Consider the following 69,443-nt stretch of genomic DNA (forward strand, 5'->3'; position numbering starts at 1 on the left):
TGTGATGAGTATTAAAATAAATGCATGAGGTAAAACTGCTGTTATTTCTGATTGTTATATGAAGCATGAATAACACTAATTTAAATGTTGGCAACCAAAAATGTGCTAAGGAATAAGATAACGGTGTTCACTTCTGTGAAATGAAAGACGAGAAGTTGTTTCTGTTTTCTTCTTAACCATGACATTCTTTTCTTCAGCATCATTTCCCACGGCTTATGTGAGTTTGGAACTGGTGAAATATACATCTCTTCTGTATGTGTCTGTCACCAGATCGAGAGGAAAATATAAACTTTTTATAATTTTGTATCCGCAGCAAAGTTTGTATTTTTTGAATTGGAAACAAACTGCTTTTTGTCTTTTGGTCTGACTAAAACTTTGTGTATTATTATTAGTACTCTTTTGGAAAAAAAAAAAAACTGATGTATGAGTTTATGCCATTTTACAGTTTCTAAATAAATTCTTAAAACATTGCCAACAAATCCAGCTTCAGTACCCTATTCATTATTACTGAATAAGCTGTCCAGGGCGAATGGCGTGCTCATGCAGGACACATGCCAGACTGTTTCAAGATGTAATAAAGAAGAAAGTGCAGTGACACACTAGGAGCAGTTAGGGAAAAAACAGAGGCCCATCCAAACCAGACAATTGGGAGATAAGAACATGAAGACATCATCCATCATGGTGATAGGGTGTTTTTAAGCAAGAGACAACAACTTGGCATCAGCTCCTTCACTGCACAGAGTTTTACTGGGAGGAAGAGTTGCAATAGCTTCAATATATAGGGAAACAGCAAGAAAGCTTATCTCAAGAAGGGGCATGAGAAAGGGCAGATAGGAAACACGCACAGATATCTCCTTTTCTCCCCCATTCTGAAGGTAGGAAGCAAAAATCAGGTGGTCCCCGCTCTTCCCTACCTATAATGAGTCAGATATTCGGTTAATACTGATTTCATGCACCAGCACGTGTCTCCAGAACAACCGTTTGCCAGTTGAACATACACTTAAATACTCTGCTAATTAATACCACATTCTAGTCCCAAGAAATGATAAGTGCATAAATGTTTCTCAACAGTTGTTAGCCAAATTGCAGTTAAGATTTTGGTTCGTGCATGCAGTTACAAAACTGGACTAAAGCTATCACATTTTACTGAGAACATGACCCTGCTGATCCTTCATTTGGACCAAGTTTCACACCTAAAAACATTTTGGGAGATGTAGAGGTGGGAAGAGAACTTAACCCCTTTAATTACCTAGACTGAGTGAGGACACAAACTCCCACAGCACGTAGTACCCAAAGCCAGATGAACAGAACTTCATGTAGAAGTGGGCACTAAAACAAACGAACACACAAACTGAAGGATCAACTAGAAATTAAAAGATCCAGATTATTCTGTAACATCCAAAGCCCATCTGCTGCCTCAGCAGGTTTTGATGCTCTCTACTCAATCAGGCTTAGTGGTTACACCTTCACATGCAATCATGATTTGACATTTCTTAAGTCTGCATATTCAGTAACTACATAGTATTGTTAATTCCAGCGTGAATTTGCAACCAATACTGATTAAGCAATTACAAAGTGTGATAACAGCATTTAGCAATACAGCTCTAGAACCATGTGGGAAGAGCACGCAGAAACACTCCCTTCCTCTTTTTGCCTGGCACTGTTTTCCTTCAGGGCTCCCTCCCTTTGAGTCCTCTGTATTGCCACAGTGCTTCTCCAAGACTTGAAAGTAAGGTGAAAGATATAGGGGAAAGATTGTGTGAGAAACTATCCCTTCCTGTGCTGTAGTTCCCCTTCCTCAGGGTAATTTCTTATCCTGGGAAGGGAGCATGAACTTTTTTTCCTCTGTCATTTAACAGTTAACCTAACTGATAGAAAAAAAACACAAGTTAACCACAAACGATGTGTAGCTGCTACTGGGTGTCTGTGCTTCCTCTGGCATTCAGCTCCGTTTCTGAATGTTGCCTGTTTTTGTACACCACTTTACATCACTATCACCCCCATAACAATCATCTGAAACTGTTTGTTAGCCAAACTGCAAATCTGGCAATTGAAATTTGCTGTTCTCTGTACATACACAGGTTCAATCTCTAACACTTACCTGGGACAAAATTTCAGAAGAATCTCATTTTTCATTCTTGAGAAGGTGATTCTGAAACCTTCAAAGGCTTTGCCGGGCATTGAAACTCTTTGTTTTGTAGTTCCACTCTCCACGAACAATTCAGATAAGCACAGAAACAGATGTATGCCCGATATGCATTTGAGAACACCTACTTCAAGTTCAGAGCAAATCAGGTATTGCTTTTGCCACATTTCTTCCAGATGAAAGCAAAGAGCTATACATTTTAATACCTGATGCACTAACAAATGGATTAGTTTTTCACTTAGCACCAAGAAGCTAATTCTAGAAAGAAAAATGCTTTCTTCAGCACATATAAAAACAGCCTGTGTAACCTTCTTCATTTTAAAACGTCTTACTTTTATTTATCAAATGGTGACTTGTTATATTCCCCCAAGAACAAACAGGAAATGGAAAACCCTGCAACAAAAAATAAGGTAAGGGAATTAGGACGCAGTGGCAAGGCAAGGGGTTATGTAAGTCTCTTCTGGCAGCAACAAGGGTTTTGCCTTAACGCTTTTTGTCCATTTCACTTGATATCAGTAGTTCATTTGATAACTTTAGTTGATTTTATTTTCTTTATGTCACCACTTTGTAGAATCAAGGTCCCATCTCTGAATTTTCCAACTTGCCCCGCAGGCCAAATGCTAGGCACTGATTTCTTCCTTTTGGCTTTTCTGAAATAGCAAGGAGGGAAAATGAATCAAGAGAAACAGCAGATACTCGTGAAAACGTTCAATGCATTGAAAAATATCACATACTTATGCAGTCAGAGTTCATATTATGGAAAACCATACCACAGCATCTATCGGTCGTCCCAGAACATTTATTACCTGAGTTACTAGTCAAAAACTGCAGCACATTACAGAACAAACGACATTAACGCAAACATTTAAAAACAAAGATTTTCAGATAATGAAGACGAAGAGTCTCACATTTCAGCAAGCCAGCCATACACTATAATTAAGAATGCCACTGTACTTTTCAAGCCTTTATCTGCTGTACCTTGTTGTTTTGCAAAGTTGTTTCTCAGGGCAAATGCTCACAGTAAATGGCATTTCCTGGGGCCCCACACAGGGACTTCTACCCATCCTGGCTGTTGTCTTAAACATCCCAGGGCGGAACTGACATGTTTTCAATTAAGCTGCATAAATAATGCCTCTGAAACTGTTAAACATTGAACAAGGTCATTTTGTAGGAAGGGTTCTACAGTTTAGAAATTCACATATGACTTGCAGTGTTAGACTGTGCATAGTTACACAGAGACCAGCAAGGCTATACAAAAGAAATGTAACCACATAAAAAATTTCTCACCTCGCCTTCAAGTCTTTCTTCTTCTTCTGAGATTCACTTTTATGTTCCTGTGTTTAAAGACACATATTTTAATGGCAAAGGAACAGAGTTTCTTGGCTAAGCAACCCCCTGCATACACAACATTCAGTTGTTTTTGCTTCACTGAACAAGATGCATGAAAACAGGTTGGGATACCTTCTGATGGGACAAATGATGCAATGTCTCACAGAGCACCATGCCCAGAGCTCTTCCTGTCACACAGTCCTCCCACAAGTAGAATGCTGCCCCTGCCACGTAAGGACGCGTGAATCCAGCCACCCGAGGGAAGAGACCTTCCTTTTGGGTATGTGATAGATCCTTGGGTCAACAGATCTATGTAGCAGCAGGCAAGCACACCTAACTGCCTGTCTGAGCACACTGTGAAATGACAGGGTTTGCCTTCGTTTGGTCATACACTGAGTGTGCTTTAAGCCACGTGACACAGGAGAAGTAGGTCCCCTGGTAAAGACGGTGGCAAGGGACAAGTTGGTGGAGCAGAAACCCGCCCGGCAGCCTGCTCCCACCTACAGCAGAGGCAGGGAACAGGCTGAGCGCCAGATGGACCACGCTGGAGGATGGATGCAACACAAACCTCGCCCTTGCCTTAAATAATTAGCAAGATCCTAGATGGAATTGTGCTGATATAAAACCAGCTGAACATCTGGCTGTCTGTGGTTAGACAACACGCAACAAATATTAATTGAAGACAATTTTTTCCCCCCTTGAGAAGCATGGAAAAAAAAAAACCTGCTCATTTTGTGTCATCAGTTTTCCAGCCTCCAAGGATGGGGTACTGAAACCCACCGCAGCACAGGTTGAGTTCTGTGCCTTCATACTGCACACAACAATCTCTGACTGATGAGATGAGTCGCTCTGGAGTCAGGAACTCACTCCATGGGGAGCAGCAGGTGTCAAACCCAGGCACTCCTCCTGTGCCTAAGGCATTATCTGTCCAGGCTAGCTCTTACATGCTGGCTTTTTATAGACAAAATGTCACACAAACCTGTCCCTTATCATCATCCTTTGTTGTTTTTTTCACCTTCATTTTCTCTTGGTATATCTTGTAGTTGATGTGTTCCTTTTTGGGAGGCTGCAATAAAGACTGGGAGTGATATACCTGCTGAAATTTTGAAACAGATTCAAAAATATCCACATGCTTGCAGGCAGTGGGTAAGCAGAAGAAACAGTTTATTTCACTCTGGATAAGAGGAAAATACTTAAGACTATAAAGTAGATACAAAACAAAAATGCATTTCTTGGCGGAGTGTAACAGATCTACAAGGTTTCCACTGAACCTTGAAAGTCCATACCCTCCCCTCCACCCCCAAAGAAGACCTAAAAAAGCTTCCCCCCCCCCCTCCCCCCCCCCCCCCCCCCCCGGGTTTTACAATGCTAGTTATGAATAAAACAACAAAACTTTGAGTTGTTACCTCACTGGGAAAGTAAATCTTTATAAAATCAAATCCGTTCTCTTAGGCTGTTTAATTTTGAAACATCTGATTAAAAATTAGTAAACACTGTTTTTCCACCCCAATCAGTCCTATTTCACCTATCTTCTGAAAACACAAAAATAGAAATTTTCCAGATATCTACAGAAGATTGACAAGACTGAACAGAAAATGTAAAAGTAACCGTGAGGTGGGAGAAGGAGTGGGGAATGGGATCTTGTGCTTTAGAGAAGTGGTGTCAAAACCCCACAGCGTTTCGTACACTTTTCCTGCACTGTAACAGTTGTGTCACCTGTAGCACGAAACAAGCAAGCTTTACCTTGGCTCCCAGCATGATTGCACGTTCCCGTTCCCATATACGCTGTTCTTGCTTCTCGTAGCCAGTGATTCCAAACCTGTGCACTTCCAAACGAGCCTAAAACACCACAGAAAATTGCAGGCATTTTGTGACTGCCCAATCTGTTGCAAAATAACACTCGTCAGATCACAACAAGTCATACTCCCAGAGAAATTTGACTAACATCTGAATTCTGTATGCTATAAAATAATAGAAATTGAGTTTTGAGCTATCCTGCAGAACAGGTGAGCACTGTCCATCTAATCTCTGGACAGTGAGGAATAAGAGAGGGTCAGTTATTGTTTCTCCTCATTTCTCATAAAACTGGATGCATGGGAAGGACATACTTTGCAGAAAACTGAACTGTGTTGTGCTGTACAAACTAGAGCAATGAGACGTGCTACCCACAGCACCCAGAATTAACAGAACATTACCATTCCTTGGCTGCAGAGTCCTTAACCCGTGAAAAACACAAGGTAGGCAGATGGTGAAGTGGTTCATCTACATACATATACATACTATATGTTGACACTATACAAGAACTCCTTGACAAAACCAGTGGTGAATTCAGAACCTTTTGAGAGGCAGTGGTTAAATCCCCACTCTTTCCAGCACTGTAGCATTTCATACTGTATCTCCACTGGAAGATCCCACTGGATCACTGCATGACTTTGAGAAGAGATCAGACACACAACACAACTCATACAGATCTGCAAGCAAATCTGCAGCTAAGAATGCCAGTGCTAATTATGCTCAGAGAACCAAAGGTTAGAACAAAAGGACAAATGGAAAAAGTCATTTGCTGTGTCAAAAGTGAATGTCAGATGTTTTTATTTTCCTTTTATGAAATCAAAAATTCATAAACTAACACCATATGCTATACATTATGGGTGCTCACATAGCTTTACACAGCTAACATACAGCAAACTTCCTCATTTATCAGTGAAAGGTCAGAAAGAATGGCCAAAGAGCTGTAACATGCTTCTCCAATATACTCCTCTCCTCCAGCAGAGCACATGGCTGAAATTACATATTAGGAAATTGTCGCCTGCAAAAGATAACCTTCTCTAACCTGCTTCTCAGAGCTTTCCCAAGCCTATCAATACACACACGCATGCACAACAAAGTATTGAGATTAGGTAGATGCTAGTGACTTACTTTTTCAAAGTTAAATTCTTGCTTGTTCACATTTTTCTTCTCAGCCACTGTTTTGGTCTGTGAACAAAACATTTCACTGAATATAATAAGCAAAACCAACTCAAAAGCTGACTGTAATAGTTCTTTAACAGCAGTGAAATGCTAAAATGAGTGGCAAGGAAGAGCATGAAACCTTCCAGCTGCACCTTTTTCTAGCTTTCTATTTTAATAAACAAAGAAAGTCTCAATGTCATTCATAATACTAGATATTATATGGTCATAATGGAACAGCCTTGCACTATTTACAGGGTGCCATTATATCACAGAGCACATACAGCTCTGTCCTGAACTTCACTGCCTACACTATCTGCTAATGCTTTCAAAGTGTTCCATAACTAAAAAAAAAAAAAAAAAGTCAAAATGAAATTATAAAAACTAACTGCAGTTTATACAACATTTAAAAAAGTACCACACGTGAGCTACATGTCATGCATACTTCCATTTCAAAATCTTGAAGTTATTTTGCTTTGGACTAGGCAAGACCAGAGGTAATCACGTGTCCTGTTAGCTGGTGGCAGCACTCTGAACAAAGTTTTGTTCTCACCTGTGTGTGAATATATTGGTGTGTCAATGCAGGTTAATTAACGCAAAAGAAACAGTTCCAAATAAAGAACTATGAACAAATGGCAGACTCCACTAGAAGTATTGAAATGTTGATTAAAGAAAACACTTTTTTGAAGTCAGACCAATGCTCAGTGGTCCATAGCTTACAGGACTTTCCAACTCCTTGGCACAGGAAAGCCCCTTCCAGTGCCTCAACTAAAGCACACATGGAAAGCTCAGAGGAACTAATAAGAAGCCAAAACTAATTTCCCTATTGTTTAAAGCCAAAAAGTCTCCCACAGTCTTCTTGCCTTTCCTGTACAAGACGCTTCAGAGCAGTAACAAATCTCCTGGGGTTGTTTTAACTTGTAATCTGGCCTTGGGGAGCATGTGCTGGACCCCATCCCTGAGTTGCTCCATCAGATATCCATCCTTCTTCTGAGCGTCTAGCAAGGAAACCGCAGCCACACTGGAGCTGCATCTGCTGTCCACCCCTGGTTGCTCTCAAAGCCATCTCTTGTCTTTTTCAACAGGAAACAAGGGTAACACACAAGGTAATACATATGTACCCATCTCCTTTTACTCTTTAGAGCGTTGAGACATGGACTCAGGCTGCATCAGAGCACAGCTTTCCACTGCAAACACCAAAGCCAAAAGTCTTCTAGCTCTACAAAACTGCACGTAGTCTGGTAGCTTAAGCCATAATGAAAACTGGTTTTCTTCAGAGCATTTTATTAACAGGCCTAACAGCAGTTTTTACAGGCAGAAAAACAAACAAAAAAGCGTAAGAAAAATAAAAATATAAAGCTGTTTTTGGAGGAAGTCATATTCGAAAAAAGAAATCAGTGGGTTCAACCAACTGCTCAAGTCATCCTCTGGAGATCCTGAGTCCCACGTCATGCTCCTGTAGCAGCGAGCCTTACTGAGTGCAAGACAGTTATGCACTGGCCTAGCAGAACTTATTTTAGAACTGGGCTTCTGATTCTATGGCCATAAGTACAGATTAAGGCAAACAGCCAGAGAAACGACAGAATGCTGAGAACACCCACAGCAGACATTTGCCCACTGTGGAAGGCATAGCAGCTTCCAGCCAGGCTCATCCCAGCCTCTTTCTTCATGCAACTCAGCCCTGGCTTTTGGCAGCACAAGGACATTGGATGCCCATAAACCAACCCAAGAGCCTGAGACCAATGCCCACAAGATGCTTCCTCCATTAGACACCCAATGCCAGCCCCCTGAGGTGCTCCTTGCTTGTCAGTGGCCTGCAGGCCCCTTAAACCCATGTCTGTCCTCTAGGTGAGAGCAACAAGCAAAACACTGAGGCAGAGGAACAGCTGAGAGGCTTTTCTGCCTGTTTTATTTGTGGGACACTGCTAGAGGTGAAGCCTAGCCTTCAGCTTAAGGCATTACATGTGTTTATGTAAAAGCATGGCTGTTGGCAAGCTGGTGAACCGGCACGCTGGGAGCTTATGTTTTGTACTGTATTGGCAGCCCCATGAGTGGGTTTGTTTATGTTGCTGGGATTTATTTTTCTGTTTCCAGTACTTAATCAGAGATCTTTTGAAATCAGAAGTCTTTGGGCCATAGAATCCTAAATGCTGGAAAAGATCACTAAGACCACCTAGCCCAACCACCAGCCCACCCACACCACGTCCACTAACCACATCCCTCAGTGCCACAACCGCACATTTCTGGAACACCTCCAGGGACGGGGACTCCACCACCACCACAGTCAGCCCCTTCCAGTGCCTCAGCACTCTTTCTGAGTAGGAATTTTTCCTAATATCCGATCTGAACTTCCTCTGGCACGAGCATTACCAGTCAGCCTGTGCTCATCACTGTTCCAACTTGACAGGGGGGATGGCTGCCGTTAGCCAGGCACCCAGGGAGGGATCTGGAATTTTCAGTCACCTGTACTGGCAGAGCGGAGATGCCTCGTTATGGTGGCAGATGGCAGAGACAACAAAAGCAGGCAAACACCTAGCGATCTCACTTCCTTTCTGCTGTACCCAGAAAGGGGCGTCTCAATGTAAAATCCCTGGTGTGGTTTAGGAAAGAATGAATAAATAAATGCTTACAGAACTCCCAACCCACGCTGCCGCCTAACCGAGGGCAGCGCATTTTTTTTTTTTGCCAGTGGCTGAGGTTTTCTCGTTTCGCAGCAGAACCCCAAACAGAGGAACGGGGTTTCGGGTCGGAGCCCCATCCCGGAGGCTGTCCCCGCCCCGGTCCTACCTGTGCCGCCTCCGGGATGGGACCGGGCCGCGCCGCCCTCTTCCTCGCTCGGAACACCACCACCTCCACGTGAGCGGGGGGCGGGGCGGCGGGGGGCGGCGGGGCGGTGCGGCCCATCTCCTCCCGCAGCCCCCCGAAGAAGCCGCGGGCGCCGTGCCGCCCTCCTTCCGCCCCGCCGGCATCGCTCGGGGCTGCCGGCTGCGCGTCCTCCGCCGCTGCTTGGACGCCGGGCTCCTCACCTGCGCGGCAGAACACGTGCGCGGGTCAACTCCGCTTCGCAGCGAGCGAGCGAGCAGCCCTCCCTCCTCCTTTCTTTCCTTCCCGCTGCCCTCCTTTCTGCCCCGCTCACCCACCCAGGTCGTAGAGGGCGCCGAGCACCGCCTCCAGCCGCCGGCAGTGCTCCCGCGACCCCATGGCGCGCAGGGCGGAAGGCCGCTTGGGCCCGGCCGGCTCCCGTCGCCCCTAAGATGGCGCCGCCCACGGCGCGGGGCCCCCGCCCTCCCTCGCGCCCGCCTCAGCGCTCCGGGCAGCCGGGCCGGGGAGGCGCGGGGACATGGGCGCCTCAGCGAAGGGGTAGGGCGGCCGAGCGGGGAGCGGCGCGGCGCGGCGGCGCTCGCAGGGCTATGGCGGTGGCGACGGCGGCCGGGCGGGCGCGGCGAGGGACGCCCATGTTCTCGGTAGGCGGCGCGGGGAGAGGGGGATAGGTCCTTTTCCTCTCCCTTTTCTTCTTCTAATTTTCCGGTTTTATTTGCGTTCAGGAAGGTCGCTACAAGGTGCGCTGGTGTAGTACCGATGGTACCCAAACCTGGCTGTAGCGTACGTGGAAAAATGTAACAACATCAGGCGTTTTAGTTGGGTTTTTGTTTTCTTCTGATAAAATGAAATTGGGCTCTTGATTCGTTTGAGGTTCTTAAGTGTAGATATTCCTGATTCGCGGCGCTTTGCTTTGTTTTTCCAAACTGTCTTATGGTGATGTGAATCATGAGAACAGCTTCTCTATAGTAAAGACAACTGCAAATCATCTAGATGGTTGTCGTGGCACCTCAGTGTTTATGGTTGTAAAGATAAGCAGAAATAGGGGCAAGTAGTCTTTTTTTGGGTACACCGCAGAGGGTGATAATACCTGTACATGGCAACAAAGGTGCTACTCCTTGCTCATTTATCTGTTGGGCCAGATGTGTTACACAGAGAACAAAACTTGGAATTGGGGGCGGGCATAAATCAAACTAATACAAGAACGTGGAGGCAGCTAAACTTGTCAATAAGAAAGCAGGACGGACATCCTGTTGTCCCTGATGTCTCTCTTAAGCAAAACACCCACAGGAACGGTGAGGAACTCTCCCCCTTCAAGATTTGAAAATTTACAGCAAAACTGACCCTTAGGTTTAATTCCCTCAATAACCAGAGTTTGGAATGTGTCATTTCTCTCTTTGGTGTGCATGTTTGGTGGAGAGATCCCCCATGCACCCAGCGCTGTAATAAAGGGAATACCTGCTTGACGTATTTCATTGGTGTGTCAGGTTACTTTGTCGGATTTCTCGGCGTCAGATGAATGGTCAGGAGCTAAATGGTGCGCTGTGCTCACTCCAAATGTCAGCTGCTTTTGATAGTGTTGCTGATGTAGCTACACTAAACACACAGCGAAAGCTGACTCCCTCTCCCAGGGCTGAAAACCTAGCTGCTGCTGCTCAGTGTATTGCTTATCTGTTTTTGGTGGGTGTTTGCCTTCGTCTTGGGCTCAGGAAAGGTCACTGTAACAGCTTGGGAAGCTGCCTTTCACCCTTCATTTTTTTTTTTCCCACTTTTTTGCTTTAGCATCTTTTTCTAATAAATATTCTTAATCATAATTGGTACCTTTGTACTTGTGTTGTGCTGAACCTTGCTTGTCTGGTAACTCTTGCTGCTATTTTGAAGTTTGGAAGGAAACAATTTGAGTTCTGGAAAGACTAAAGGGTCATTCATGTGGACTGTGCTCTTACAAGAGATAAGAGGAGACATCCCTGTCCAGCACAGACCATTCCTGCTGTCTTAAAACAGTTTTGTTGAAGAGGTTTCTGCTGTGGGATAGATCCACAAGTAGTTCTGTTAGTTTTCTTGCTTAACAGTGATGTTGGTGACTCAGAGACTGTGCGTTCCTTATAACTGTACTGTGCACTGTGTTGCACTCTGATCTTCGTATGGCTGGTAGTTTGCTTTTTATTTTGATCCTACATGGCCATGCTTTCTGTAGGCTTATATCCAAGCTTAGTGAAAGCCAGAACAGATCACCAAGATCTCAGATGCAACTTAAAGCAGCAGGGATACCTCTTTCTTTTCTTGATGATTGTGTTTTTATGATGTTGTTCCTGTTATTGTCCTCACACTGCTGTAAGAGTAGAGATCAAAGCTGCTAATACCCATTAATCATGAAGAGGCTGGAGGCAAGGCATTTTAGCTTTAAAGCTGAGCTGTTCCCTCAGCCTCTTCCTGTTGGACAGAATTAAGCAATGTGGCATAGGGTGATCTGGGGACCTTTGCAGTTGGAAACATTTGTTGCTTTTGTTTTGGTTCTATTTATTTATTTAAAGTTTCTAACTGTAGCATTGCACCAAACAGTGCATTGTTCATGCACTCAAGAGCATGGAATGCAGACACTATAGAAAGCTAAAAGACAAACAACAACAAAAACCCAACAACAACCAAACGCTGCAGAAGTTTTGCATGTAATACTCTACTGCTGCAGCCAGGCAGCTCACTGAATCGCTGGAGACGGTGTCTCATTCTTTCTTTGTATGTTCCCAGCAGAAAGAGCTCACATCAAAGAAAAGAGATGAGTTTGAAGACATCTTGGAGGAGAGACGATTGTCTAGTGACTTGAGATATGCAATGAAATGTTATACACCAGTGATCTATAAAGGGCTTTCACCCTGCAAGCCAAATGCTATTAAAAGTGTTGTTCTGCAATCGGAGCAGGTTCAATATGTTATCAAGCAGGTGAGTCTGAACGCTGAGCCGTAAAACAAACTAAATTGAATACAGACAAACTTTGTGTGGCAACAGGAAAAAAAGAAATACTGTTGGCCTTATCAAACACTGTAGGAGTAGTTTGGAAGGCGGTCCAATAAATCAGTAACTTGAGAGCCATTCTCTTCTGGCAGGAAAGACAAGTACTGTTTTGCCACTGGGTTGTCAGTAAAGCTGTTAGATATCTGATTTATGTCATAGTGTTTTGATTTTGCTTATATGACACTTCATCATCCAACGTAACCAATGTGCTTTAGCATTTTTTTCCCTTCCTTCACTGTCCTTGACACAGAGCAGCATTGTGAAAATCACACTGCTTAGTAGACACTGCTGTACTTGGAGAGTGTCTTGTAGCAATTTTATAGGCTAGGTGATGTGTTTGATTGAATCATAAATGCTACATTCCCTAAAATGGAAGTTCTATTTTACACAATTCTTCCAATTGAAAATACTAAGATGTGTCCACGTTTGTTTTAAGGTGAAGGACACACACACACATATATATTCAATATATATATTCAACATAATAATTTATATTGAATAAAGTATTTCATGTTCAAACTAACTTATATTTTGCATTGCACTGAAATGGCTGGAATAATGGAATTACTTAGCAGAAGTACCTATTTTCAGTATTAAAGAAAATAAATAAATTCCAGGCCAGCAGAAGTATGTGTAAGATATTTAGGTTAGTTCTGAGTGAGTGGCTGCCATTATATTTTTATTTTCAAATGGCTAGTGCCTGGTGTGATATATCAGAGCTTGCTATGACATTACAAACTGAAGCACCACCTGCATTTTCCAGCCCTGTTGCCATCAGGAATGGCTCAGTAACATTTAATATGAAAAAATTGAACCTTTCCGTGTGGAAACAGTAAAGCACTATCTGAAAGAAAATATTTTACGTAGGATTTGTCAGAAGGATGCTCCTGTGATGTTTTCTTCTGAAGTGCTGCTCTTCTGTTGGAAAATGATTGTGATAGAAATTTTTCAGGTGGGTGTGAAGCAGTTGAAGGAGGTTAGCAGTCTTGCCATTGCAGTCTGCTTCTCAGCTCCGGTCTGTAGATTACTGCAGTATTGCTGGTCTCTGAACTGAGCCATGCTGTTTAGGAAGCTTTTTACTCTGTCATTCTTCCTCTTTCTCCCTGTTCGATGTTCAGTAATAGGCATGTTCCTCATTTCATAACAGCAAAAGATCAACTTTTTGGTTAAATATTTCTCTGTTTAAAATAGAGACTATAAACCTCTTCTATATAAGTAGAAGAGATGGTTATTAAGTTTGCTTTAAAAAACTTCAAAATGGAAAGTGCTAAGAAGAGGAAAAAAACACATTGATATGCAAAGCTGGTAGGGACAGCACTTTGTTTGCATTTCAACTAGCCACTGCCACAGTAATAAATGAGAATGAAGTTCTTTAGTTAAGTCTTAAAATCGAACCCAAAAGAGCTTCTGAGATCTACTTGAATATTTCTGCAAGCTTAAGTTTCATTTTACTAATTAAAGAAAACTGCACGCAGCCTTCTTCAGACTATAGGAAGTATTCTTAGCACCTTCAGAGGAGGTTTAAGTTCTATATGTTAAAATATTTGGATAGTTTATTTTGGAGGAAAAAAATGTTACTACTCAGCCCTTGTTGACAGCTTAGCTCATTGTTGATTTTGAACAGCTTTATCGTGACTTTCTCTTCCTGTTTGACACTGAATGGATTCTGTAAGATGAGACGTATGCCTGCCAGATAAAACTCTTACATTACTGCTGCTGTAATTGTTGTGGCACATTGAATAAGCGTGCATGGGTGAGGAGAAAGGGGCAACATCTGATTGTTCTTCTCTTTATTTCTATTCAGTTAGCAAAAGAAATGGGAGAATCACCTGATATTATTCAAGAAGAAGCCATGGAAATCCTGGATGAGATGGGTCACAGTATGCAATTAGGAGCTGTCAGATTTTTTGCCTTTACTCTGAGCAAAATATTTAAGCAGCTATTCCAGAGAGTTTGCGTGAACGAAGAAGGAATGCAGAGAGTGAGTACTGTTCAAGAAAAATATAAAGCTGTAGTTATTTTCCTACTGATCCTTAGGCAAAGGCTCCAGTCTCTGCTTTTAGGAAAAAAAAAAAAAAAAAAAAAAAGACTGCCTTTAAGAAAAGCAGCAATAAACATAATGAAGAGAGGAAAAGTCAGATGATGTATATTTGAGACAAGCAGGCAGAAGAATTTTTCAATTTTTTTTTTCAATTTTTCATCTGGATGACTAAATTTGATAAGTGTTAAGTTTTAAGGCTGAAAAAGGACTGAAAAGTTCTAAGGTTTATGAGACAAGGTTTGGTTTTTGGTTTGGATTTTTTTTTTTTGTAAGGAGTTGCTTTTGAAGAACAGCAACTTTGATCTGCTTTCTTTTAGCTTCATTTGCTTTTTAAAGCAGCAAAGAATGCAATCCATCTTGGAAGCAGTTTTCTATGTGGAGTGGAATGGGACAGTAGCTATTTGGGCAGTAGATAAAAACAATTCCAGTTTTTCTATTTAGGGGGATGAGGTTATGTGGCCAAGAATATAAAAATAAAAGGTTATTAGTAAGTAACTAGAGTGGTGAGATAGTGGAAATGTCATCTGAACTAAGTGCTAGAATATATTAGAGTGATTGAAAACTTTGTTACAAGGAACACAGAGTACATGCAAGGAGTACTCATAGGTAGGTTTTAGTGATTCTGTTAGATCACCAAATGAAAGAGTTTTGCAGTATGAAATAATATGTTTAATAATAAACTCTGCTGTATTGGGGGTTGAAAACCTAATTTTGTATGGCTGAGTGGGTTGACTGTTCTGCAAAGCCTTCATACAGCTAAGATCCATGAAACACTGTATACCTCTGACTCAAGTATTCCTCAGCTCCGTGGGCTGTCACTGCTCTGGAGGATACAGTGTGTGTTCCTTGGAAAACTTGGCAACTTGGAAGCTTTGATAGCTTGTACTGGAGTTCCCATTCCCACATAAAGATATTGGAATTAAGCTATCATGTAATGAGGTGACCCTGTCTTTTGCATCCTGTGATGCCTTTAAACAACAGGGTTCAATTCTAGAAAATATTGTTCCGATTTTCCTATGGTTCCATGGTGAAAACAATATGAAGTGAACAAAGAAACTATACTCAACAGATGAGTTTCTATTCCTCTGTGTGAAGCTGTGTGAAGATTTGTATCTGCAAGTTTCAACAGCAATTCTGCAAACACTGGAACAATATTGTTTGTTCTTATTTCTTTTTTCAGTTGCAACATGCCATTCAAGAGCACCCAGTTGTACTGCTGCCCAGTCACCGAAGCTATGTAGACTTTTTGATGCTGTCTTATTTGCTATATACGTATGACTTGGCTTTGCCTGTCATTGCTGCAGGAATAGGCAAGTATGTTCTTTTAATGGTGTTTTCAGGATTCAGAGAACCAGTAGCAAGGGATCAGGTATCTGCTGCTATGAATAGTTGTTTAATTTCTGTTCCAAATGCACTTTGTTAAAATGCCCTTGGATTAGATGCTTGCATGGTACAGGCCCCCTCCTCTGTGCTGAGTCCAGTCAAAAGTAATTTTTTTTCATAGCAAGTTTAATCAGTAGTACCTCATCTATAGACCCAAAGCTGGGAAAAGATAGGCATTGTGAAGCAGACTTGTCTATTGCTTTCTTTTCCTGGCAACAGACAAAAGCTTGGCCAAGAGTTACTGTGTACACAGAGCCTTTTGTGACACTTGATACAGCTTTAAGTGCCGTCACAGTAGCCTGATATGAAGTGCCAATTACCTCTTGCTACTTGGTGGTGTGACTGATTCCCTTGAAACTGATTGGTGACATTGGGATTGGAGGCTGCCTGAGCTGTAGTAACCTTGCAGTGATGGAGTTCGCTCTTGAGGGATATTGGACAGGCAAAGAGTAAAATCTGGAAGCTTAATTTTGAAAAGAACTTCCAGCTCTTTTGGGAGTTAGTCAGCAGTCCCCCCTGGAAATCTGTCCTCAAGGACAAGGGAGCAGAGCAGAGCTGGCAGATCCTTAAGAAACCTTTCATTAGGGCACAGGAGGTCTCCTGAAAGTTGAAGAAGTCAGGAAAGGAAGGCAGGAGACTGGCATGGCTGAACTGGGACATACTGGTCAAATTGGAAAGCAAGAAAAAAATGCATGATGGAATCAGGGACAGGTAACCTGAGAGGAGTTTAGTGATGCTGCAAGGTTGTTTAGGGATGGGCTCAAGACAGCCAAGACTTGACTGAAATTGTACTTGGCAAGGGGCACAGAGAAGGATAGGAAAGGCTTCTATGAGAACATCACCCAGAAAGGGAAAGCTCAGGAGGGCGTACACCTGCTTGTGAGCAATACTGGCGGGCTTGTAACAACAGGCAAGGAGAAGACTGAGGTACTCAAAACTTTTTGCCTCAGTCTTTACTTGAAACTGCTCTACACCCGACTGTCAAGTAGATGGTTCAGAATCTGGGAACTGGGAGAATCACACCTCTCCCTCTGTAAGCAAAGGTCAGGTTTGTGACCATGTGAGGAACCTGAATGTCCATAAGTCTATGGGTCCTGATGGGATGCATCCCAGAATCCTGAGGGCATCAGTTGATGTAGTTGCCAAGTTTAGGGATTTGATTTAGTAGTTGGGTAGGGATAGTGATAGGAGGATGGTTGGACTAGATGATCTTGTAGGTCCTTTCCAACCTTATGAACCTATGAAGTTACTCTCAGTGATGTCATGAAAAGTCATGGCAGTCAGATGAAGTCCCTGGTGACTGGAAGGAAGGCAATATCACACTTATTTTTAAGAAGGGTAGAAAGGATGACCCAGGGAACCACTGACCTGTCAGCCTCATCTCTGTGCTGGGGAAGATCATGGAACAGATCCTCCTAGGGTCTATGCTGAGGCACGTGGAAGAGAGGGAGGTGACATGCAATAACCAGCATGGCTTCACCAAGTGCAGGTTTTGCCTGACCAACCTCGTTGTTTTTTATGGTAGTGTAACTGCATCAGGGCACAAGGGAAAAGCCACTGATGTTATCTGTCAGGATTTTGGTAAGGCCTTAAACATGATCCCCCGTGTGATCCTTCTCTCCAAATTAGAAATATATGGATTTGATAGGTGGGCTGTTTGGTAGATGAGGAGCTGGTTATGAGATCATACCCAGAGAGTAGCGGTCAATGTCTCAACGTCCAGGTGGAGATCAGTGACTAGTGGTGTCCCTTGGTTCAGTACTGGAGCCAGTGCTCTTTAACATTTTGTCGCTGATATTGGCAGTGGGATTGAGTGCACCCTCAGCAAGTTTGTGGATGACACCAACCTGTGTGGTGCAGTCAGCCTGTCTGAAGGATGGGAAGCCATCCAGAGTGACCTAGATAGGCATGAACAATGAGCACAGGTGAATCTCATGAGGTTCAGCAAGTCCAAGTTGTGTCACTTGGGTCGTGGCAACCTCTGCTATCAATACAAGCTGGGGGATGTAAGGATAGAGCACAACCCTGCCAGAAAGGGCTTGGCACTGGTGGATGGGAAGCTGAACATGAGCCGGCTGTGTGCCCTTGCAGCACAAAAAGGCAACCATATGCATCAAAAGAAGCATGGTCAGCAGGTCAAATGAGACAGTCCAGCCCCCTCTACTTTGTGCTGGTGAGGCTTCACTTGGAGTACTGTGTCTTTGGTACAGGACAAATGTAAACCTGTTAGAGCACCTTCAGAGGAGTGCCACAAAAGTGATCCAAAGGTTGTACGCCTCTCCTCCAAGGACAGGCCAAGAGAGCTGGGGCTGTTCAGCCTGGAGAAGAGAAGGCTCCGGGGAGACATGGTAGCAGTGTTTCAATACCTAAGAAGGGGCTGTAAGGAGGGAGACAGACTTTAGCAGGTTGCAGAGCTGGTGAGGTGGTGTGGGTGTGAGGCATGTGAAAGGATGCATTTGGGTCTCAGTTCTTGGTGTGGAAGTGTGCAGTGCAGTGGGGAGAGTTGTGCATGGCAGCTGCATCCTGTCTGGTGGATTGATTGGGCAGTAGGAGGATGGAGGCAAGGGAGAGGATAGCATATGCTTTGTAGTGAGTGAGGGAGGGTGGTAGGAGAGTAAGGGAAAAAGAGAAGAAATTTGCAGCTGCTGTTTTTGCCCAGGGTCCTGTAGCTAATTTACTTTCATCTTTCTATCTAGTGTCTGAATATCCACTCTCAAATGTTTTACTGATTGAGGTAGCAAGAAGACTGAAGCAGCAAATGGCAGGCTGCTGTGTAGACTCCTTTTAAATACCTCCCCAGAATATTTGTTACTGCTAAGTGCTTCCTGGTTTTGGCAAGCTAAGCATTCAGGGGTTACTTGAAACTAGAAAATGATCAATAATTTTGTCTGGTTTATGCTACCATTCCCAAATTGATGAGTTGGGCTCTTATATGACATAATATAGTATAATTGGTTAGTTTATTTCTGGGGTTAATTTGTGTCTTCTGAGATGCTTTCAGTGATAAGCGATCTTTCTGCGGATGAGTGAGACAATGTACTTGGAAAAAAAACCAGTCCTCATTATGGCTGAAATCTGGATGTCTGAATTATCAAAATAAATAGATGTGAATGCTATATATATATAGATAGATAGATAGATATAGTTGAAAGCATATCATAATGTGCCAGTCATGTCTTCCAAACGTTTGCAACAATGGAATTCTTGAGAGAGATCTCTTTCTTTCTGGTAATTGGATCAGTCTATTACAGAAGGTAGTTGGTTCTGCAGGCAGATGTTAAATTCTGTGTGTGTGGTTTTCATTTTTGTTTGCTTGTTTTTCAGATTTCCTGGGAATGAAAATAGTTGGTGAGCTGCTACGAAGGGCAGGTGCCTTTTTTATGCGGCGTTCCTTTGGTGGCAACAGACTCTATTGGGCAGTTTTTGCTGAATATGTAAAAACTATGTTAAGGGTAAATAAATTGTTGAGCTTCAAAATGTATGCTTAGTAAATACTCTATTGCAACAATTCATGTTAAATAAGTGTGACATTGTAGGCGTTAAATTCAAAGTCTTCACTGATGGAGGAAATGCGTTTTACCTCAGAGTTAATGTTGGTGAAGAACATGTGTGTGCTGGTACTGCAGTTCAGCAGTGGGCAAACAAATTCATTTGCTTTGGATTGTGTATCTGTATCACGTGACAGACAAAATATTTTTGTTAATTAAACTGCATAGTTTGGCAAATATAATGGATGAGTACAGGTTCGAAATAACTGAGGTTGGAGGTGGCGTGGCTTCCATTAAAAATATCTGCTTATGTTGGAAGTACTTTAAATGATTTGCGGGCATTAAAGAAGAAATATTTTTATTTTTCTGACCGGCTTTTTGTTTGTTTTACTTTTGAAGAATGGCTATGCCCCAATTGAGTTTTTTCTTGAAGGGACTAGAAGCCGCACTGCTAAGACACTGACTCCAAAGTTTGGTAAGTTTGTTGAAAACTTGGAACCTTTTATGATGGACAGTGTTTTCATTAGTGGCTGTGTTCTTCCTGAGTGGTTGGAAACTGATGAGGTCTGTGAGCAGTGGAAAATACTACAGTTTAAGTTCAAAAGCAATATAAAGAACATCAGTACATGTCTCTTGCACTCTGTTTTCTCTTCAGTTGTGTACTTAATTGCATAACTCTTCCCTCTTTGCTTTTTGGAAGATGGGCATTCCCTTACCTGCTCAGAAATATTGTAGGTTAACACTTTGTAAAAGTCGCAGGGAGTCTTTACAAAGAGATGTGCTCTTTTCAAAAGTACTCCTCTGCTCTTGCACAAATAGTTGTCCAAATGTATTGCTTTTACATTCACCTTCTGTTTTAATTCTTGGACAGTGTGATCTGCATCTGCTTGCTCAAAGAGGACACACGATGTACACTTATTAGTAGTTTCTAAAATGTAAATATATCTTTTTCAAAGTTCAATTGCAGTTGTTCTTCCTTCCTTGAATAAGCCAAGGGACTCACTTTTTTTTTTTAACCTAATGTGCAGGTCTTCTCAGCATTGTGATGGAACCATTTTTGAAACGTGAAGTCTTTGACACGTACCTTGTTCCCATCAGCATCAGCTATGAGAGGATATTAGAAGAATCTCTTTATGCATATGAACTCTTAGGAGTCCCAAAACCCAAAGAATCTACATCTGTATGTAAATTCCTAAAGAACAGAACCTGTGTGGTTGTATACACATCCTGTAGCCCTAAAATTTTTACTCTTCTCATTTCCTTAGGGGTTATTAAAGGCTAGAAGAATCCTCAGTGACAATTTTGGTACCATACACATCTATGTTGGCCAGCCGGTATCACTTAGAACATTGGCTTCTGGGAGAATCAATCTATGCCCATATAACTTAGTTCCCAGGTACCAAATATTTTTATGGTTTATGCATGAGAAAGCATTTATTTAATCCTTAAAAATAGTGAAATAAATAAGTAGTTCTCTGTTTTACTTCTGTTCCGCTTTCTCTCATCTTCCCATCATTTTCAGTGAAGATGCTCTGTCTGAGCACAGAGTTATCATGCTTCTGACTAGCTGTTGGGAAAACAAAGAAACAAGAAAGAAAGAAAGAAAATTAAAGCTCTCTTTTCTGAGAATTCAGTAGTTTTATCACATAGAAGTTCCCCTTTCTTTCCCTTCTTGCTTTATTACTTCAAGCAGTTATGTGGTGGGGTACTGAGGAAGCTGGAGCTACGACTGGATTTGGTGATTTGTAATTTGATACATAAAAATGTAATTTATGTGCTCATTTATTTTGAGGATAGAAAGTAGCAAGTGTATAGCATCAATACAAAGTTTGTTTTGCTCTGTACTGTGTAGCGCATAGAACTGCCCTGCAGATGGTAACATTTGGGAGAGATACGTAAAAGAGTGTGATTTATATTCCAGATGTTGGAGCTTTTTTTAAACTTGAACTGCATTGTTGTTGTTTTCTTTTTTTTTCAGGCATCTTCCACAAAAGCCAACTGAAGATATCCAAGAATTTGTCAGTGATGTTGCCTATAAAATGGAACTCCTGCAAATAGAAAACATGGTTTTGAGCCCATGGGTGCTAGTTGCTGCTGTTCTGCTCCAGAATTTGCCTGCCATGGATTTTGAACTCCTAATAGAAAAGACTGTGTGGCTCAAAGGCTTAACTCAGACTTTTGGAGGATTCATTGAATGGCCTGGTATGCATTGAAAGTGTTATTTCTATTCCTTTTGTTGTTTATGAAGAATAAGTCGTATTTTTGTGGAAGAGGTGTACAGTGACAACTTTATGTATTGTTTTCAGAGGTGCTGAGTCATAAATGGATTTTAGCATAAGCCAGAAGTGATGCTAAGGGTTTGCTGTTGAATATGCTACTTTGAAAAACAGAGTGAAGCAGAATGGGCATTTTTTACTGTGATTTCCTGAATTGTGGAATGAGGGGGAAATTATAAGCTGGTTATATTAAGTGCCAAGGTTTGCCTAGTATCTTTCAGGACCTTACATAATTCACAGGCAGTTACCCATTCTGCAAGGGTGAGTGAGTAAAATGCCACATTTGTGGCATGACACTGACTTAAGAGTTGGTATTGTGACTAAGAATTAGCCTGAACAAATGTGGGAGATAATGAAGGAGAAAGTTTGGATTTCATTTTTCTGAACAATTGTTTTAAACCAATCTCTATGAGCCAGGGTGTGACACAGATGATGTGGAGCTTCATGACGTAAGTGGAAAAAGTCAGCAAAGGAAAGTAGTATGTGATGCAAATACATTCACCTTTTCTACTGTCAGTATATTTAAACTATGGATCTTTGCTTCTGTAGTCATAATCAAGGATCCCTCTCAGTATTATGATAAAGAAATATGAGCAGATCACAGTAATAACAGAACTGGACAAATAGCACTTCTCCTTTCAGGGATCTTCACTGTAGTGAAAGCAAGTCTGCTCCTGCCAGACTGTAAAAGGAAGAATTACATGGTGATGTTAAAACATTGATTAGAATTTGATTGCACAGTTAAACCAAAAAACATGCTGCTTTCGTGTTTGCTTGTTTATTTCATTTTGCTAGCAACAATGAATAAGCTTTTGTTTTAGTAGCATTGTGGTACAGTCAGGGATTGGAAAATGGGCAAGGCATTGAAATGCAGACAACAGCTGGGAAGATTTTGTTGAAGTGTGCTGGCCATGCACGAGGTGTTCATTTATGTAGAAGCAAGATTTGCTGTGTGGGGGGGCTGTTTTTTATTTTTATTTTTTGCAATAATTTGAAGGAATAAATGTTTTAAAGGTTAATTTGAAGGCTTCACTAAGACAAACAAGTACATGCACCCAGTCCATTCTTCTGTCTCCAAACAGCCCGCAGTTTCTCCTGTTATTGTGCTGGTTGGTTGCAACAGGTGGAACATTTGCTTATGTATTAAAAATTTTATATTAAAAATGTGAGCTGCAAAATGATTCAGTCATACCTCTGCTTCTTATTATGCTGAGAAACTTGAGAAAATGATGGTGAAGCTGGAGTACAGTAACCAAAGGAACAAGTAAGGTGCCAGGGAGGTTCTACACGAAAGCTAGTGAATATGAAATGTATATTTTTTTTAACTTAATTTGGTATGAGGAATGCCTTGTATAAGAAAGCCATGGAAAAGAAAAAAGATAAAGAATTGTTCATCTGATTGAAAACTTACAGTGCTGAGAGCGTTTTTCTAACTGAATGTTTGGTGTAATAGTTGTCCAATGGAGGTATGATCCCTGTTGTGTTTTCCTGATAGAAAATCTGTGTGCCAAAAAAGCAGTGATGTCAGGCCTCACCCTGCACTCCAACATTGCACGCCTCGTCGATGGCCACGTGGTCCTCAATGACAAAGGAGCAGAAGATGGAACTGTAGGGGAAATAGTTTTTAAGCGAGCTCTGGTCATCCTCATGTGTAGTACCTACAGAAACCAGTTACTGAACGTGTTTGTGCGCCCATCCCTGGTGGCACTTGCCTTGCAAATGACACGCAGCTTCAGAAAAGGTACGTTTGGGCAGCTTGGGGAGCACAGTGCCTTTGCTCCCTGCTCTGCCATCAGTGAGAGGAGCAGGAGGTTCCTGTGGCTGATAGTAGGAGCCATTAGAGAAAGTTATGCCAGGACGCTGAATGAGGTCTCATGGCATGAAGTGAATGTGTTGGGAGGGGACAGTGGTGTTTTGCTTGCCTTTCTAGTTTGTTTACCTCTTGATACTTTTGAAAGTAGAGAGAACAGAATTATGATGAGATTATCCCAATTCTTGTTTACGCTATTCTGCAATCTAGAAGCAATCGAATTTAGAAATTAAGTGTCTGGGAGAGCTTGGGTTGCTTCCCTTGCAGCATGCATACTGAAACTCCCATAGGGTGAAATGGTCCCAAAAATGGAAAATATCAACCTTTGTATTTCAGCTGTTGAAGAGAGCTATGTTTGGAGGTCTCTCCTGGTTTTACAGCAAGGCTTAATTTCATGGTGTTAATACAGTGGTTAATTTGCTTGTTTTGCTGGTGTTCAGCAGGCCTGCTGAACACCAACTTCAGGTTACAAGTTCACATACGGTGCAGCCAGTCTTTCTTCTCAGTATTTTTTCTGAAGTGTTTCAATGTTTTCTAGAACTTGTCTAATTTAGTAATATTTCAGCATGACTGACTTCGTGCAGCATCTGCTTATATGATATTTAATGCATGTGTGAGAAGCTACACTCTGCTGCTACTTCCTTTTAGAAACAGCTGAGTTGAGTATTTGCTGTTCCACTGCAGTGCCTTCAGTTGTATACGTAGACAATGCTTTGAGTGACCAGTCCAAATTTTATCTAAGGCAGAAATTGCCTCTAAAATAAGGTTTAAATGGCTTTTCAATTGCATGTTTTACATTATGATTTTTAAACAACAGTGCTTTACAATATATTTTTTCAGAGGAAGTCTACAGCAGCTTCAGCTTCTTGAGAGATGTTTTCTCTGATGAGTTCATCTTCTTTCCCGGTGTTTCACTGAAGGTAAAAACATCCCTCATACAAAAGTAATGATAGTCCATGGCACAGCTAAAATAGCATCTGATTTTGGATTTCAGCTTAATGTGTGCTTTGTGATAAATGCTAACAGATATCAGCTTGATCTGTAAGTGGGCGGGAGAGCTTAAAGGAAGGTCAGAGCGGAAGTACACATTTAGCTGCAAGTTATTGAATCCACCAGGTTGCGTATGCATTTGTTGGTTGTTTTCTTGTTTCTTTTCTTGTGTTTTATTTGCTGTCAGCTAGAGCCCCCAGATCCCTTTCTGCAGGGCTGCTTTCAAGCCACTCCCTCACTGTGTACATTTACACAGGGCTGTCCATCCCAGCTGTAGAACCTGGCATGGGTTCTTGTTAAACTTCATGTGGTTGATTGGTGATTTGCCAGCCCTCCAATTGGTAGATCTGTCTGCAGGGCCTCTCTACCCTTGAGGGAATCAACAGCTCCTCCCAGTTTAGTGTTAAAGTGTTTAAGCTTCTCTAATTTACCTTCAAGTCCTTCATTGATGAAAACACAGAAGAGAACTGTCCCTAAAGTGGAGCCCTGCAGAACTCTACCGGTAACTGATATAACCTCATTTAATGATGCAGCTCACTATAAATAGCATCATGCTGTTGTTTTTGTTACAGTGGGTTGGTTGGTTCATTTGTTTTGTGGAGAAAGCTCTCTGCACTTGTTTAGGTGCTAGCAATTCAGTTGTGCTTCTCTCTTCCAGGATTTTGAGGAAGGCTGTTTTCTTCTCACAAAATGTGATGCAATTCAAACAACTCAACAGGAAATCTACCCTACCGACAAAGGAGGCGATGTAGTATCATTCTTGTCAGCTATGTTCAGACCGTTTGTGGAAGGCTATCAGGTATGCTGTTTTTCAAAAGATTCTTTTTTTAATCCTGTGTTTTATAGGAAAACTAGAAGTGCAATGATACTTGTGTAGTATAAACAGTGACTGCTTTCATAGCTGGGGAGCGGAAGAGTGAAGAAAGAGTAGTAATGAGTATCTCAATACTGCCCATCGTTCAGCAGCCTGATTACAGCTTTGGCTGAGAATTTACAAAATGAATAAAACAATAAACTACCTTGTAACCTTAATAAACGGTTGTGGGTTTACAAGCTTCACAGGGAGTGTGCTGCTGGCAGGCTCCATTCTCATTCTTACAGGGAGTTCTTACTTAACTCCTTTTGCGGGCTGTCCTGCCCGATTCAGAAGTGAGTTTGCATGTGAGAGCTTCTTTTTCTCTCTTTACATTCTTTTCCCTAAGATTTTAATATAGCTAAATACTAAATACTCTGTTGTAACATAAGTAACATACATGTAAAGAGGAGGCTAAAATCTCTGATATATCAGCATAATGATGAGGGAACTGATCTGCTGTCTGACTTAGGCTGACTGGTACTGACTTGCCTGGTTTTTCCAATCTGTCAAATAGATAATGCTTTAATAAAATTATACTGGTTTAGATTGCAAGAACAGAAACATTAAATTAATGCCTGAGGTAACTGTTACAGTAATACTGAGTCTTACTTTGTTATCTCACACTTGTTAAACAGTAATAAGAATTTCAGATGTGCTATTTAGTAATACCTTGTAAGTTCCTCTGCTAACTTTTCAAAGTGCAACAAGATTACTACTTTGCAAGGACATGTTTGTGCTTAAAAACAAATTGACAATCACAAGCAAGTGCTAATTTTTGTTTTTAAACGTCAGTTAATTTTCAGATATCTGTCAAAGGAAACAAAGGAACCCTTTACTGAGAAGCAGTTTATACCTGGAGCCCGCAATTTTGTTTTTCAACTCCTTGAGAAGGGTGTGTATGGCTGTTATGCAACATGGTTTGATGAGTGTAACCTGTTAATGGACAGTGATAAACCTTTTATTTGTGTTTCTGCTTTTTCTGTAGGGACTACACACTGTTACGAAGCACTGTCTTCTGACATGCAAAAAAATGCCTTAGCAGCTCTTGTGCAACTAGGTGCAGTGAAGAAGAATAAAGTGTAAGTCAAATTGGCTCCTTGGTGTATAAAAGACAAGATGTGGCCTTACTAGAAGTTCTTAACAACTGAGCTATTAGAATTAAGCAGATAGGAGCCATCCAGTTTCAGGAACACCAGCCAACTGAAGGTTGATTTGTGTGTACCTGAGTTGCAATGAAGACCTCGGTACTTACTCCTTTCTGTACGGGCTGTGGAAGTGGGATGCCACCCCTCAGAGTGAAAATGCTTCATGGGCTCCACCAACAGAATTCAGTAATCCACTAGTGTGCTTCTTCTGATTCCCCTTTCTGTGCTTTTTGGTTTTCAAAGTTTCTGTCAGGATTTTGATAAGCAAATTGAACAATCCTGCTTATTTTTAATGAAGGAATCATAGAATGGTTGAAAAGGACCTCAACGATCATGTAGTTTCAACCTCCCTGCCGTGGACAGGGTCACCAACCACCAGACCAGGCTGCCCAGAGCCACATCCAGCCTTGCCTTGAATGCCTCCAGGGACCGGGGCATCCACAGCCTCTCTGGGCAACCTGTTCCAGTGTGTCATCACCCTTTGAGTGAAAAACTTCCTCCTATTATCTAACCTAAATCTCCTGCCTTAGTTTAAATCCATTCCCTCTTGTCCTATCACTATCAACCTGTGTAAACTGTTGTTATTTTATCACGAACATCACAAGTCAATTTGAAAGCTAAATCATTAAAGTTATTTAACACAGCTCACAAAAACATAGTGACATACATTTCATATTATAAAATCGGTTAGTGTTGTGGTATTATTTCTTATGTTTAAAAGTATAACCATGGGAGTCCCTGCTATGAGTCCATACTTGGCCTTGGCTGTTTGCACAGAACGCTTTTGGCTACTGAGGACCCTGAGCTATTTTCTTGGGTGTCTGTTGAGGAAATCAATTGTTTAAGGCTTGTAGCGCTCATGGAAAGCACTCGAAGTGTTGTTGTATGTCCCCTGAAGTGTCACTGTGCTAAATAGATATTTATAGCTGCATTCCCTTTCCCCTTTTAAATAAACGGAACAAATTGAGTGCAGCAAATTTTGACATCAGCTGAAGATTTCAGAGGTACAGTCTTGAAAATAGTTAGAATTGAAAACAAACAAACAAACATTCTTTTCCTGCAGTTATCCATAGTGAAAACTGGGGAAGAGAGGCATGGGGAATGTGAGCATGAAGAAAGATAAGGAAGCTGTGACAGTCCTTGAACACAATTTGTTTAAAAGTCTACCGCACCCTAAAAATAAATCATTTTGCTGGTGGGATGAAAAATATGATGAATTTATGATTACTTTGATGATTTTAGCCATTTCTACATGAATAAGAAATAATCATTGAAGAAACGTTTGTGTGGTTTTGTTTTTGAACCGTAGGTCCAATGGATTCTCTTACAGCATAAATCAAGAGGCTATCCATAAAATCCTGGACGTGTTTGGTAAGCACTTCGAGTGATGTCTGATTTGTTTGGATTTTGAAAATGACCAATTTTCTCTATTTGAGATCTTGTGCAACCCGAAGGCCAAAGCCAACAAATAGTTGTGCTAAGCGTTGGCTCTTTGTTCTCCTTGCCAGATGCCAGGACACCTGTACAGAAGCCCATGGCTGCAAGGCTCTGAGTGCTGCCGAGGCTCCACGGCGCACCAACTGAGGCCACGTCCCTTCATCTCACCCCCACGGCTGGCAGTTGCGTGGGACAGGACAGAGGGAGTGTGTGCTTCAGCGCGACTGCTCCCTGCTGCCGCCGAGAGGCTGTGCCGCTGAGGGTTGGAGCTCTGTTTGTATACTCACTGTGTTTTGTTTTTTTTTTTTTTTTTTAACGGATTATTATTTTGGATATGTATTTAAAGAGAAGCGCACAGCGATGGATACGCGGATAATGGATTTTCTAGACTCGTAACAAAGAACGTGATCGCTTCCGCTCGATTTCATTGACGCGCGACTGTACCGGGGCACTGAAGGCTTAACATTAAAATGAACGTTGACACGAGCGTTTCCGGGCACCGCCCTCCTCCTTCCGGCGGCATGGCGGCCGGCGCGGAGCTGGGCTTCGCCGCGGCGGTGTGCCCGGGCGGCTCGTGGCGGCTGCGCAGCGCGCAGTTCCCCAGCAAGGTCGGGGGACGGCCGGCGTGGCTGGGCGAGGCCGGGCTGCCGCCTTCCGACGCTCTGCGCTGCGCCCGCTGCCTGCAGCCCCGCGCCTTCCTGCTGCAGCTCTACGCGCCGCTGCCCGACCGCCCCGACGCCTTCCACCGCTCCGTCTTCGTCTTCGCCTGCCGCGGCGCCGCCTGCTACCGCCTGCCGGGCCCGGGGGGGCCGCTCTGCGGTGAGCCGGAGGGGCCGCGGGAGGGGGAGGCGCGGCCGGCCCCGCTCGTCTCCTCCTCCTCCGCCGCGCTCACCGCCGCCTCTTCCCCGCAGCGTTCCGGAGCCAGCTGCCGCGCCGCAACGACACGTACCCCGAGGAGCCGCCCTCCGAGGAGCCCCCGCCGCTCCCCGAGCCGCTCCCGCGGCGGCTCCGCAGCGGCGCCGCTCTGTGCCGCGTGTGCGGCTGCCTGGGGCCCCGCGTCTGCGGGCGCTGCCGCCGCGCCGCCTACTGCGGCCCCGAGCACCAGGCGCTGGACTGGAGGCGCGGGCACCGCCGCTCCTGCGGGCGGGGAGGGGACGCAGGTGGGTCCGGGCCGCTACGGGGGTACGTGTAAAAGCGGCATCGGCCGTTGGTAACGAGCTGATGTGTGCACGTCTCTGCAACGCTGCACAGCAACAGTGAAAATTTGAAGTGTGGCTGCACGTGATGGCATGTAATAACACCCTGTGTGCCTGCTACAGTGTGTTTGTGACAGCTCTTGTAGTACTCAGCGGGTGGAAAATGGTGTGAACTTGGCGTGTTTGTCATTAATGCTCAGCATTAGAAGTGATGTGGGTTTTATCTACTCTTGCAGTGTCTGGGCTGTACTTCTGCTGCGTAGCACGCTGTAGCAGCTACTTCTGCATGGAAGAAGAGTACAAGACATAAGATGGCATTGTGAAGTTCTGTCTGTTTTCTTCTTTTATAGATGCCTCCGAGGACACAGAGCCGGACCATAATGAATTCCTTTTTCCAGAATATGAAATTTTGATAGAACCTGAGGAACCAGAGTTTCCTGCTGACGGCAGCGTGGGTCCTGATGATGAGAAGGGACCTGTGGATGCATCCAGGAAACTGGAAAAACAAGAGGAAAACAGAGTCACAAGCACTACAGGTAAGAAATAAATGAATACTGAAGCCTGAGTTACATCTTTAAAACATCAAATGCTGTAGTTCTTAAATGTTTCACCGAAAATACCAATGTTACATCTACAGTTCGTGGTATGTTCCATCATATAAGTTGCTTTCATGGGACAGACAGCTCCAGCTGCAGGAGCTGTTGGAGGAGCTGTAGCTGCAGTGAAGCTGCAGCACTGGACATTAGGGAGCATGCTGTACCCTTCTGTGCTTCCCTCAAGAAAGGAGAAACTCGAGTGAGATAAGGAGGGCCCTGAGCATCTTTCAGGACTGTTGGAATCTGGAGATTGAGTTAGGTGTGCTTAACCTTATTTGATTGGTTTTGCTTGTGTTAATACACATAAAATACTTAACAAATCTTCTCGTCTCTGACAGAATAAAATTGTTCTGAAGTAATTTTAGTTGACCTTGAATTCAAAAGCTGAAGCTCAGGCTCCTTCTCCCCAAAATGATTGCTCGTAGTCAGCACACAGGCTTTGCACACACCCATGGTGGAGAGTTTGCAGTGCTGCAGGGGAAATTAAGTGGGTTCCCAGCTGTCCTTTATGGTATGAAGCTTCGAGATTCTCAGTGCTCCACATTGAGGTGAACATGGGAGGGCTGTGGCAGGGGTGTAACTCTTAGTGACTGAAACTGAAATCAGGTGCCTGTGCAGTGCGGGTGGCCTTTTCCCAGTGCCACAGGCTGCAGCTTCAGCATGCTTAGCGATCCCTTCCAGAAGCTGTAGATTTTGGTAGATGAGCTCCTTCCCTTTCTATTGTTCCACTGCTGACATTGATGGTTGACTCTAATACATGGCTGTGTGTCAGAATCTTAAGAGTACATCACAAAAAGAAACAGTAAGTCTTGAGAGTGATGTACACTGGGACTGACTGAGAGCCAGATGCACTTAGGGATGCAACATTGTTTTTAATTTTTATTTTCTTGTGTTAACTCATAATCTTTGTGTGTTTGTTTTCTTGCTTAGGTGAAGCATTAGATGAAGAGACATTGGAAGCAATGGCAAAACACGAGACTAAAGAAGACAAGATCTTCCAAATATTTAAAGATCGAATAGCTGCTGAACCAGAGCAGGTGAGATGAAGAAGCCTTAGAACTTGCAGTGTTGTGCTCCTATAAAATGTTTCACTTTCAGTCCCACATTTCAGCGTAAGATTGTAAAATGTTTCACTTCCAATCCATTCATACAATTAGAAATGGTGACAGGAATGCCTCATTGTCCTCTGTGCATCTCAGTGAAGCTTAACTTTCACTTCCCTCTCCAGCCCCATACAGACCAATCTGTGTAAGGAAGTGTTCTTATTACAATTAGATAGCAAGAGAACAACACACATGAATGTCTGAAAATGTCTGCATCTTGGACATTAGGACACTCAGACCTGCTAACAAAAACAATTGGGTTTCACTCCTGACTTTTCTGTACATTTCTGTGTATTCAGCTATCAGTCTGCCTGCACCTCAAGGCTATGAAATGAACACCTAGCATTTGTGGTTCCCTTAATTAATACAAACAAATACATTGATCCAGGGATGAAGTGCAAAAAAGGATATATACTTAAGTTTTCTTTACCAGTTAATCGTATAGAGTCAGTTTTATTTAGAATATTGCATCTGCTGATCAACTTTTAAAGGAATGGACCTTTTACTTAGCCATCTTAAAGCTGCATTATGTCAGTAATTACCACTTTTATAACACAACAAAAGACAGTGTTAACTTAAATGCTGCTTTATTTTAGATAATCAGATACTGCAGAGGAGGAGAAGGCCCTATCTGGGTATCGGGTGAAAATATTCCTGAAGAAAAAGATATCCCAAATTGCTCTTGTGGTGCCAAAAGGGTATTTGAATTCCAGGTATGGAAATTAATTTAAAGATAATAGAGGCGATATAGTACAGATCTAATGGTGTCTCATTGTAGGAGCATACACTTAGAGCATAGTAGTTGAAGTGCTGACTTGTACAGAGCCCACTTTTTCAGCTGCTTTTTCCTATAGGAATTCTTTCACGTAAAGAAAGTAGATTCCCATCCTACTAATTTGCACTATGTGTAAAATGGGGCAGTTGTGAACGTGGAACCGACTCTTAAATCATAGGAACCTGGTATTGTTCAAAAAAACACCCTATAGGAGCATTTGGGACGTGATTTGGAAGTACACTGAGCTGTAAGCATTCATCTGTACAACTCTGAATGCTAGAAGCATACGTATGTTGAATACACTTCATGTCACACTAGGATGAGAAATGTAATCATGGAGATAATAATTTGAAATGGAGAGTAGCTGGTACAACACTTACCCACAGAATTTGTGTCAGGAGCATGCCGTTGATTCCCATTGCACCTAGTACACTGTTTCAGGAAGTTTAAGCTGTTACTTAGTACTTGTAACCTGTGTTTCTCCCTGAAGATAATGCCACAGCTCCTGAACCACCTGAAGGTTGACAGCCTGGGGGAGAGCATTGACTGGGGAACACTGGTGGTGTACACGTGTGCTGAGAACTGCGGTGCACAAAACAAGTACACTGAGGAGTTCATCTGGAAGCAAGACTTCTCTGTAGGCTCAGCTGAACTTCCATTCAGTTCCTAAGTTGAGTTATCTATCACTTAACTCATTTTTCAATGCGTCTGCCCGTTTTGCAGGCAGGTAACTGAACTAACATCAGTGACAGCAGTCCAGCACTTGTCTCGTTGCTCCAAGATAGGAGCCCTAGACAACCCCTTTCTCATCTCTGGAGGAGCAACTTGAAGTTGCTCATAAAGCCAGATGAAGTTCTACATTGAATTTCACTTCAAATATCAACTCTTGAATGTTTATTTAAATAAAGATGAAATGGTTTTGGACTGGTAGAAGTATCTTTTTTGGCAACTGAATTTGAGAATCTTAGATGATTCCGTCAGAAGTTTGTGCTTTAGAAAATCAACAGGAGTTCACAGAGAAAAGCAGACTGCTCTGAGCTCATTTCTGTGCTGATGCTGCTCAGCAGGTTACCTACAGCAGTCATAGCTACAAGATGAAGCTGCTTAGCCCTTAAATAGGCAACTTAATTATGTTTCTCTCTACCCAAAGGTATGCTGGATCTTAAGAGGCAGTTGCTATGCGCTGTGATTAATGGCAATTCAGGATAAAATGAACAAATAATTGTTCTATTTGACTTAAAGCCATTAACTGAGTTAAACTGTTTCTGCATTGGACCGTCTATTGCAGAAGCAGTTTAAACAAAGCCTGCTTTGCCAAGAGAAGTTTATCTGTTGCTTACTGATTGTAACAGCAGATTCTCAATCTAAACTATTTCTTAACTCTGCCACCCATCCTACAGTGAAGTTTAAAAACAGGTGCCTTCAGCAGGGACTGTTCTGGTATTTGTCTGCTGTATAATTGAGGGGAGAGTAAAAACAGAAAACCACTGTAAGAATAAGCAAAGTCTAGGAATTAAGTAAGTTCACTAAGGATTTGCAGATGGTGTGGTAGCAGAGCTGTAACTACTTATCTGGAATGAAAGATCAGTTTAATTAAGTAAAGAGACCATGGTTTCATTTGGGTTAGTTATAGATAAAAGCTGTTTGAAAGAATGTGCAAGTCATTGAAAGGTTATTACTGGAAATGGACTGAAGAAAAAAAAGTTTATTTTTAGTTCTCAGCTCATGAAGCTTCAAGCACAGTTCCAAGGGGAGATTATGTACACGCTGACTCGAGCTGGAAGGGCTTTGACATTTCATGGGAACACTATTATAGTGAGACTGTCATAGTTGGTAAAATACAAAAGTGATTTATAAGGAATCCTAGAAGCTAAGCAAGGATCTTCTGTTCCAGTTCACTCAAGTGTAGCAACATAAGACTTGCATAAATCCCATCTGTTGAATGGGAGGCAACGTGTACCTGAGCACAAACTCCTGTAGCCAGTCTTCTCTTTCCTATTAGTGTACTGGAATAGGCTCAATGTTGCCAAAGATACAAATACTATGGTAAGCAAGCCAGTGCTGTTAAGATTTCCTCCAAATGACAATTACAGCAGTGTGTGTGCTACTCAAAAATCCAGACTAAATTACAAAGAACTTCTCAATATATTTCACTGTACCAGCTGTGTAATTTGAAAACTCATTGAGACAGTTCCCATAATTGTATAAACAGGGTTTATTGTACACGTGGAGCTGCAGGAGAAAAAGAGGAGGAATATATATATTATATATATATGTACAGTGAGCTGTTTTCATTAATAAATTTATTTTGCCTTGCTTAATACTGGAAAGAGGGAATGTGTCTGGCACCAAAGGAATTTAAAACTGAAGAAATTTAAAAGCTTAACTTTGAAAATTATAAAAACCACGGTCTTAATGGAAGGAAATTAAAACATATATACATGGCAACTGAAGTTGTTCATACACTGAGTGACACGGTCGCATTCTTCTTTTAAACCAATTTATGAATTTTCTATTAATAGAACCGACATTAAAACTATTTAAAAGCTAGAATATAAATAAAACTCGGGAGGGACTGCTCCAGGAGCAGCCCAACAAAGCAACTCACAGTAACTCAGTAGACATAATCATCAATAAAACAATTCCCCTTGAGCAGCAGGGAAATAGGCACTAACTGGGAAGTAGTCCAAGTCTGGTGTTGCAGTTTCACTGAAGTCCATCTCTCATTACTGCTGTGCCGTATGCAATGCCTTTTAAAATGTACCCCCAATTTCTCTGAAATATGTAGGAACTGTTACGTTGTCTTTCGGAAACCCTTTAAAATAGGATAGATGTTTTCAAATGCTTCATAGATTTCTGCTCGAACTTTAGCACCTGCAGTAAAGGAGAGAAACCGACTTAATTCCCTCTCCCTCCAGAGCCAAATAGTTCATTTTAATTTTCAGGATGTTTATCTGAATGCAGCTTTATATACATCCACCTCTGCTACTACATCCAATTCTTCCTTTACGTAGACATTTCATATAAAACATACATTATTGGAGTAAACAGAAGGCTAATAAGACAAGTCCTGAGAGTTTTTTTCATTACCATCTTGGTGCTTACGCCACACTTGCAAATGAGATGTTCTAAACCATTTCTTAGTACACTCAACTGCAAAGCACAGCCCCATAGGATGCTTCTGCAGAAAGGCCTGACCAGCTGAGTTCTATTCAAGAGAGCAAACATATGGGGAAGCAAGGTCTGGAAACAGCAAGCAAAAGCAGAGGCCGTACTGCAGGTATACATTCCTTCTTTCACCGGTGAATTGCATTTTTTCTATACAGTAAAACTCAGTGCAAAGGGAAAAGGAAGGCTGCAGGTTCATACGTACATTAGGTTGGAAAGGACCTACAAGATCATCTAGTCCAACCATCCTCCTGTCACCATCGCTACCCGCTGAACTACTAAATCAAATCCCTTAGCACCTCATCTAAACGCTTCTTGAGCAGCGCTAGGGACGGTGCCTAAGGTGGTGCCTAAGATGGTGGAGTGCCTGAAGTTAAGGAGGCCCTAGAGCTCAGGCATCTCCCCTTCTTTGGCTGCTGCATCAAAGGAAAATGGCAACAGCCTCCAGCCAAGCTGTTACAATGCAGTGAGCTCTGTCACACGCACCTCATGCACAGATGCAGACTTTCAGATCTTGCTGAGAACTTTCTGCTCTCTTGGAGCACCTGCATTCTTCATTAGGATTCATCAGGATTAGGTTTAACCATGCATTTAGGTTTGTTTTGTGGGTTCTCATCCACAAAATAGCACACTGTCTGTTTTTTCCCAGTATTGTCACTTCTGAAGAAAAGCAACTAATAAGTTGCACACTCAAAGTTGCATACTTTGTTTATAATACAGTCTAAAACTACTAGAATAAAATACTTGACTTACCAGTTAAAACCACTTTTCCAGAAACAAAAATAAGCAGAACAATTCTTGGCTTGATCATTCTGTAGATTAAGCCAGGAAACAATTCTGGCTCATAGCTGAAAGAGAAGAGTCACAGGGTTTGAACATTGCCAACAGCCAGATGTCCTAGCCCTTCACTGGCAGGGCTGCAGAAACAGACAGGGCAGATGTAGGCAATTTGGGAAGGGTAGCAAAGAATTGTTGCCCAATATCAACCCATGACAATGACATCAGTTACACCACAGGCAGAGCTGGGATGGGAGCAAAGACACTGGCTCCTCTCTGATGTAAGGAACAATCTAAACATACAGCACTCTGAGCTAGTCACTACACAGCAAGAATGAAAGGCAAGCAAACCTTCATTTACCTGCTGAACTGCTGGTGTGTGAGTACCAGTCCTTCTAATCTGATAGGAAATTTCACATCACAGCTACCCACCATGTTCTGAATTTTAAAATCCAAAAATTTTGCAGGAAAACCCAGTTTCTGAACGACTCTTGCATACTTCCTTGCTGCCAGTCTGGACTGTTCTTCGCTGAAGGGAGAAAAGGATAGCCATCTTATTTCCCCTGTTAAGCACTACTGCAAGCAAATAGCACTAAAACACAAGTATTTAACTGGGAAAGAAATGCGTGTGTTGCGGGAGGGGGCAGCTGCAAAACGTTTACGTCCAAAATTAACAACTACCTCTACTTTGCACACTTAATTGTGGTACTAAGGTCCTGAACACCATTAATATTGTATTCACCGTTTATGAAGCAGAAAACTTAACATATTTCCATACACTTCAAATATATACCTGACACTCTCAGTAAGGCATTAAAATTGTTACTTGAGTTTTTAATCCCACTACTGCTAGAAAACACACACACCTACAGAAGCCTCTAAATTGCCAAAATCCTCTGCTTGATTAAGGCCAGGTATTCAGACCAGGGTTTAACACAACTGCACAGCCTTACATGCTATTACAGACCTCAGTCTGCTTCAGTTTTGTAGATGTGAAGATCTGGTTCCTCCTGAGGCAGAGTAAGACAACTTGAATTTTGAACATCACTGGGCAGATGAAGTGCTTCCTCTGCAGCTCTATTCATCACTGATGATGGGAGGACTGGGGCACCTCCCCTACAAGGACAGGCTGAGAGAGCTGAGGCTCTTCAGCCTGGAGAAGACTCCAAGGAGTCCTTATATGGCAGCCTTCCAGCACCTGAAGGGGGCCTACAGGAAAGCTGCGCAGGGACTTTTTATAAAGGTGTGTAGTGACAAGAAAGGGGGAAACAAGTTTTAAACTGAAAGAGGGTAGGTTTAGACTAGATATTAGGAAAAAAATCTTTACTGGAACAGGTTTTGCCCAGAGAGGCTGGGAATGCCCCCTCCCTGGAAGTATTCAAGGCCAGGCTGGATGGGGCTTTGGGCAACCTGGTCTAGAGGGAGGTGTCCCTGTCTATAGCAGGGGGGGTGGAACTGGATGATCTCAAAGGTCCTTTCCAACCCAAACTATCCTATAATTCTATGATCTTTGCTCACTTATCTCATTCCTTCTGGATTCCCAAAGGACTTCTTCAGAGCAGAATCTCTCTCCTGTCCACTAGAGTAAAGCTTACGTTTAGCTTTCGGTTCTCATGCCTCAGTGATCCCGTTAAGAACAAGTCAGACTTCAGAGACTGGAGATTTGGAGCTCTTGGACCACAATTAGTAAAACAACTCAAATACCAAATTGCTCTTATCCTGCTGCTGCCCATACAGTTCAAACAGTTTCAGTGCACTGTCATTCTATGCACTTGTACACATACAAACATATAAATAAACACCATATAAACAAAGCAGTATTTTTAAAGCATCCATTGTAGTTTCAAAAGAATAGATGGCCTTAGTTAGTTTGCTTGTGACAGCAGAACATACCTTTTTGCTCCTGTGCACACCATTTTTCCAGAGCTGAATATAAGCGCAGTAGTTCGTGGTTCTCTTATTCTCATAATAACAGCAGCAAAACGCTGAAATGAGAGCACTGAAATGTCCTAATTACATGAAAACCAAGCTTGCATGACTTAAGTAGCCACTGCAAAGAAATAACTAGATTCAAGTATACTTAACGGAACACTCTTCGTTCAAGCACTTCAAGTAAGCATTAATTAGTTTCAAGCACAATTAGGGGTAGAGTCAAACAGGAAGGGTTTTTAGTACTGCACTCCTCTTTTCACTGAGCTCATCTCTGACCCCCATGTATGTGACACAAATACTGCTAACATGTGCAACATAATGACAGCGATGATCTTATACCAAGTTTTCCTCCGCATCTTGAAATTCAATCTGTTCTAAGTTGGATGGAAGATTATGCAAATATTTTATGGTCTGCTTTGGTTTTGTACCTTAAACATTTGAGTAGCATTAGAATACCATCAAACAGAACCACTGGAAGTCAGAAGCCACGTTCCATGTAAGCAGAAGTCACATTAACACAGTAGAACACAGCATCCCAGTGAGCTCTAGCTTCTTATTTTACACACTGTAACATCTCTACTGCATTCAGAAACATTCTTAAACTCCTTGAAGCAACAGATACTGCAAACTGATCTGGGCATCACAAGCAAAATCCTGTTTCTGTGCTGTATTAAACTTGGACCAGTTCACTGTACGGTTTTATACATTGTTCTGCTGACATAACGAAGGTAGGAGCGTGGGTTACCCCAACAACACACTTGCCAAACTATGGCTTAAATAACACAGCCAAGCAACGTCTTTTTTCATAGAAGGATGTACTGACTAAAAGTCAGGAGTGTGTTACATAACCCTTCTTTTCTCTCTACTGTGGAAAAACAGCATTTTGTATTGATCATTCTAGCCTACAAGTTTTACACAGCCACCTACCCCTACCATAAGAGCTGCCATGGCATGCTCATTTGTGAGCTGCACGAGCATCTTACTCACATGCAGTTGTTAACAGCACCTCTGGTATAAATAACAGTAACAGTCAGTACTGGGGGAAAATGTGAAAGAACGGAGCTGAGGGGGGAGTGAGGCCATAAAAACCCTGTAACTGCACTGCTGCCACAGGATTCCAGGGAGGCAGCCAGAGGGAAGAAGCCTTGGCACACACGGAACAACCATGGCTCTTATGGAGTCCAGACATTGAATTCTCCCTTCCTTCCTTCTTGTTGGGAGATAGGGAACAAGACTTGCAGACATTTTGCAATAACACAAAAATGGAACGTTCTGAGCAAAAGCAACAAACATGTCCATATAAGCAGGAACTCACTGCAGCTCTACAACAACAACAACAAAAAAACACTTTCCCAGTATATTATAGAAATCAGTCCTGCTGTTCTTTCTAAAGCTCCCAAATCACAGCTTCACATAAAACACAGCTACATTGGCGTAAGAATGCTTTTTACTTGTTCAGAAATCTTTAATAAATTTATTATTAACTCTACTATAAAACTGCATGTTTCTGAATAAAGGTTTTTCAATCTAGCTACTACAGCAAAGCACACTCCAAACCTGAGCTGCTGACAAACCTGTTATTGGATGCATTCTAACACACTTCTCTTACCTTGGGATTATATTCAGCATTTCGGGCACGAAGCGCAATGGTTTTTAGGTCAAGTTTGCAACCAAGATTCACCGTGGACACAATATTCCTGAAAAGAGTTTACAGCAATACATTAAAAAATTAAATTAAAAAAACTAATGCATCTTATCCATAATAACATGCTTTATTAATTTCATTTTTTCGTGTTTTTAATGAAGCAAGCTTAGATCACATCTCTCCTGACAAGAAACTCCTGTTTTAGGCATGAAAAAATGTTTGAGGTTGTGCTGTGAGCCCTCACGTCAAGAGGGTTTAAAAAATCTTAATACTGGAGACTATTCTTTCTGTGCAAAATTCACTTTATCACCTATTTCTCTTTTGGCCTTTCAGAAATTGTACAAGTCTCTATAAAGCTACAGTTCAGTGAAAATACTTTCATACCTGAAACTCAAGTAGTTCTAGGTTGTAGTAATGGACTAGAAAATGGAGCAGAGAATATTAAAGACTGGTCAGCACTAGCTTCTAGACTATCATCCAGTATCTCCCCTCGACCCTTTCTAATTCCTTTTCAGATGTTATAGTTCCTGTGGTCTGCTTTAATATCTCACCAACAAAATTCTCTGCACAGTGAAGCGGATCTATTTACCTTTTTTGCTGCCTTGAGAAAGTTACAGATGAGAGTATGTTTCAAGATCACTACATTTTGAAATACCAGATCAACTCAGACTGCTTCATAAGTCAAGCAAGATGAACTCCTAGAGCACAGAGCTTTAGCACTGTAGCTGCTAAATGAAGATACAACGTTCTGCACCACTCACACAAATAAATACTCAAGACCTCCCTTCCTATCAAAACGTAGCACCCAACTCCTTACATGGCTTTGCTATTGAGTATTCTGAGTTAAAGCACGTCCTGAGAGAGGACGAGCTGTACAAGCACACGACACACTCACTGGAGCTGTGGCACTATCCCAGAGCTCTCGGATGCTGGTGTCGCAGGAGTTATGGGAGTCATCGGAGTCATTGGGGAGGGGTACAAAGGTGTGGTTCCTGGTAAAGGGGCTGTGGTAAGAGTCTGTGAGTGGAAGAGCTGAGGAGTCTGTCCAGATGTCCCCTGTGTCACTTGCTGCGATGTTGACTGCTGTGCTGCTTGTTGCTGCTGCTGCTGCCGCTGCTGTTCCTCGAGGATGGACAGACTGTTGGTGCTCTGGACGGGCTGCGGTGTCAGTCCCGTGCCATATGGCATCATTGGGCTGAAAATTGGAATTCCAGGAGTCATTGCACCCTGCAGAAGAAAGCAGGAAAAAGAAACCACGGATGCTGTTGACTTCATTTTGTTTTGAAAAGAAAAAGCTTGGGGTAGTAGCAGAAGAATAAATCACCTTAGTTGGTCACATCAAACCTAATGCATATTTGTAACTTGCTAAAAACAGAAAACCCTTGGAGAATGCAGTTCTTCCATAACACAAATCACAATCTCAACTGATCTGTCAGTTCCAACACTGCTTGGCACCAGCCAGCAATGTCAGTATGTTTCTGACAATACCTGTAAAGCATGTCTCAGCGTTGACCCATGATTTTTACTTGCAATCATCTGAACGAAGGCTGTGCCCATCATACCAAATGCATTCATAGCACAGATATACTCCATTATGTAAAAGCCAATTTTAAAGATTCCAACAGCAAAGACCAAAGTTGAAACCATAGAATGGCTTGAGTTGGAACAGAAAACCCACCCAGTCCCACCTCCTGCCATGGGCAGGGCTATCACCCACCAGTTCAGGCTGCCAAGGGCCCCACCCAACCTGGCCTTGAAAGCCTCCAGGGATGGGGCATCTACAGGTTCTGTGGGCAGCCTGTACCAGGGCTTCACCACCCTCTGTGTAAAGAATTTTCTCCCAATATCTCACCTAAATTTCTGTCTTTTAGTTTAAAGCCACCCCCCCTTGTCCTATCACTATTAGACCATGTAGAAAGTCAGTCCCACTCCTGCTTGTAAGCTCTCTTCAAGTACTGAAAGGCTGCAATGAGGTCTCCCTGGAGCCTTCTTATTTCCAACATATCAGTTTTTTCAGCTTCAGGGAAACCACAGATACATATTATGGGATTTAAGAAATGTATTGATATAAATCAATGTTTTTTTCAACTCTGCTTTTTACTAATTAGGCAATATACAATGAAATTTTTCAAATCTGCAAACAAATAAACAAAACAAAACAAACAAAAAAAACCAACAACCAAAACAAAACAAGACACAAAAACTACATACAAGAAACAGAAAAAACTTTCACAAAGAAATTCACATTGCAGTTGTGTTTTGCATTATTCCTTTTTACCTGAGGGGAGGCTAAGCCTTGAGCATAGGGTGGCAAGCTGTTGTTCTGATCCATGATTCCGGTTATTCTTTGGTGAGGCCAGAAATATTCCCTTCAATTAATTTAAATTAATTTAAAACCAAGGGTTTCTGATCCTCTAAAGCATTCCAGCACAGCAGCTTTTTAGCCAAGCTGAAAACGTTAGGAAAACATCAGCTCCAAAGAAAACGCGTTGCGAGCCTAAAACACTAAACAAAGCCTGAAAAGAAAAGATGCAGTATTCTGAGAATAACATTTAAACAAAGCACACCTATCAGCTGGTACGTTAGATAACAAACACCCACATACACATATATATGAGAACACTCACACGCACACCCATGCACCTTATATAAAGTAATCTCTTCCTACAGCACCTTACAGCCCCACGGATGGTCCCAGCTAGCACCCACCTCCAAAACAAAGCCCTCCTTCACACACAGCTCCAGTCCTTCATGCTCACTGTACCACGCACTTCAGAACTGAATTCCACCAGCTACTGACCGACAGGCCTAAAGCCACACACTGCTTGCACGTCTCTTCCTGGGCAGAGTTAAAAGCTTGGCCTTCCAAAAATGGTTTTTTTTTTTCTGCTATGGGAAAACACCACTGGTTAGCTCAGGTCTAGGAAGTCTCCTCCCATCTACTTCCATAAAGCAAAGCACTAATACACTTTGAATTGCAGCGATGTGCTTTATGGGGGGAAAAGAGAAAGTGAAAGCTAACTTCAGGTATACATGTGAAATGAATACATGCTATTGGGTTCTGTTGTTTCACTTGTAGGTTTCGGGGAGTTTTTTTGTTTCTTTGTTTTTAACAAAAACCTGAACCTCTATTGGCACGCTATGGAAAGCCACAGTATAGGTAGAGAGTTTAAATGCTTTCACAGGTTTGTAAGAGCTAGAAATTATCTCTGGAGATCATGAAGTCCAGCCTCCTGCTAAAGCAGGTTCCCTACAGTAGGAAAGCATCCAGGTGAGTTTTGAGTACCTCCAAGGAAGGAAACTTCACAGCCTCTCTGGGCAGCTCAGCCACCCTCACAGGAAAGTTCTCTCCCTATTTGTATGGAACTTCCTGTGTTGAAGCTTGTGTCCATTGCCCCTCATTCTGCCTTGAGCTAGGGAACCCAGAACCGAACACGGTTCTCCAGATGTGGCCTCACCATGGCAGAGCAGAGGGGTAGGATCACCTCCCTTGAGCTGCCGGCCATGCTCTTTGCGAGGTACCTCCGGGCCATGGGGGCACACTGTTGGCTCGTGGCCAACGTGATGTCCACAAGGACGCTCAGATCCTTCTCTGCAGACCGTCTCACTACCAAACGCTACACCCTTTTATTAAATACTTTCCCGTTAGTTCATAGCTTGCTTAACTAGCACTCGCTTTTTTTCCCCCAATGTGCTTCCGCGTTTCGTACCCTGGAAAAAGGGAGCCCATCGGCCCTGACATGCCTACACCGAACCCACCCGCAACTCTCCATCCGCGGCCCAATGCCTCCAGCAGGAGCGACGGACGGAGCCATCCCCACCCCCCCAAGCCCGGGTGCAGCGCCCACGTGCACGGGAAGAGGCTATTACAGCTCGAGCCGCCCCTCCCGCCGTGCCCGTGCCCGCGCCAAGGCGAAGGCCGCCGCCGCCGCCTTCCCCGCCTGCCGTCACGTGGGGGAGGCGCTTACCGCCGCCCGCCGCCATCGCACTCCCGGCATCAATGGCCGTAACGGGACCGCTCCCGGCGCGCTGTTGGCCCCGTGGCCCGCCCACACCGCCCCATCCCGTCCCTCCCCGTCGTTCAGACCTGCCCGGAGGGCCCCGACCCCGCGACGGCGTCCACGGGGAGGAACGGAACGAGCCCGGCCGGACCAGCACCTCCCGCCAGACCGGCGCGAGCCGCGGGGCGGAGCGGGACGCCCAACTGCCGATACCCGCCGCGCCCGGCGACGCAGCCACCGCCACACAGCTCCAGCAGCAACCAAGCTACGTTCCGCTCTCGCGCCGCCGGCGCGCCCCAATTGCGTCACTTCCACCACGCGCCCGCCCCGCCCTCTAAGCCGCCATCTTGGGTGTGGGTGGGGCGGGGTGCCCGCTGGGTGTTGGACTCTGCTTGCGCCTCGTATCGCTGCGTCCGGAGTCGCGCTCATGGCAGGGGCCTGGCGTGCGTCCCGTTCCTTCCTCCTAAAGGCCGGTGCGGCTGTGCGGTTGCTGGAGGTGGGGCGCGGCATCTCCAGGGCAGATGAGACGAGGTGCCCTTACTTCATAGAGCGCCGCCTACTCGCTTCCGGTGCCGCCATTTTGCCGTGAGACAGCAGTGAGCGGCGGCGCGGGGATGCTGTCTACCGCCGGTTACGCGGAGCTGAGGCCGGAGCCGGGCTGCGGCGTGGGCGCACCCGTGCAGTACCGCTTCTCGCCCTACACCTTCAACGGCGGGTGAGAGTCGCGGGCTGGACTGGGGCGAGCTGGGGCTGCGGGTCCCCGCGGAGAGCGGCGGCTGCGCCGCGTCCTGCTCGTTTTCGCCTTGTCGACCTGTGTCCTGCGGATCGGTGCTCCTCTTCAGCTTTACTTCTGTATGCTAGCGTGGCTTTTGTCACTCTTGGGGAGCTCTTATGGGTCAAAACAAGCGCTTTCCCTTGCCCAGGGGCTTGTTTCTTTGTAGCGATCCGGGAAACGTGTCTAGTAGTCACATCTGTTTGTTTTAAGGCTGTAACTGAACCAAGAGATTTGTCATAACTAGTACAAGTGGGAGATGTTTTACAGATGCTTGCTCTGAATTGACAAGCATCTGGCCAGCGTGATGTTCTTTAGATTTTTTTCGTGATGACTGACTGCTTTTTCAAGGACATCTCTTGGTTACATAGTGGCACTGTGGCAGTCACAGAGGAATTACCTGGTAATTAATAAATTAGGTTAACATTAGGTTGAAACAGTGATGCTAATTCCACGATAGCAGTGCTAAGTGCGGCTGGAAAATATTTCCTTGCAGAGCCAAACAGTTTTAGAAGGTTGCTGATTTCCTTAAACTCATCTAGAACGTAAGACTGTTGTATCTTTGTTTTATGAAGACTGTCGTATCTTTGCTTTATGCTATGCTCAGTCATTGCTAAGCATCCATACAACTTGTGGTCAAAGTAGAGAATCGTGTGCATTCTCTTTAGAGTGTCTAGTGACTTTTTTCCTCCAATCCTTACATGTAGGGGAGTGTGTAGTGAGAAACATCAAGGAATGTAATAAGATGCATGACCCAACATGAGTGTGGATAGGGAGCTTTTATCTTGTCCGTTCATCAATTATCTAAGAACTGTGATGTGCCAAAAGTTGTGTTTATATGGACATGTTATATATATGTTATATACTCTTCTTTAAGGACTGTGTTGGCAATTGCTGGAGAAGACTTTAGCATCGTTGCCTCTGACACACGACTGAGTGAAGGTTATGCAATTCACAGCCGGGACAGTCCAAAATGCTACAAACTGTAAGTCCGTACCTTGTATGAAGTGAAATGTAGGAGTGATGCTGGGTATTGATAAGTGTGTCACTTGAAATAGTCTGTCTTGTTCCTTATGTAGAGCTCTCAGGAAAAAAACAGTAGTAACACAATTGATTTTGTGTTTTGATATTGTGTTTCTACCTAATAGGCAGCTGAGCACTATGCAGCTGTTTGCTCACTTCTTTCCAAACCCTGCAGTGGGATGTGGAAGAGAGTTAGGGAAAAAACAAGGTAAAGCAATGGGCTGATGCAAAGATAGGTCAGAAAATTCAGGAAATAATAATAATGAAAGAATGTAAAAAGTAAATGCACAATGTAGTTGCTTTCCACCTGCTGGCCAACGCCCAGCCAGTTCCTGAGCAGCAGTTTCCCACTCTGCACTGATCCGCTCTTTCGTTTTATTGTTCCACGTGAGCCTGTGTGGTATGGGACATCCCTTTGGCCACTTTGGATCAGGTGTCCAGGCCTGTCCCCTCCCAGCTTCCCTTGCACCCTAAAGCCTCCATTGCTGAAACCAGGACAGTGTATCAGTGTTTGTAGGCTCTCACAGGCTCATTAGAACTTAAAAATTCAAATGTGGGTTCCTGTAGTTATTGCTTATTAAATGTTTGCTCTGCAACCAAACGAAGAGATAATATTGTGAGGTGTAACAGTGGTTAATTGTGCTGACACAAAGAATCACCTACAGCATAAATGTTACCTCACCACCTAGAAGCAGCCCCTGGCCAGGTGGAGTAAAGCCACACTGATTGATATGACATAGCTTGGTAATAGCTACAGTTAGAAGTGCTTGAAGAAATTAAGACTTTTTTTTTTTCCCTGAAGTTTTGCTGTGGAAATCAGTGGATTGAAGAGTGACAGAGCACTGGCACAGCTGCACAGAGAGGTGGTGGAGTCTCCTTCTCTGGAGACGTTCAAGGCCTACCTGTGCAACCTGGGCTAGGGAGCTGCTTTGGTGGGGGGTTGGACTCCACGATCTCTAGAGGTCCCTTCCGACCCCTACAATATTGTCGTTCTGTGTGACCCATCACTTACTGAGTCCTTTCCAAGATGTAAGCTGCAGTTAGCTTTTATTCACAAAACACCTGTTACTACATTTTTAGACAACTATTTCTCATAGTGTTAGAGAAGCTGGAAATACATGTGATCCTTTCATAACCTACTTTGTAAGAAAGTGATGTAGTTCATACTAAATCTAAAATCACAACACAACTTTGTTTTACAGAACAGAACAAACAGTCATTGGATGCAGTGGGTTCCATGGTGACTGCCTTACGCTTACTAAAATTATTGAAGCAAGATTAAAGGTAGATAACTGTCTTAATGTATTTACAAACATATTTTTTGGTATCACATTTGAGACCTGTTATAAATTTAAGTACAGTTTTTGCTGTTTGTCATCAGGTGTTTGTATTGTAACTGTATTGCTGGTGAAAGATCTGGCAGGTGAAATCACAAATGTTACAAATGCTGATGAGGGTAAATGATGTGACATTTATTCTTTGCAAAGCCTCTGAAAAATATTAGTTTTGATTTATGATAAGGCATTAATAAGGCATTACTGTTAGACCAACATTGTTTGTGTGGTCGTGCTACTTAACATTTTGCTAAGCATCTTTCTCCTCTGTAGTGAAGTTACAGAAAATGTAACTTTGAGTATAAATTTGAGTGTGTGACTCGTGCTGTGCCATTTGCAGATGTACAAGCATTCCAATAACAAGACCATGACTACTGGGGCTATTGCAGCAATGCTCTCTACAATTCTGTATTCTCGACGTTTCTTCCCCTACTACGTTTACAACATCATTGGTGGACTTGATGAAGAAGGTAAGACTTGAAACAAAAGAGAAAAAAAGAGTGGCAATGTTTCTGTAGGTGAGTAGCTGTCTTTTTGTCATGGGTGTAGTGAAGGAGTGATGACCTTTACAGTCCTATTCAGAGCACTTGCCTTTAGGCAGTAGGTAATTACACAAGTCAAACCCATACTGTGCATCTGAAAACATTTCCTTTTTTCCTATAAACTTGGTCTGTATGAGGAGTTTGAAAACTAGGTTATAAGCAAAGCCACTATGGCTTACCTTTCATGCTTTAGGCTGAAACTGTTTATTACAACTTCACTGGAATTCTTGAATGTTTCTGTAAAGAAAATGTTAATGGTAGAATTTCTTTTGTTCGTGCCTCTCAGTAGGGTAGAGATTGTGAAGTATGAAGGCCAACTCTGGAGGCAGTTTTTTTATGGAGACTTTTAAATGTTAACTAATCTCTTAACAAAAATAATGATCTCTGTGTGGATGCTATAAGTTTAATTCTCCCCTTCCAGGCCTTTCTGTGTCCAATGGTGTGGTTGAGCTGCTAAAATACTGTGTTCTCTGACTTTCACTCTACCGCTCACTTTACCACTTTAGATGAAGTGCTAAGGGATTTGATTTAGTAGTTGGGTAGGGATAGTGATAGGAGGATGGTTGGACTAGATGATTTTGTAGGTCCTTTCCAACCTTATGAACCTATGACTTTGAGCAGGAGCTCAGAGGTGATCTCGTTTAGATGATTTCAACCACTCCCCACAGTTTACTGTTAAAACTAAGTTATAGTGCTTCCCTAGTCTTGCTGAGATGTCTGCAGTGTGTGGAGGACGAGGGTTAGTCTGCCCTGGTAATGGTAAATGTCAAACTGTGAGGGTGAAGTAGCATGTGGTAAGGATGAAAGTACCCAGTGTTTGCACATGTGGGATTAATTTGGGTTCAGTGAGATTGATTTGTTCTGATTTAATGTTACTGTGTGGATCCTTGCTGGGGTTGCTGAGCTACCAGTGCTGTGTGGCCAAGTACACTGGGCAGCCCATCGCATCAGGTGCAGCCTGTCTGAACAGGAGGAATCAGTGTGGCCAGGCTTTCATTTTCACTCGTTTTCCCCCTGTGAAACCGTGTAGATGCTGTGGTGCATCTCCATCTGTGATGTTGGCACAAGATAGTTTGCTTTGTGCAACCTGGCCTGACTCCAGGGGGAAGCACATAAGAGCCCAGTGCACCATCCCTGTTTCCAGGAAGGCACTGCAGAAGCATCCAAGCACACTCTCTGCAAGTAGTTCCAAGAACTATGCCGTGATGGCTAAACTGCTAATTGTAGAGACAGTACAGCTCTTTGTTCAGCACTGTGCTCTAACATGTTTTGATTATTCTTCATTAGGACTTTTTCTGTGGTAAGTACAGCAGAGAGCATCTGGTAGAGCTTAAATCGTGAAGATAACCTTGCATATAAGAAGACACCATACCAAAGTGAGCGTGCTATACAAAGTATTGTCTGAATGTAGTGCAGTACTATTTTGTAAAAGTTTCTTAGGAGATCTCTGGTGTTCTGGAAACTGCTTATAGACTGAACTGTTTTTGTTTTTTTTTTTAAATGTAAATCCTTATTAGTATTATTGTTCTGGATTGCAATTATGTACTTTTTTTTTCTTTGAAGGGAAGGGAGCAGTCTATAGCTTTGATCCGGTAGGCTCATACCAGAGAGATTCTTTCAAAGCAGGTGGATCAGCAAGTGCCATGCTGCAGCCCTTGCTTGATAACCAGGTAAAATTGTGTGTGTGTGTTTGTTTCTTTTTTTAATGATCTCACTGAACATTCAAGTTACTGTGACTTTTGGGAGGGATTACTTTGAGAGGGAGTTTAAATGTATTACAGGAAGCGTGGTTAATCCATACATTTAAACATTGTGTGGTTCTGCCATCTCAGGAGAAGTCTGAAATGTTTTCAGATTTTAATGTTGGACAGTGCACAGCCTATTTACAATAGTTAAATGCTTTAATTGAGAAATTGTTTCCCACAGAAGCTTCAGTATCAGGAGAATCATGCGTCAGTATTAGCTGCTGGTTTTAAATTCTAGGTGCATTTAGGCTTAGTTGCTTGTAAGAGATGCTCCTAGGATGAGCAGGGATGAGCTCGTGTGCAGTTGTGATGCTGTTAACCCAGTGAGAAGCTTCTGAAGAAATAGATCAGTATCTTGTATGCGCTGAATGTTAATAGGAAAGGCTGTGCTTCACTTTAATTGTTAGTGTTGGTAAAGTGCTGACCTTACAGCTATAAACTGTGGAGGATTACTTTTGCCGAGTGTGGGTTTTAAAGCAGAATATCATCATTTGTGTAAATGTGCTCATTCTAATGCAGTGTCTGAAAAAGCTTTCATGCTAGATGGAAGGTACTTCCCTTGAAATGCTTTCTTTCCTTAGATTGGCTTCAAGAACATGCAAAATGTGGAGCACGTACCTCTGACCCTGGAAAAGGCATTGCAGCTGGTTAAAGATGTCTTTATTTCTGCTGCTGAGAGAGATGTGTACACCGGTGATGCACTTAAGATTTGCATCGTCACAAAAGATGGAATTAAGGAGGAAACCATCCAATTAAGAAAAGACTAATTCAGTTCACATACAAACGTGTAATCTACGATGTACAATTTAACTGTGATGTGAAGGTGTTATTAAATTTTTTCAAGAAGTTGACTGTTGTAATTGTGAATATTTTTTCTCTTCAGTAGTATTGATAGTGGTATTTTTTTATGTGTATACGGTTGTTATTTTTGTTTTGTTTTCATGATAAGGGGCAGGTAAGTGAGAATATGGTGGAACATCCACCCAGCAGGTTGTTTTGGGGCAAGGAAGTTGACTCCATGCCTCAGGACTACCTCTGCCAAGAGGGAAAGAAGGGTAGTTGTCTTGAGCAACTCCCTTCTGATGGGAATGGAGGGCCCCATGTGAAAACCCAGCTGATAAAATTGCCACAGTGGCGTCAGCCTCTCAGCTATGGATTTGTTTTTACAGCATCAGGTTGTTTACTCTGCACTTGGCCTGATGGTGTCTGCCTAAGTCATAGGGGGAAAAGGAGCTCCCTGGGCTTTTTGACAGGCCTTTAAACTAGGTTTGGAGGAGGAAGCAGCTGATAGCAAGCTTGCCTGTGACAAAGTCCAGGAGAATACAGCTAAGAGGGAGAAGGTGCTAGAGAGAGCCCCCAACCTGCTGTGTCTTATGTTGAATGTACTAGGCAGCAAGCTGGTAGAGTTCAACATTAGAGCTTTAACCCAGATTTGATGGGGTGGAGGTTTATGCACTGCTGAGGAGCAGAGGGGAATCAGAGAATGCTGTGACTTCAGGAAGCAGTGGGTGAAAACGTAAGATTGTTCTGGGAGGTTTTTGGGAGGCCTCCTCTGAGAGGGTAATGTTGCTGAAAGCCCAGCTGAAGTGCCTCTATACCAGTGCATGCAGTGTGGGAAATGAGCAGGAGGAACTGGAAACGGGGGAAAGCTATGATCTTACTGCTGTCGTGGAAATATGGTGAGATGATTCAAGTAACTGGAATACCATGTCAGGGCTGTGAGATTTTTAGAAGGGATGGGTGAGGTCGAAGTGGTGGGGAGTTGCCCTCTTTGTTAAGTGCATAGACTATGAGGAGCTGTGTGAGAAACAGCAACAGGTTCAGAGCCTGTGGGTTCGGATTAGGGAAGGGACCAATAAAGGATGGCTGGGGATTGGGGTGTGCTGCTGGCTGCCCGATCAAGGAGCTGTTGATGAGGCCTTGCTGCTTCAGCTCACAAGCTTGTGTCCTGGTGGGGGATTTCAACCATCTGAATATCTGCTAGGAAAACAACATGGTGAAGTGCAAGCGATCCAGGAGACTTCTGGAGTCTGCTGACCATAACTTTCTAGTTCAGGTCTTGGACAGGCTCACCAGAGGTAGTGTTGGTTGGACCTGGGAATGCAGGCCAGTGAACTTGAGCTCTGTGCCTGGAAAGATGTTCAGACGCACATGAGATGTGGAGGTAATCCAAGACAGCCAGAACAGCGTGTGCCTCAGCACTCTGATGGCCCTCTAGTGCTGAAGTGATGGCACTGGGGGACAACTGATGGCAGCGGATGTCATCTACCTGGACTTCTGTGAGGCCTTTGACATTGCTCCTCACCACATCATCACATCTAAATTTAAGAGAGATGGATTTGAAGGCTGGGCTATTAGGTAGATAAAGAATTGGTTGATTGTTGCAGCCAGAGGCTTGTTGTCAACAACACGTGCAGGTAGAGGCTGGTCACAAGTGGTGTCACCCCCAGGAGTCCATCTTGGAACTGGTGCTCTTTCAATATCTTTATCAGTGACACACACAGTGGATTGAGTGTACCCTCAACAAGTTTGCTGCTGACACCGAGCTGAGTGCTGTGACTGGCACAATAGAAGGGAGGGACGGCAGCCGGAGGGACCTGAACACGCTTGAGAATTGGGCATGTGAGAATTCAGTGAGGTTAAACAAGGCCAAGTGCAAAGTGTTGCACTTGGTTTGAGGCAGTCCCAGACGTGAGTACAGACTGGGAGGAGAACTCCCTGAGAGTGGCCCTGCAGAGAAGGACTTGGGTGTCCTGATGGACAAAAAGCTGGATGTGAGCTAGCGGTGTTCTGGGCTGCTCAGAAGAGGGGTGGTCGGCAGGGAGAGGGAGGGGATTGTCCCCCTCTACTCTGTCCTTGTAAAGCCCCATTTGGAGTACCATGTCTGGGCCTGCGGACCCCAGCACAGGAAGGTGGCAGAGCTGCTGGAGGAGGTCCAGAGGAGGGCTATGAAGATGATCAGTTGGCTGAGATGGAAGGTGGAGGTTTTTCAGTCTGGAGAAGAGAGGACTCCAGGGAGATGTCATTGTAGCTGTCCTGTGCTTTAAGGGAGCTTCTAAACAGGAGACTGAATTCTAGCACAGACTGATAGTGATAGGACTATGGGGAATGACTTTAAATTAAAAGAAGGGAGATTTAGGTTGGATATTAGGAAGAAACTTTTTACTCACAGGGTGATGAGGTGCTGGCACAGGCTGCCCAGAGAAGCTGTGGATTCCCCATCCCTAGAGTTGCTCAAAGCCAGGTTGGATGGGGCCCTGGGCAGCCTGAGCTGCTGGGTAGCAGTCCTGCCCATGGCAGGGAGTTGAGATTAGATGATCTTTAGGGCTCCCTCTAACCTAAACCATTCTATGGTTGTATGATACAATGTTAAGAGTGATGCTAAGGGTTTGTTGAAGTCGTTTTGGTTAATCTCATCTTAATCTAATTACAACATTAATTTAACACTGTTCCTGCAGTGCCTTATGCTACGACATGGAGAAGTGTAAATTTATTAACGTTATATTGACAAACTTTTCTGATAACGCTAAAAGTTCAGCCTTGGTTTAGTGAGAAAAACATCTACTGTGCTCCCGCTGCCTGAAACCACTCTCTCTGTATAAGAAGGAAGAACATTAAGTGAAACCTTTCAGAGTTTAGTCCTGAATGCTATATCTTGGCTCGCCTCCACAGGTTTGCAATCAGTTGATGTCCAAATCTTTTTCTAGCTGCCGATGGAAAATAAGTTTGTGTGGAGATTCTTGGAAGCTTGTTAATGTTGAAAGTTTGGAGGGAGAGAGGGGGGCTGTTTCCTACTACTGCTTTTGATTCTTGGGAAATTGCATCAAGCACAGACTGCTAGTTGGATTCCTGGAAATTGACTTCAGTGCTCGGGCCTTCATTAAAGCAAAGATGTGTAATCAAGAGCAAAACAATTTTCTCTTGCACAGGAATCTTTTCAGATATGTAGCCATGCAGAGACAGACATATAAAGTACATTTTTTTTTTTTTTTTGCTTGAGGTTATGTGCTTGGTCTTTATAAAAAGTAATTTTGCAGATGTATTTGTACCTTTAACAAGTTTGTGATCTGATCGGAGATGACCAAACTGCAGTTCTGCAGTGCTTTACACGCCATGCATTTTTCCTAGCTCTGGCAAACCTTCATGAGAGATGATAGTTTCAAGCTTTCTAGGCAATACCAATAGAAGATAACACCGTCAACTTCAGCAGTAAAGCCACTACTGCGTTTAAAAAAGACTGGGAGTGGTTAGGAAATCCAGTGGGGCAATTTGAGCTTGTTTCCCAAGGTGTGCATGAAAACCCCTGATCGCTGGGTGCCGCTGTTGGGCTGTGTAAGAAGGGAACATCTACTCTCATGATAGGGGCAAGAAAGGAGCACAGCATCCCGAGTCTGAAGAACAACAGGGCGAAGTCACTTGATTATGCAAGTCAGAACTTCTAGGAGCATTCAAGCACCTTACAGGCATGTTGAGGATTGCATGCAAAGGTCACGTTAAGTGCACACTGTTGTATCTATAGGCTGCTTCTTACTGAGCAAACAACACAGTGTGGTATTTCCAAGAAAGGAAAGAAGATATATATTTTAAAAATGCAAATCAGCAATGCCAGATTAAATACACCCTATAAAAGCACATCAGTTCAGCTACCTTTGGTCCCAGTTTTATGCTGAATTGCATAAGTATCTCACAATAGCTGAACTCCAGTGAAAGTGAGTAGTATTTAAGTTGCAGTGAGAAGCAGCTGACGGTAACAATTCGGCATGCCTGCCTTCTGGACAGCTCCATCCCAGTATGCAAGATTTAAACAGTTATCAAGGAAGGGCAACAAACAAGAAGAGCTATGAAACTTACACATGGCATTAGTATTAAGACACATTAAAACATTACAGATGTCTCATGCAGGTAAAAAGCACCAAGTGGATTTTTAAAAATTCACTGAGCTATTCAGCTTTGCATCATTTTGTTAGGGCAGGAAGGTGGGAATACCCCAAATTTTTGCAACTCTCCTTAGTGTCGTGTCTGTAGTTCTTGTATATAAATCAAACCAGTAGTAATCTTGCACTGTCTGCAGTGTATATTAATTTTTTATTAGGCACTATGAGCACTATTTAGTTCCAGAACTCTTTGGGCAGGTGTGCTGTGTAGGTACAGCAGGACAAAACAAAGGTAAGAATACCACTTAGAGATGCTAGAAGCAGAGGGCCTGGCAGGTCTACTTGACTAAGGATTAGAAGTCTCTTACATTTCTATGGAAGATGAAGGAGAAGGATGATGTTTATCTTGCAATACCTTTTCTTAAAGCTAAAGACATAAAACATATATTTCAGAAGCGAGCTGTTGCTGAATTATTTGGTTAGTCTTGGAGTGAGCACTTCTAACCACCTTGTCAAGTAGTTGCACGTGGTGGAGGGGGAATAAGGAGCTGCAATAATGAGCTGAGCTTGGTCTGCAGCAGTGCTAAGCAATACCTTAAGATGGCAATGGTTAGTTGCTGTCACAGATTGACCTGTGTTGAAACACAGTTACGCAGGGTGTGGGTAAAAATTGTCATACATACTTTACTGGTTTCCCACTGTAATGTGCTTTGCTGTAGTGTTTACTGAGGAGACGAGAGGCTTTATTTTGATCTCTGCCAAATGGCAGCACACTGTTGCTTATACAAGGGACTGCACAAGGTCAGTATTGCCCCTGAAGACTAGGTTTGTAAGAAAGTAGGCCTTGCTTTATTTTAGACATATGTTTTCAGCAATATTGTTTATGTGTCAAATCCATTTTGTGTACAGGGGATGGGGCTTGTTATTATGGAAAGTGGAAGTGCTTGACAGGGCATATATATACTGCATATATGCTTCTATATGTCATTCCTGTGTCAAAAAGAAGCTTAATTTTCCCTTAACTAAAACTAAGATGATCTTAAGGTTGACTCATAAAATGTTGTTTTATAAACCAAGTACTGGGCTTTCTCACCCTGGGAAGGCATTTGTCCTGTTTACAGTGCCTGCAACACGATGTGCCTCAGTGAGGTGGGAGGCAGGAATGGGCTGTGTCTGTTTTACTGCCATTTCCTAGGGAGAACCAACAATATAGGAATTATTAAATGCACTTTGCAGTATAACAGTTTGAAGCAATTCTACTGTTATTTGCTCCTTTACACTACCTGTTTACCCCAGAATTATCCAAACTGGAAACCAAGAGAAAGCAGTCTCTGCACAGGCACTGTTTAATGATCAAAGAATCATTAAGGTTGGAAAAGACCACTAAGATCATCTAGTCCAACCATCAACCAGGTTTTGATGCCAGATTTTATAAACCCGAACTTGGGGAGAATTGGCAAAAAACCAACAACAACAGGGTGTTATGGTTTTATGATTTTTGTTGTATTGTCAGATTAAAAAAGCATTCCTATGAATCTGAGCAAAGTAACAGTGCTGTTTTTCCCCAGACAAGTAGAAGACAGTTTTAGGAGCACAGAGTAATTTCTGCCTCCTCCAGGGTTCCTGATCTGGAGTCAGGAACCAACATTTGAGTGAAAGGGATTTGGAGATGACAGCTTTCACATTCTTTCTTTCAGTCAGCTTTTGTTTAGCATGAATGCACTTTGCTTTTGGGCCATTTCGGGCAGTCATAAACCAGACAATATGGCACATGGGCCTGGAGTTAACTAGGCCAGAACTGCCTTCTCAAGCCAAATTCCTTTTGAGAAGAGGTTTTGTCTGTGTGAGTGCAGCACAGTGAGACCAGCCGTATATTCTTTCAACTCTAATATGTAGTTAGTTTAATTGTGTGGACCGTTTTATGTGCACTTCCTCTTCTAAGCAATCTCAACAAAGTGTTCATAATTACAAAAACATGGTTTAACAGAAAAACAAACAACAAATTCTCAGTATCTTTCCTGTTCAGCCATTCTTGGACCTTTTCCTAACAGTTGCTGGCACAGTTCAACTTCACTGTTCATCTCAGAGGCTCAAGTGAGGGCAGAGATGGACTCTGTCAAGCAGCTCAAGTTCAGTGTAGCCTGCAATGATTAGTATTATTTGGCACAAGAAAACTTAAAGGGATACTAGCAAAAGAATAGCCATCAGATCCAAAATGCAACTTTGCACTTCAGCCAAAGAACAATGAAAGAAGGGTTAGAAACCAGGGTTCTTATTCTTGGTAGAGAAATGAGATATAGAAGACTGGAAGTTGTAGTGGATCGTTACAGATAATTCACTGTTGGCGTATTTGGATTACCTGAGCCCTGATATCTGTGAAATACACGTATTTCTTCTGCTTAGCTTTCTGCGGCCACAGGGATGTGGTGACCTCCTCAGTGCAGGGGATCACTGATGTGCTGATTTACCTGAGTGCTCCTGACATCTGCAGTGCCAGTCCTGCTAAGGTGGCTTAGCCTGGCAAGATTACAGCTTCTCTGCACTGATGCTATGTTTAATCATAGCTTTGTGGCTTTGTGCAAGAGGTCTGTAATCAGCTTGGCAGCTGGGTCTTGTGGGTGATCAAGCAGCTTACTGGGTTCTCATTGCTGTGCTCTCATGTTTGAGACCTGGGCGGCTCATCTGGCCATCTCTTCTCTGGGGCCACCGATGGAGCTGTACCCTGGAGCTGGTGATGCTGCTGAGCCCTCTGGTGTGTGTCCTCTACCAGGAGCCTGCCATCAGAACATACATCTGCTTGCAGCTTGATTACGTGGCCTTTGCAGAGAACTTCATGTACCAAGATTGCAGGAAGTTTGAAGGCCAGATGAGTAGGAAAAAAAAAAATCAACAAGAAAAAAAAAGAGAACAGGGAAAGCTTTATCTTTGCTTTTATATAAGAATCCATTCTGGAGAAAGCCACATTCCAGTGTCACTGCCTTATGCTTGATCTGAACTTTTCTTGACATCTACCCCTGACTGCAGCATGGTTAACACAATCTCCATTAAGTCCCGTGGCAAACAAACATTTTGGTGCGGCTGGTATTTGTTTGCTAGCTGCAGACAAGTCGATCTCATTAGAACTGCATTTACAACTTCTGCCAAGCATTTTGAAACCGGTTGACATGCTCAACAGCTGCCGGAGCCAGAACGGCATTTCATTCCCCGCCTCCATTTTATTAGCACAGGGGATGGCTTGATTAATGACAATTAGACAGGATTTTTAAAAATGAAAGTTTGTCTTTGGAAGAGTTATGCGGAGTGTTTTCATTCTGTGATTTAAAATAAGCCACAAAGCCTTGGATTTATGTGCTCTCACAAAAGCCAAGAGAAGCACTCGTTCTGAGCTAACCCACAAAATTTGAAGTAAAAACATCCTAAAGGATGATGCAAAGTGTTTTCAGCTGGTACTCAGTGGGGCTTTTGCACTAAACTGCTCTGTAACAAAGCATGTCCAAACAAGATTTCCATGGTGACACTTAGATTTTCCTTGCACAGCTCCAGCACCGTGCAAGGCGGGGGAACTTTGCACTAAACCTAGACTATCAAATGTCTGCGTAGCCAGATGAAGCACTTTAAAACCTGGGGCTGCAGTGGCCTTCAGCTCAGTTAGTGTGTGATGCTGTGACAGGGGCAGTCTTCACAAGACTCAGTGAAGCACCAGAAAGCCCAGATGCTCTTTCTTTGTGTAGGGTGAATACCTTGAAAGAGTAGTACCCACACAATATAATGAAGGTGGGCAGTATATTTTTGTATGGCTTAGCCAGATGGTATAAAGACAACCGGTAAACTAGGAAGGGCTCACCTGTCAATGAAGGTTGAGGCCTACCTGGAACTTCACACAGGAGTGATCTCAAAGAAGAGATCCTTCCCTAGTGATGGTCAGCCCTTAAATGGTGTCTGGGAGAGGTGGAGCCAGACTCCACCCCTTCTGGTCACACAGGTGCATTGTCTTCCCCTGTGCTCCTGCAGCTGACTCAGTGCAGGTCATCCAGATCCTCAGGTGATCCATCAGTGGTTCAGGCCATGATTTAACAGTTCCCATACACTTTGGCAGCTGGGAGGTCCAGTGACTAAGCAGCACCTACCATGCAGGCAATAACATCTCAAATTTAACCCATCAAACGTTTCATAGACTTTTCTGGCAAGCTAAACTCTATGTTGGCATAAGCCTGCTCCATGTTAGAGATGGCCTGGCTGATTTGAGCGTCACCCCAGAAGTGGAGAAGCGGGCTCCTGTCAGCCTCTGCATCCACCTCCCTGCCAACGTGCAGGCTGTGGTTATAGCCACAGTGTTGGACTGCAGGACTGCTGCCTTCTAAGTGCTGATTGCAAGTTTTAATGAGACAGGCCAATTAGATGGCTTGACAGACCATCACAACAGTGATGCAACAGAGCTCAAACCCCATTGCAGGAGCAGGAGAATTTCAAAGACTGCTGTAAAAGAAAAGTCACAGAATAGCTCGCACACAGCCCTGCAAACAACAACATCACCCAGAGGGCTGTGCATAGCAAGGAGAGGGGCTATGATTGTCAAGACAGAAATAAGACAAGTCACAAGAGTCAGTTCAAATACCCCTTCCCCTGGCTGATGCTCTGTGTGGGCACAGCCTGGGTTTCAGATACCATCTATGGGACATAATTACTGTAGATAAATCCCATGGTATTAATCTAATGCTGCCTACAGAGACACAGCCTTTGTAAAAATGTGCACCTACAGAATGGCTCATGCCAGGACAAGTGTTACATTGTCCCACGGGTACTCACAGGTACACAGGGATGCATTCACTGATTCTCCCACACCCATAAAGCATTTCCTACCCCCAAAAATTCATATTAAAAAGCTCTTCTCCTTCCTGACTGAGCACCTTTTGCTCACGTTCACATATATGTCAAGAAGAATCCAAAATTAATGGAGAATGTAAATTGCTGGCTACTGACACCATAGTGGCAGACCAGTGTTATTTTTGCTAAATTAAAGACCCACACACACATCCTGCTTGAGCTGCTGACATACACATCTGTGAAGAAGTCACAAGGCTGGAGCTGATGTTAAGATGACAGGAAGAGGATAGGTGATCTCTGTAGCATCATGAATGTGTCTGTATTTGCTTCTGCAGAGGAAAATACCCAGTCAAGCAACAGGTCAGTAGCACACAGCTTGGTAAGATTTTAATAAACTCACGCTCAGTTACTGCAGTATTAAATGATATCTCAGTGCCTAGCAGTGTTAACTAGTGATGAGTGGGAATGACCTCAAGTTGTGCCAGGGGATGTTCAGATTGGATTTTAGGAAACATTCCTTCTCAGTAAGAGTGCTGAGGCACTGGAAGAGGCTGCCCAAGAAGGTGGAGGGGTCATCATCCCTGGAGGCATTCAGGAAATGTGTGGGTGTGGCATTGAGGGACCTGGTTAGTAGGCACGGTGGAGATGGGCTGGGGCTGGGGCTAGGGCTAGGTGGTCTTAGACGTCTTTTCCAACCTCAGTAATTCTGTGAGCCAGCAAGCTGGAGCTGCATGAAACCATTCCTCAGCTGCACAACATGGTGAAACGAGCCGAGTGGGGTCAGGTACAGCAGTCCCTGCATGACGCCATGTTGTGGCACCTCAAAATGCAACAGCATGGTGACGTTTGACTGTACTTGCCTATACATGTCACCATGGGTGCTGCAGAGGAGAGGCTTGCCCTCCTTGTTCTCCCTCACCACAGAGGGTCACCCAGTGCAGAGGAACGGGGCCAAAGCCCTCAGTCCTCGCATCTGTAAGGGCCGGAGCCCAGCCGGGCGAGGTGCAGGACTCAATGGGCTGGCAGATCAGAGGGCCCGGCTGTGCCGTGCAGGAGCTGCTCTGTGCGCACGCACAGGGGCCGAACATCTGTCAGGCAAACAAAAAGCAACCCAAGCGGAACAAAAGAGAGGATTATTTTCACTCAAGTTCTTCTTCAGTCGCAGCAGGCAACGCTCAAGCCGTTCTCGCATTCAGACTCTAAGGCCTTATGGGGTATGGGCTGTCCGGGAAATGCCAAACGCTGTTACTAGAAGACAAAAGAGGGAGGAAAGAAGAAGAAGAAGAAGAAAAAAAAAAGTAGATATGGAAAATGCAGAATATGTGGTTGGGTGCAGGAGGGCAGCAGAAGGGGAACTGGTGAGGGAACAAGGAGAGGGAGGGGAAAAGGACAGGGTGGTGATGTGCTCAAGAGAAGGCGACAGAAGATGTGACGGTCCTTGAAAACACTGCTGAGCACATCAGCTGTGCCATGAGGCACTGAATGCTGCTGCTCGGCTCTGAGTGCACCCGGATGGGCCGAGAACATGGAGGCAGTGTCTGTGCCTCTCCCTTGTGCTTGGCACTAGGGGCACTCACCTGTAAACACCAAACCACGGCATACCATGTATACATTACTTTTACTGCCTCCCTTTCTTGTCACTTCCTTTGGTCCTTATTGAGCTTCTAGGGGAGCATTGTGCAGGAAGAACTGGGAGCAGATTGCTGTGGTGGGATATAAAGGATTTGATCTTCCCTATTTTGTTGCATAATATGTTCTACTGGTCCCTTGCCACAAAACTTTCTGAGGATACAGTTTCTCATGTGAAACAGTTTTCTCTCCTTTAAATGATCAACACTGTAAGTTGTTTCTTTGTTTTGTTTTTGTTTGTTTTTTATTATTTTATTACTATTTTCAGCAAAAACTCTTGTTTCTGCACCCTCCTCCAAAGCCAGAGTTAAAAAAGTGTCAGCCTTTATGGCTCAGGATGCGACCTGCACATACCCTAGGGCTTGCTGAGAAAAACCAAAATAAACTTGATTGCTTTAGCTTTAAGGAAAACTATTGACTATGGACAAATGTTAGCAATATCCTAGTCATATGATAAGAAGGTATTGATTTGTTATTGATGAAGCCAGGAAACAGGCTCTGGTCCTTTTCCCCAGGGTGAGGCTGTGTCAGGCAGATCACAGCCCCACAGAAACTCCTGAGTACTGCAGGACTGGTAAAGCTTGGATAAGAAGATGTTCTTTACTTATGAATTTCTTTGTTTTGGCGGGAGAATCCAATCTTTCCAACCTCTTGTAAGCCCTGTCAGTATCCAGAAACACAGTACAGATGTATGTGTGATCTTGTAGGATACATGCCGGGGGTTGGATATGCTCTCCATGCATGGATCTGTGGTGCTGCATGCCAGCTATGGCTGCTGCTGCTTGAAACAGTTAGTTGCTGTTGCTGTTGCCAGTTGCTGCTCCAGCAACACTACGGAGCCTTATGGGGTAAATGAACGTGGCTTTGCAGGATCCATGGTTTTGAGGATTTCTTCAGTTCCTGTGAGATTGCTCCACAGAAAAAGACCGCTCTAGAATACATGGGTCAGGAACCTGCTAAGGAGAAGGCTCTGGGTGACCTGGGAGTTGAAACAGGCAGAGATGTGCTCTGAGACCAGACCTGACCTGGTATGATAGCTCCCAGTTTTTCTGGAGTCATGGAGCACCCTGATCTCTCCTGCAGTCTGTCTCACCTCATATCACAGGGCTTTTAATTGACACGGTAAAGACACATAACAAAGACTACACCAATGTGCAAATGATTCTATGACTTTACAGACTACCAACTGTGGTCTCTCAGACTGCAGCTTGGGACCTCCTGCTCCAAGTGCCTCTGAGAGGAAAAGGATGAACTGGTGGCTCTCAGACAAACAGCTGTGACATGTGCCATCACAGTAAGTTCATGGTGGCTGCAGTTTTGACAGCCTAAGTCAAAACAGAATCGAACAATCAGGGCGAGTTTTTGTCTTGTGGCTGCAATGAATTCCCTGGTGGCTGCATGTGGCCACTGTTATTGTCTGTGGGAGTCACTGCCCTAAGAGAAGAATTCTTCAACAAGTGAACAAATAACTCAATTAGAAATGAAAGCAGTACATTCCTGAGAGGAGCTCAGCAGCCTCTTCTCCCAGTAGCAACAGTGGAAGTTCCCAGGCTCTGCACCTTGCAGCCCTTGACCCTAAGTCAGGGCTTCTTGCTCCCCTTCAGGAGATAACACCTACCAGGGAGTGTGACCAACTGCTTCTTAATGACATGCCAGCTTGTCTCTTTTGGGTGCCATTTGTTGGGATGTGGCAATGCACTTATTTTGCTTGCTCAAATTTCAGCTTAGAAAAATAATCCAATTACACAGAACAAAATGGAAAGAGCAGGGGAAACGAGAGCAGATTTATGAACTGATGAATGAGCTTTTTTGTTGAAAAATAATTACTGAGTACTCACTTTGTGGGTGAGCTTGGTCCACCAAGGAGAAGGAAAAATCAGCGGTCCTGGGGTCTAAAAACAGTCAAGAAATCAAACACGAGCAATTAGAGATTGGCCAATCTGAATCATGAGATGAGCGCAGATATGGTGACTTTCCTTCAAGATATGAAAGAAAAAGTATTTTTGTTAAATGTATTCAGTGGGTATGGAAAGCAGGGACCTCCTGCAAGGAAGAAAATGTCCTTTGAGTGTATGTCGTGGTAATCTAGTACTGAAAAGCAGAAGGGGTGAAGGAATTGTGAACAGCTGGTAAGTGGCAGCCCTGTGCCGAAAGAATAAAGTGTGGAGGGAGGGAGAAAGCAATTAAAAAGGGGGAAAGGGGGGAGGGGGAAGGAGGGAGGGAAGGGGGCCAAAATGGAAACTCCTAATTTCAACAGTAAAATAAAACCAAAACAGAAAAACAAAACAGATGTGTTGGGAGTGTATTGTCAAACACCAGATTCCCGTGGATCCTAAGAGCTGCAGAAGCCATTGTCCTCTGTTGGGGATGGGGGCAATAAAAAACAACATGCTGGGCTGGGAACGTAACTGCTGTGTGCTCTCACTCACAGTTCTCAGCTAAACCCAACACAACTCTCTACTGCACATAAAAGGTGCTCTTGAGAGAATGAGTGCAACCCCGACTAGCTGACCTGTGAGCACTCACCTTCCTTAAAAAATTCCAGAGGTAAAAGAATGATGCAATTTATGACTTTTGGGCAAAGAACAAGCAATGTCCCCATGGCAGGTTGTGGGACAGGGACCCATTGCCGAACACGTGGTGACATTTGGGATGCGGTGGCTGCAGGTGGCCCAGGCACGTGCCTGGCACCAGACTTTGCATCGGGGGCCTGTGTGCTCCTAAAGCTGCACTTCTGTCAGTGAGAATAGAGGCTTATCTCAGCCTCAAGCAAGGCACACTGACTTTACACTGCTTTCTTCAGGTACCAGAATGGTTCACAGAGGACCTGCCTGTGGCCAGGGTGAGTGTGGCAAGCACTGCTCACTGATCCACCGAGCTGGAGATAGGTGAAATGCTGTGTGCTGGAGCACAGCAGGAGATACTGAGCTGCTGCCTTCAGTTCCCTGGTGAATGTATTTCTCTCACTGCTGGCTGTTGGGCAGCAGCTTCAACCCTTCTGAGCAGGCAGATGCCAACACTTGCTGTAAGGGTCCTTGTGGCTGGTACTAGGCCTAAGATGGCTGGTCACTGACTTTTCCAAATTACCTTTTGTAGACCTCATATAAGAGTCCAGGTATGCTGCACAGGAGCCGGGTGCAGTGTTCATACTGGTTTGGACACATCTAGGTATGTCCACAAATGCAATTAAACACCAATATACAGAAACAGCTTCAGCTCAGCAGTCCTTGAATCACAGACTACCCAATACCAGGAGGACTGTCATTCTTTGCTTGCCCAATTCTTGCACACTGCTATCAACCACTGCTGGAAGCTGGATACCAGGTGGGAAAGATCTTCCCTACGCCCGTGGGTATTTTCTTGTTTCCCTGTATTTTTTCCTAGACCTTTGAAACTTGGCATACCAAGTGATCAAAATCAATTTGCCTTTGAAATAAATACATTAAAATTACATTTATCCAAAGCTCCATGTTTATCTAACTTCCACAGACTTCATCATGCAGAATATTTACACTTCTAAAAAGGATTCTGCTCATGGCTGCACTCATCATTTTTAGGGCATGATTGACAGGAATCTATATCAAGACACCTCCCCTCAAAAAAGAGAAGAGAAAACTACCTTAATGGTGAGGCAGGGAGTGACAGCACCAGACAAAAGGTCATTGCTTTTTTGTTCTCCACATCTGAAGAAAACACACAGAACTCCATTGTATGACTTTTCCACACACAGCATTGTCTCCCTTGACCCCATGCACATCTGCAGCCTCTGTTATCTCTGGATAACAGCTGTTCCATCGCTGATTATGCGCCAGCTCATGTTCAGTCTGCCTAAGGTGCTGTGAAAAGCCCCCAGGTTGCTGCGTTTGCTAATGCAAATTCAAGATGAAGCCTAAAACTGCTGAAAAAAAAAATTCAGATAAATAATGGATGACTCTTACTTGACAGTTTGTTCCATTATCTCTAGCAAGTAAGACTATATTTCAGAAGTTTGGAGATCTTTAAATCCCCACTACTCTCACCTAAATCCTTTTGTTTTAAATTCAGCTTTTGAGAGAAAATAATGCATCCAGCACTGGGGAAAGAAGTAAGCTCTTCAGATATATAGTGTACAGGAGCAGAATTAGAGGAACAATCAATTACTGAGGATTTCCAGTTAAAAGAGAGTGACTGAAGGGATGCGATATGTGCAAAACCCGATCCCTTTGAATGTAAATGCTCCTTGATCTTTATTTGGGGCAGAGGAAGTAATTTCTGTCTTCTCACGCTCGCTATGAGGAGCACAATTCAGCATGCACTCCCTCCCCAGGTAATTCATCTTCTGTGCCTCTCTGCATCCACTCCCCATCTCATTTTCCACCTCTGCCACTCTCCAGTTACGGATGCTCACATTCCCACATGGGTGCTAAATCCCACCAGCCCCTCCGTCAGAAGGATAAGGATGGAAGAGGATTTCTTTGATCTCCAGGGCTCTTTCATGGGTCATTTCTGAGGCGAGGATGGAAGAAGGTGAAGATTTCCAGTTTATCAGCAAGGTGTTGATGGCCACCAGATTGCTGGGAACATAATAGAAGACAATTCTGTAAAAAAAAAAAAAAAAGAGCTGCTTTGCAGCCCAGCACTAAGTTGTTAATGAGCTCCTCGTGTAAATGCACCGGGTGCAGGGGTCGTACCTGAGCAGGTGGCTCTGCAGTGACAAGCAGCCCCAGGTTATCTACTTAGGAATAAGTTGTACAGCTCTGGTCTGTGAAATCCCTGCACGCTCACTGTGTGAACATAGAGGTAGCACTGCAGATCCCACAGCAGCGAGATGTATTTCCAGAAGTGTGGGTCCACCTTACAGACCACAGAAGTGCAGGCTATCCCATAGAGCTGGCCCTGAACCCTGCTACCCGCGGCCCATTTGCCCTGTGGCCATCTGTAGAGCAGCTGCTCCGAAGGGGTTGCTCTTTGATTTCTCCTTTCATAAAGGTGCTATGTGTGCACAAATGCTGGAAGCAGCAGCAGCAGTGTGCCTGCCACAGCACAGAGCACTGCACCTTGTGTAGGATGCAAGCACACAAGCCTTCTGAAATGACAGAGGGACAGAGTTAAAGGTAAATACCAAACCTTTGTCCTAAATTGCCCAATTTGATTGCAAAACTGACTTCTTTTTTAATGCTTGTGACTTTTCTTTTATCTCTTTCAGCCCATCTACATCACATCCCTTGCAACTACATTACACTCCCTTTGTCTGGGAGCCAAGAATTTGCCGAGAACTTGCAAAATCCTCACCCCCAATTGTTTACCTGTTTTGTACAGCATTTCTGCCCTTTTTTCAGAAAGCAGTTCTACTATAGCTGCCTTCTGTTAGACAAAATTATGCAAATTGCATAGATTAAATTGCTGTATAATGGTTGATCAGCTTTTCCTTATTGTTTGCCATTTGTTACACAGGATTTGCGTGCATTTAAGAGTTTTATGTGTTTAATAGTTATTTAAGAGGCTTAGCATAGCTAATACCTTCAAGCAGTTCTATCCCCTCAGACTGCAGAGAAGTAAAGGCTACCTCTGTTGTCACTGGCTCTGACTCTGGGAGTTTGTAAAAATTGTTTTAAAAGCCCAAGTGGCCAAGGAGCTGGGGAGAAAGCAGTGATGTGGTGACTCTGTTTCAGCGTGCTGCTGTTTACCGGAACGACCCCTGTCCTCTGCTGATAAAGGGAGCTATGGAGCAGCCCCAGCTGGAGGAAAGGGCCCCACAGGATCTGTGCCATCATGCTCATCTCCAAATTCCACTTAGTTCAATTATAGCCTGTTGCCATTCATGTACTTGCAAAACCTTGGAATCGCTTTCACGCGAGCATGGGCTCATAGTCCTGCTTGAGGCTGTTTGCAAGCAAACACAGAGGCATTTCCTCTAAGTTGCCAGATCCTGTTCTCATTAACACGTTGCCAACACATTAATCATATCTCAAACCTTGTGTGCCCCTGAGCAGGCCTTCCCTCCCACATGTCTCATCCCCATTCCTTGACAGGCGTACTTTCATCTCTGTCCCACTCCTTACACACCCCTGCTCTCCTCCGAGAGCTGCAGCCCGGGCAGAGCCAGCAGGCCTGGGGAGGGGGCAGGGGGTAGGGAACTGCTCGCTGCCATGCAGCTTCCACACCAGCAGCCAGGCTGAGGCTGCTCAGCAAAGCACACACAACTGCTGCAATACCTACAGCTTTTCTGTGAGCAATTAACTGAAGAAGTCAGGTTCGGTTTTCTTAAACAAATTAGCCTTTTAGTATTGAGTTATACACACCGTTGAGAAAACAGAGAGTAAAGTAAATACATGCTTGAAAAGCAACCCTTCTCCCATGCAGCCCCAGAGAGCAGTACTCACACATTTGCCCACTGCAAACAGATGGGCCATTTTCTTGCCTCTCTATTAGGTAATAGGCTCAAGCTGTGAACAAATAAAGCAGAAAACACCCAATATGCCAATGTATTAATTTTGTCTTCCTGTAGGTGTCCCTGTCGGTTGCAAAAATGAGTCAGGCCTGACTTTTTCATTTCTTATTTTGTTTTGTTAACAAAGAGAAAGACAAGTTACAACCTTGTTCTTGCACAAAGCACGCTCTATTTTTCACAATAACACATAGCTAGGAAGCAGTGACTAAGCCACGTGCTAGCCCTGCTTGATAGGCCATTGGCATACGTATGCTTTTTTTAGACTGCTGGATTCTCTTTAAACCCACATCACAGTACACACTACTACTGACCCTAGTTTGAATTACATGCCCAGAACCAGTTTCCCTAATGAACTTATGAATACACACAGTATATGTAGTTCTCTATCATTTACATGACCTTACTCGCTCACAGTAGATGGTGTGCTTCAGCTCAGGACAGGATCTATCTCAGGCAGCATGAACCTGATAAACTCCTATCACACACAGATTGCCTGTCATTTCTTTTATACACAGAACAGTTTCCATGCTTGCATGAGAATTGTCAGGGGGACCAAAATGAAAGGTAACCACATCCAAATAGATCTAGCTATTGACTAAAAGATTGTAATGTGGAAGAAAGATTCAGTATCATTTTGCTAGGGTACTTCTGGTCCAAACTTGCATTTAGACTTTTTTTTTTTTTTTTGCCTCGGATGTCTTTGTCCTTGCAGGGCTGAATGCTTCAACCCAAGGAGGAGCAAGTGCTGAGCATCAGAGTGTGCTGTGTACTTCCCAACGTACACTGAAGAGTTTTTAATGCAGTCAAGCCTACGCTCAAGAGATATAAAGGTTCTTCTCTTTCTTTAAAGTCTAACCTGATTAGAGTCACTCCTGTGACTCTTAATTTACCACTATCGAATGACCTCTCCTATTGTTACAACCTTTCTTTCTTTCAGGAGGGCTCTTTGGGAGCTTTTCACGTACTTGTTAAATGCTCTTGGTCACAAAGCTTGCTCAACGTTCCCTTGATCGTGTCATCGCTATGGTGTAAAATTGAATTACTTTTACAATGCATGCTGTACCCTAGCAAAGGGAAGCCTTTTCCCACAGTTAACAGAGATAGAAGGCCTCAAAATAAATGAGTAAAGGAGCATCCAAAAAAAAAAAAAAAAAAAAAGGTGAATTTTCATTAAAAGGAAAAAGATTTTTTCTCACCTTTTCTTGAAACGTGAGAAAGCAAACTCAGAGAGCTCTCTGCTATGTGTCAGCCAGCCACACTATCTCACTCTTGAAAGAGAGAAATGGATTGACTTGCTGGGAACAAATAAATAACAGTGAAATATAAAGAATTTGCAGTTTGCTTTATATTTTTGGTGGTGGTTATAGAAGAAACACCAAAGTCTTGCCTTCCTCAAGGAATCAAGAACATGAACAGTTCCTCCATGGTTGGTGAGGAATGCAGGATGTTTATAGAGCTGCAGGTCACAAAATTAGTTTTCTTTTTTTTTTTGTAGGATTTGATTCCAAGTGACTGTGGTTGTCCAAAGCTGAAATAGGTATTAAAACCAGACAGGCTTACGCAGAGCATGATCTTGGATGTGAAGTAGCTCCTGAAAAATAGTCACTCAGAATTTCTTTTGTATACAAAGGTATCCTTGGAACTTATTATGCCCTATGGTCTTAACTGTGCCTGTGGTCCTTCTAACTCCAGAAGATACCCATCCACATAGTCCATCCTGGCAAATACATCAGGCTTTTTTATTCCTATTGCACTGTCTAGAAGATCTCAATCAGCCCTACTTTTACCAGGATCTCATTATATGCTTGTAATACAGTACAGCGTCAAGACTGTACTTGCACTCCACTGTCTAATGCTGGAGATAGCAGACACTTGCACCTATTCTTCTATTTGGTCACTCAGACCCAGTTACAAGTGTCCCAAAAGTCCTGTTTCAGTTCAAGACAGCCCCAGTCAGTTTCACTCCTGTCTGTTCTGTAAAAGGGGCTACACTGCTGCATTACTGTTGAGCTACCACGTATATACTGTGCTATACATACTCTGATGAAAGCTTGTTTCCCACCTGCCAGGGTGACTTCATTGTACTGCTAATGCCAGAGGCATGAAAGGTGTTTGTGGGAGCTGCTTGCACACTGGCAGCAATGCCTTAGGATGGTGGCAGAGTGCACGTGGGAAGGTGTGATCTCTTCTGAGAGACCCCCAGTCATCCAAGCAGCACAAAAAACAATGGGAGCAGCACCTTTTGACTTGCATGATTTTCACGTTTCTTTTGCATCCACAGGATTTTCTAAGGCAGGCTGTGCATACTGTGCATACTTGCAAGTGTCACCACTTGCACTTAAGGACTTAAGGTGATAGTGCTATCCTTGTTCACATCAGTGTGAGAGGGACCCCACAGCAGGAAGTCAGCTCTTTCAGACCTCTTTAGAAATGTGTGATAATCTTATAGCGCATTGACACTTTCTCCCTCATCTCTCTCCCAGCCCCTAATTCCCTTTCAACAAGGCTATGTTAGTCCCTACATTTTGTTGCTGCTGCTGACGCAGCTCTCCTTTCTCTAAATTTGCCCCGTTTCACACTTCACTGTTCCATACCATTGCACTCTTCAGTGTTTTGTAGAAAGGTTTACATGTCCACTTGACACCTAGCCTGCTGTGCAGTGCTCTTCATGATGCTGTTTTCCATATACTTTAGAAAAGACACATTTGGCGATAGATATGCGTGCCTTTTTATGTTCTCTTTCTTTTCTTCTTTTATTTCCCCCTCTTGTAAGGATTGGTCTGTATTTACATTTTCCTCTTATGCATCCTCTTGTTCTTAATATTTACATTTAGAGCCAGATTAATTTTCTTATCATTTTTAACACAACTTTTTTAACCAAACATCCCAAATGTGAAGAACTTACCAGGAAAAGAATGACCCAAGTTCAAGTCCCTCTATAAAACTCACATTCAAAGCATGAATCCACATCCCATATGAACACACTCGCCGGCAAAATGATGTTTGTTCTATGTATATGCTTGTTTCAATTACAAATCTACCAATCTTTTCTAAGATTGTTTTATCTTGATGTGCAATAAAGTTGAAGGATCTGCAAAGAGTTTCCTGCCTAGCTCTATTTATATCATTGTAGTATCTGAGTGCCACTCAGAGGTTGATTGATTTGCTCATGTAATCCTGCAGACGGGGCACTAATTGATCAAGATGGGTTTAGAATTAAGAAATAAAGACAGAGAGGACAGGTTAAGCAATTTTGCCAAGGTAATACTCAAAGTATCAACGTGTTCTCCCACAAAATTCACTTTCGTGCCAGGCAAAGCCTTATTCCAAAACCCATCATTTTTAGTTAAGGATGTGGCAATATTTATTCTATTACCTGATACCAGAGCACTGAG

The 69,443-nt window shown here is 43.4% G+C and overlaps 5 protein-coding genes across 7 annotated transcripts; 3 read left to right on the forward strand and 2 right to left on the reverse strand.

The window, feature by feature from the left end:
- Window positions 1-2,478: 2,478 nt before the first annotated feature.
- CUNH1orf131 (chromosome unknown C1orf131 homolog) lies at window positions 2,479-9,647 on the reverse strand. Its single transcript, XM_065730805.1, has 7 exons — window positions 9,565-9,647; window positions 9,212-9,450; window positions 6,395-6,451; window positions 5,219-5,314; window positions 4,455-4,541; window positions 3,434-3,480; window positions 2,479-2,796 (listed from the first exon to the last, which is right to left on the reverse strand). The coding sequence occupies exons 1-7, from the start codon at window positions 9,623-9,625 to the stop codon at window positions 2,667-2,669; spliced, it is 717 nt and encodes a 238-aa protein (XP_065586877.1). The 5' UTR covers window positions 9,626-9,647; the 3' UTR covers window positions 2,479-2,666.
- A 29-nt stretch (window positions 9,648-9,676) lies between these two features.
- On the forward strand, window positions 9,677-27,872 carry GNPAT (glyceronephosphate O-acyltransferase). The gene is made up of 16 exons (XM_065730845.1): window positions 9,677-9,888; window positions 11,993-12,184; window positions 14,061-14,237; window positions 15,478-15,607; window positions 19,005-19,132; window positions 19,568-19,643; window positions 20,197-20,348; window positions 20,434-20,564; window positions 21,147-21,370; window positions 22,940-23,185; window positions 24,095-24,174; window positions 24,903-25,043; window positions 25,893-25,992; window positions 26,086-26,179; window positions 27,555-27,616; window positions 27,754-27,872. The coding sequence occupies exons 1-16, from the start codon at window positions 9,679-9,681 to the stop codon at window positions 27,795-27,797; spliced, it is 2,187 nt and encodes a 728-aa protein (XP_065586917.1). The 5' UTR covers window positions 9,677-9,678; the 3' UTR covers window positions 27,798-27,872.
- Window positions 27,873-28,203: 331 nt separating this feature from the next.
- PDCD2 (programmed cell death 2) lies at window positions 28,204-33,203 on the forward strand. The gene is made up of 6 exons (XM_065730762.1): window positions 28,204-28,501; window positions 28,594-28,842; window positions 29,229-29,414; window positions 30,405-30,511; window positions 31,174-31,290; window positions 31,843-33,203. The coding sequence occupies exons 1-6, from the start codon at window positions 28,204-28,206 to the stop codon at window positions 32,020-32,022; spliced, it is 1,137 nt and encodes a 378-aa protein (XP_065586834.1). The 3' UTR covers window positions 32,023-33,203.
- A 103-nt stretch (window positions 33,204-33,306) lies between these two features.
- TBP (TATA-box binding protein) lies at window positions 33,307-43,108 on the reverse strand. 3 transcript variants are annotated; one of them, XM_065730784.1, is made up of 8 exons: window positions 42,962-43,108; window positions 41,153-41,390; window positions 39,770-40,101; window positions 38,839-38,926; window positions 37,191-37,282; window positions 35,659-35,826; window positions 35,274-35,368; window positions 33,307-34,226 (listed from the first exon to the last, which is right to left on the reverse strand). In XM_065730784.1, exons 2-8 carry the CDS (start codon window positions 41,204-41,206, stop codon window positions 34,147-34,149), a joined length of 909 nt encoding a protein of 302 aa, XP_065586856.1. In that variant the 5' UTR covers window positions 41,207-41,390; window positions 42,962-43,108; the 3' UTR covers window positions 33,307-34,146. The 3 variants fall into 3 exon arrangements, with proteins under 3 accessions (XP_065586856.1, XP_065586847.1, XP_065586865.1); XM_065730775.1 differs by lacking the exon at window positions 42,962-43,108 and adding an exon at window positions 41,584-41,983; XM_065730793.1 differs by lacking the exon at window positions 42,962-43,108 and adding an exon at window positions 41,675-41,696.
- Window positions 43,109-43,314: 206 nt separating this feature from the next.
- PSMB1 (proteasome 20S subunit beta 1) lies at window positions 43,315-49,140 on the forward strand. The gene is made up of 6 exons (XM_065730819.1): window positions 43,315-43,590; window positions 44,525-44,632; window positions 45,873-45,954; window positions 46,345-46,474; window positions 48,110-48,216; window positions 48,873-49,140. Exons 1-6 carry the CDS (start codon window positions 43,490-43,492, stop codon window positions 49,056-49,058), a joined length of 714 nt encoding a protein of 237 aa, XP_065586891.1. The 5' UTR covers window positions 43,315-43,489; the 3' UTR covers window positions 49,059-49,140.
- The last annotated feature ends 20,303 nt before the right edge of the window (window positions 49,141-69,443 follow it).

This window comes from Cyrtonyx montezumae, unplaced genomic scaffold (assembly GCF_038088225.1).
Source record: "Cyrtonyx montezumae isolate F1298 unplaced genomic scaffold, pur_monq_1.0 scaffold_0, whole genome shotgun sequence".
NCBI lineage: Eukaryota > Metazoa > Chordata > Aves > Galliformes > Odontophoridae > Cyrtonyx > Cyrtonyx montezumae.

Bases quoted from the DNA above. Each gene is read 5' to 3' on its own strand.
- CUNH1orf131 (XM_065730805.1), bottom strand. From the start codon at position 9,625: ATGGGGTCGCGGGAGCACTGCCGGCGGCTGGAGGCGGTGCTCGGCGCC. The intron at 3,481-4,454 runs GTTTGTGTGACA...CTTTAAACACAG, and splicing joins AGGATGATGATAAGGGACAG to GAACATAAAAGTGAATCTCA. The intron at 2,797-3,433 runs GTGAGAAATTTT...TTGCTATTTCAG, and splicing joins AAGAAAGACTTGAAGGCGAG to AAAAGCCAAAAGGAAGAAAT.
- GNPAT (XM_065730845.1), top strand. From the start codon at position 9,679: ATGGCGCCGCCCACGGCGCGGGGCCCCCGCCCTCCCTCGCGCCCGCCT. The intron at 19,133-19,567 runs GTAAATAAATTG...TTACTTTTGAAG, and splicing joins ATGTAAAAACTATGTTAAGG to AATGGCTATGCCCCAATTGA. The intron at 26,180-27,554 runs GTAAGTCAAATT...TTTGAACCGTAG, and splicing joins GCAGTGAAGAAGAATAAAGT to GTCCAATGGATTCTCTTACA.
- PDCD2 (XM_065730762.1), top strand. From the start codon at position 28,204: ATGGCGGCCGGCGCGGAGCTGGGCTTCGCCGCGGCGGTGTGCCCGGGC. The intron at 28,502-28,593 runs GTGAGCCGGAGG...TCTTCCCCGCAG, and splicing joins CCCGGGGGGGCCGCTCTGCG to CGTTCCGGAGCCAGCTGCCG. The intron at 29,415-30,404 runs GTAAGAAATAAA...TTTCTTGCTTAG, and splicing joins CAGAGTCACAAGCACTACAG to GTGAAGCATTAGATGAAGAG.
- TBP (XM_065730784.1), bottom strand. From the start codon at position 41,206: ATGGATCAGAACAACAGCTTGCCACCCTATGCTCAAGGCTTAGCCTCC. The intron at 40,102-41,152 runs GTAAAAAGGAAT...TTTCTTCTGCAG, and splicing joins AAGGCTTAGCCTCCCCTCAG to GGTGCAATGACTCCTGGAAT. The intron at 35,827-37,190 runs GTATGTTCTGCT...TTCTCCCTTCAG, and splicing joins GTGTGCACAGGAGCAAAAAG to CGAAGAACAGTCCAGACTGG.
- PSMB1 (XM_065730819.1), top strand. From the start codon at position 43,490: ATGCTGTCTACCGCCGGTTACGCGGAGCTGAGGCCGGAGCCGGGCTGC. The intron at 43,591-44,524 runs GTGAGAGTCGCG...CTCTTCTTTAAG, and splicing joins CCCTACACCTTCAACGGCGG to GACTGTGTTGGCAATTGCTG. The intron at 45,955-46,344 runs GTAGATAACTGT...TGCCATTTGCAG, and splicing joins TTATTGAAGCAAGATTAAAG to ATGTACAAGCATTCCAATAA.